The sequence below is a fragment of the Astatotilapia calliptera genome, chromosome 19 (genome assembly GCF_964374335.1).
Source record: "Astatotilapia calliptera chromosome 19, fAstCal68.1, whole genome shotgun sequence".
In the NCBI taxonomy this organism is placed as follows: domain Eukaryota; kingdom Metazoa; phylum Chordata; class Actinopteri; order Cichliformes; family Cichlidae; genus Astatotilapia; species Astatotilapia calliptera.
The window spans coordinates 1,140,546-1,212,634 of NC_137440.1; the positions used below are offsets into that span (position 1 = coordinate 1,140,546).

Consider the following 72,089-nt stretch of genomic DNA (forward strand, 5'->3'; position numbering starts at 1 on the left):
AATAAACGATTTATCTGGTGATTTTGCTTGAGTACTTGACCCTGAGACTGACTCTGCTGATTATCAGACGCACCTCGGTAGATAATGTCATCAGTCAGGGCCAAACAAAGCTCAGACGTAATCGCAGATTTTTATCACGTTTGGTTCCAAAATTCAGTGGTATACGAGAGATGTCCAGTCAAGACGAGTAGGAGAAACATGGTGATGACCACAAACGGCACAGGGTGTCAAATAAAAACAAACTAGAGACGTGCAAAGCAGCCGGTATTTGTATTTGTTGAGGAGGGAAAATTATTTGTATTTGTATTCGAGTAAAATTCAAAATAGGTGTAAAAATCCAGATTTTTTAAATATTCTTTAATTACATCGATTATAATAATTAGTGATGGGTCAGTCGCGAACGAAATGGCTCTTAGAGCCGGATCTTTGACGTGAACGACGCGAGCCGGCTCCTTATCGCGAGCCGTGGGTTGTTTTTTTTTCTTTCTCTCACCCTCTCTCTCGCACTTTTTTCCCGCTTCACTCCGCACACAAGCCATGTGCAGCTGGGCAGAGGGGGGAGGGGCGGTAGTTACACTCAGTAGCACAGACAGAGAAAGAGAGCCAGGCACAACAACGTCACATTAGAAAGGTATAGTAATCATCCACAACTATTTTCAGTTGTAGATGATAAAGTATATTTACGTTGGCCCCTAGAGACAGAAGCACGTACAAACTTAAAAACACGTAAAAACTCCAAAACAGGTACAAAAGACAACAGAAGTGCTCCAGGATGCTAGGGCACAGTGTTGAGCTTTTGTTACCTAGTGGCTACACAAGCCAGGAAGTACCAACGATCGGATTTGGTGTGTGGTAGTAACAGGTAAATGAACTTTTTTTTTAAATTATTTGAATATATATGAGTGCCTGTGTATAAATACACAAACAATACACATATGCTTTCAATTGTGTAATTTCAGTGATCTAGTAGCTCTGTTTTGAAGTTCAGTTAACTCTAGGAATGTGTTTTGGAGTTTGTATGTGCTTTGTCTCTAGGGGCCACCGCATATATTTATATATAAACATATATAAATAAAACCACTTTTTTTTGCATCAGTGATTTATTTTGTGCATAATTTTATATTATTGTTAATAATAAATTAATTAAAGCAACAAAATAACCTGAAGAGCCGGTTGGGAGCCGAAATAGTCGGCTCTTTTTAGTGAGTCGAACCGAAAGAGCCGGTTCTCTAAAAAGAGCCAGAAATCCCATCACTAATAATAATTATGGATATGCAATATTGGTTGATGCTTTTCCATAAATCCAGCAATAAACATGTAACAAGGTCATTGTCATTGAAAAGAAAATAACATAACAGCCATTGGCTGTTGTTGTTTATGTTATTGCCAGATGGCTCAGCAGCAGCAACACTCTTCTATTTGGTTCCCCAAATCCATGTGGTTAGTTTCAGCTAAGTTAATAAGTGACAACTACACAAGCACTGTTTTAACCTTTTTAACCAAAGGTTAACGTTACTCTGTCAACAGCCTGTTGTCTAAATGACTGAGCTAACAGAGCTACGTAAACAGAGCGAACATGAGAGCCCCGACTGCAGACGTCAATAATAATGTCCCAATCTTCACGGAAGTTATAAACTGCCTCCGGAACCCAGTTAAGGTATAAAAAAATCGATTCAACAAAAATTGTGACGCAGTTCAGTCTTTTTTTCGATCAGCCGAGCCTTTATGTTATGTTTGTTTTTTTTGAAAGGTTTATCTGTTACACTGTTGTCTCTGGTGAACAGTGAGCAGCGTGTGCAGATGTCTCGACAGATATGGTTCAGGTGTATTTGCAACAGTGATGTTCGGGACAGTGTTTCTTCTGGAACTGATTATAGAACAACGAGCACAACACTCTTAACAAGACCAAGGTTCTTTGGACACTTGAAAGACACAAAGTGGCAACTGTAGTCTGAGAAAAACATGTTAATATTTACCAGGTGTTAATAAGGATTTACAGGCAAGAGAAATACATTTTCCAGCATATTAAAGCAAGCCACCTGCATCACTTAGCAGGTCCTAAGAGTAGCTTTCAGGGAGCAAACTCCAATTTAATGAGAATGTGTCTGAAAAAGGCACTTCCAGCCAGCATCACAGCAGACCACAACAAAGTCTGCATGTTTATTCAAGTATTTACAGCCGGCCTGAAGCAACAAATAAAGCTCTTTATATGTGACCTGATGGCAAAGGTTCACATGAATGCAGTGTGAGGAGAATGTAGAATAAGACATAACTCAATTGGTCCAACTGTTTGTGATTATTTAATTTAAACATTGACTTAAAAACAAATTGCAAATCTATCCTCTGAGAAGGAATGTACGCACTGTTTGTGAAAGGGAAGCAAAAGGTGGATTCAGACGTTCTGATCACAAGTAGAATACTTTATTAATGCCAGAGGAAATGATGCAGTCACAGGTACTCCAAGACAGTAAGAACAATAACCAATTAAAGTCAATAAAATAATGTAAATGAATAAATTAGACAGTTACAAATTATAACAATACAAATCGCTCTACACAGGCACATATAGACAGTGTAGGGCCAGTGTTGAAGAGTATATGAATAGTGCTGTGGCGGTGAAGAGTTTCAATAAAGAAAAGGCTTTTAAAATCTTCTTTGCTGGTCAAATGATGTGTTTCTTATTAGTCTTGTCAGTCTAGTCATTTGTCATGTTATAATAACCAAAATTCCACTAGTCAAACAGAGCGACTCAGAAATAAGAACCATTTATTTCTACCATAGAGCTGTTGTCTTTGGCTGTAAGGGTAAATAAAGTCTCACTGTTAGAGAAACCTGATAATAACCAAATTCTTTTGACATTATTTGTATTATGTCAGCAATACCTTCTTGCTTTTTCTTTGTCCCCCAAAAAAGTTATGTACAAAACGAAGGAGAACAATGTCGGTCCGTACAAAGACAGACTTGACGTCGAGGAAAAAATCAAAGGAGTGAAAGGGTTAGACCAGGGGTGCTCAATCCCAGTCCTCGAGAGCTACTGTCCTGCAGCTTTTAGATGCATCCTTGTTCCGACACAGCTGAATCAAATGAATGGCTTGTTATCAGGCCTTTTCCAAACTTGATGGCATGCTGAAGAGGTAATCAAACATTTAATTCAGCTGTGTTGGAGTAGGGATGCATCTAAAAGCTGCAGGACAGTAGCTCTCGAGGACTGGGATTGAGCACCCCTGGGTTAGACCCTTACGAGCACACAGAGTGGACAAAATACGTTAGCGTGCTGCCCAACTTTCACCACGCTCATATTTATAATTATACGGTTCTTGGAGTGAGTGCATACACTCATGAAGTTTAGTAACTTCAGGTCACTGCAACAAGCCCAGGTATAGTTTAGCGACGGATGGGTGCAGGACCTTGAAATGCACCGTGTAGAACGACAGACCATCGTACGAACAAAGGTAAGTTTACCAGTCTCACAAATCGTCTTCATAAATACACATTCGTTAACAGTTTATTAATAGGACCTTTGAGCTCAACGGTAATTAATTAGTAGTGGAAATAATTTCTGCTACAGAAATGTAGCAGTGACAATAATATTGTATGCTGTAATCCTACTGGCCAATTAGTGATACAAAACAACTGTTTTACCCTGTGAATAAAACTATATGTTTTTGTCAATGTACCATAATAACAGAAGCGAAACACAATATTGTGTCAGGACAATTCACTATTTATGCACAATAAACAAAGGAGCATAGCGCGACAATTTCTGTTCAGCGCCAGACTTGCTTGTAACCTATATCACCAATTATGTTAAGAAAAATGACGTATTAACTACAACAGAAGACTGACCTTTGTGGAAATGATTGGAGCAGACTAACCTGTGAGCTGGAGTGTTCTGGGACGTTATATTTGGTCTTTGAATGGCTGCAATCCAGGCCACCCGTCGGCTCTTTGTTACTTCGGAAACATCCATCCATCTACTCTGATCCCCTCCCGGATGGCCGAACTTCTCACCCTATCTCTAAGGGAGAGGCCAGCCACCCTTCGGAGGAAGCTTATTTCTGCCGCTTGTATCCGCGATCTCGTTCTTTCGGTCACTACCCACAGCTCGTGGCCATAGGTGAGGGTAGGGACGTAGATCGACCGGTAAATTGAGAGCTTCGCTTTTACACTCAGCTCCCTCTTCACCACGACGGACCGGTGCAGCGTCTGCATTACTGCAGCTGCAGCCCCAATCCGTCTGTCGATCTCCGGCTCCCTTCTCCCATCACTCGCGAACAAGACCCCGAGATACTTGAACTCCTCCACTTGGGGCAGGAACTCATCCCCGACCCGGAGTGGGCAGTCCACCCTTTTCCGGCTGAGAACCATGGCCTCAGATTTGGAGGTGCTGATCCTCATTCCCGCTGCTTCACACTCGGCTGCGAACCGTTCCAGTGCGAGCTGGATTCCGCTTGGCCTGTCGATACCTGTTGGCTGCCTCCGGAGTCCCACAGGCTAACCAAGCCCGATAGGACTCCTTCTTCAGCCTGGTGGCTCCCTTCACCTCTGGTGTCCACCATTTGGTTCGGGGATTACCACCACGGCAGGCACCAACCACCTTGCGGCCGCAGCTCAATGCAGCAGCTTCGGCAATGGAGACGCTGAACATGGTCCATTCGGACTCAATGTCCACAGTCTCCCTCGGAATGCTGCTGAAGCTCTGCTGGAGGTGTGCGTTGAAGATCTCGCGGACTGGGGCCTCTGCTAGATGTTCCCAGCACACCCTCACTACGCATTTAGGTGCACCAGGTCTGTCCAGCGTCCTCCCCCGCCACCTGATCCAACTCACCACCAGGTGGTGATCAGTTGACAGCTCAGCCCCTCTCTTTACCCGAGTGTCCAGAACATATGGTCGCAGGTCTGCTGATACGATTACAAAATCGATCATCGACCTACGGCCTAGAGCGTCCTGGTGCCACGTGCACTTATGGACACTCTTATGTTCGAACAGGGTGTTCGTTATGGCCAAACTGTGATTAGCACAGAAGTCCAATAACAAAGCACCGCTCGGGTTCAGATCAGGGAGGCCGTTCCTCCCGATCACGCCCCTCCAGGTCTCCCTGTCGTTACCCAGGTGAGCATTGAAGTCTCCCAGCAGGACAACAGAGTCTCCAGGTGGAGCACCCTCCAGCACCCCCCCCAGGGACTCTAAGAAGGCTGGGTACTCTGAACTGCCACTCGGCGCATAAGCGCAGATGACAGTCAGGACCCGTTCCCCGACCCTAAGGCCCAGGGAACAAACCCTCTCGTCCACCAGGAAAAACCCCAACGTACCGGCAGCAAGCCGAGGGGATATTAGAATACCCACCCCAGCCCGCCACCTCTCACCAGGGGCAACTCCAGACTGAGACAGAGTCCAGCCCCTCTCCAGGAGACTGGTTCCAGAGCCCAAGCCATGTGTAGAGGTGAGCCCGACTATATCTAGCCGGTACCTCTCAACCTCAAGCACTAACTCAGGCTCCTTCCCCACCAGAGAGGTGACATTCCATGTCCCTATTGCCAGTCTTGGCAGCCTGGGGTCAGTCCGCCAGGGCCTCCGCTCCTGGCCGCCACCCGGCACACAATGCACCCGACCCCTATGGCGCCTCCTGCGGGTGGTGGGCCTGCGGGAGGATGGGCCCATGTCTCCTCTTCGGGCTGTGCCCGGCCGGGCCCCATGGACTAAGGCCCGGCCACCAGACGCTCGCCCTCGGGCACCCTCCCCGGGCCTGGCTCCAGGGCGGGGCCCCGGTAACCCTATCCCGGGCAGGGTAAACTGTTCCCTCGGTATCCTTTTCATAAGGGTCTTCTGAATCGCTCTTTGTCTAGTCCCTCACCCAGGGCCAATTTGCCATGGGAGACCCTACCAGGGGGCAAAAGCCCCCAGACAACATAGCCCCTGGGATCCCTGGGACACACAAACCCCTCCACCACGATAAGGTAGCGATTCAAGGAGGAGACATGTCTCGAACAATTTCTCTTCAACGACGTAATCTGATAAAACCGATCTCTTTACCCGTCGGCTTCCTGTGGCTGTCATGCGACTGGCTATTGCAGTTAATAATACAACAGCTTCTTGCCATTTTTTGTGTTTCTTTTTATCGCTGTGTAACTGATTTCAATTGAAAGCCTGCGTGCGCTAGTACCTCTTGCTACGAGTTCCCAGAATCCTTTGCGGTTTTGCCCCTGAATGACGCCACATTTTCAATCTCTATACAAATACAGGCCATTTACCATTTATATCTCTCTGATTTAGTCTATTTTTCTTCTTTTTGTGTTTTGTGACCAAAGGCTGACTTACGGATACGTTTTCCAACAAACACTGTTGATTCAGATTTCACAAACTTTATTTTTCACCACACATGTGGAACATGTTCACAGAGCTGCACACATGTTTCCATATGTGCTGATTTAATTCTCACTTCTAAAGCTAAGAATTGTGTTGGACAATAATTCATTTCCATGAAACTTACCAACGTGCTCATTTTAGTAAATTACTTATTTAATTTTATTTGTTCTTACCACCTCTGCAATAATCCAGCTGCTGCATGACTGCTCCAGCATGCAATCCCTCAAAAATACCAAGGCTGCAATAGGGACGATGCCCAAAGAAGAAAAGGTACCAGCCGGTACTTTGGTCAGATCTTTGTTCATACGATCGATGAGCTAGCAACATTATCAAAGAGGGACAAAGTGTTCCTAGTCAGTAGGGTTATGTATTTCATGGATTCATGACTGTACAGTCAAAAAAAAGGAAACTGGGTGGTTGTTACATTTACAAAAGTCTAACTTGTAATTTGAACAAAATAATTTCTTGTTTCTATGGTGAACATAATTAAATCATGTATCATCTGTATGAAATTCAACAACATAATTTGTTCTTGTTGATATGACATGATACAATCTAGTAAGAGTGGTTAATTGCTGAACTCATGAAATTCACAAGATCACACGAGATTTCAAACTGCAGGAAAATCACTGGAGTTGTAGGAGGCAGATATCTACACACACACCATGTGTATGCTATTGCTATTTATTGTGGTTTAACCTGTCAAGGACAGAAATGTAGAGAAAATCATAGTCTTGTAATCATAGCTTTCCTACTTTTGTTAAGCCCGGATTAGTGGCATGGTGGTTAGTGCTGTTGCCTCACAACAAGAAGGTCCTGGCTTCAAATCCACAGTCTGGCTAGTTTGCACTGGGTTCTCTCTGGGAATTCTGGTTTCCTCCCACGGTTAAAGGTCATACAGTTATTAGAGTTAGGTTAATTGGGGATTCTAAATTCTAAATTACCCATGAATGTGAGTGCAAATGGTTGTTGGTCTCTGTGTGATAGACTGGCGAGCTGACCAGGGTGTACCCTATCACATCTGGGATAGGCCCCAGCCTCCCTGCAACCCGGATAAAGATAGGAGCATGGAAGTCGTTGTAAAGCCATTAAATTTTTATGTTAACCAGACTTTTTAGAGAACCGGCTCTTCAGGTTGTTTTGTTGCTTTAATTAATTAATTATTAACAACAACATAAAATTATGCACAAAAGGAATTACTAATGTAAAAAAATGGTTTTATTTATACATGTTTATATATAAATATATGCGGTGGCCCCTAGAGACAAAACACGTACAAACTCCAAAACACATTTCCAGCATGAACTGAACTTCCAAAACAGAGCTACCTAGATCACTTAAATTACACAATTGAAAGCATGTGTGTATTGTTTGTGTATTCATACACAGGCACTCATATATATTCAAATAATTTAAAAAAAAAGTTCATTTACCTGTTACTACCACACACAAAATCCAGTCGTTGGTACTTCCTGGCTTGTGTAGCCACTAGGTAACAAAAGCTCAACACTGCCCCCTAGCATCCTGGAGCACTGCTGTTGTCTTTTGTACGTGCTTTGTCTCTAGGGGCCACCGTAAATATACTTTTATTTATTCACTCCACATAAAATGTAATAAATAAATCATATAATACAAAAAACAACTGTTTACATTTCAACTTTTAACTATTTAAATTTTCAGCTTTTTCCTTGTAAACAAATTTTAAGTGAAACAACACAAAACACTGCAAACCACAACACAATTAAATATAAATTCAAATATGAAAACAAAAAGAAGATGCACATTCTCTGTCATATGGGCCTGCATGAATAAACTTTCTGAGTCCTTTATCATCCACAACTGAAAATAGTTGTGGATTACTATACCTCTCGAATCTGACGTTGTTGTCCCTGGCTCTCTTTCTCTCTCTCTCCCTCCCGCTCTGTTCCTGTGCTACTGCGAGTGTAACTACCGCCCCTCCCCCCTCTGCCCAGCGCAAAGCACAAGGCTCGCGTGCAGAGTGAAGCGGAAAAAAGGGTGAGAGAGAGGGTGAGAGAAAGAAAAACAAACCCACGGCTCCCAATAAGCAGCCGGCTCGCGTCGTTCACTTCAAAGAGTCGGCTCTAAGAGCCGTTTCATTCGCGACTGACACATCACTACTAGACTTAGTTGAAGATTAAGTTCAACATTAAGTATAGGGCTTTGAAGTTGACGTCACGCCGCAATGCATTGTGGGAGCGCGGCACCATTTTAGCAGGCCACGAATCAAAACAAACACACTGTGTTGGAAGAAAGATTGCTACGAATCAAACTTAAAAGCAGCTCAAAAGAAAAAGGACGGTATAGAGACAGATTGCATCAGGATGAAAAGAAGACGGTACTTGCCAAAAATAGCGTGCATTGGAAATGTGGACCAACAGATATCTGTGGATGGTAGAGAACTGGATATCAGCTCGTCCCACAGCTGCTATTCAGGCTAGACGCCTTCTTTTGGTAACATCTGATACATGAGCTCCCTCACGTTGCTTCCAGGTGGGGAAAGAATAAAAAGAGAGCCCATTTTCAATCTTATTCCCTTCCCGATCGTGCGATATAACATGGCAACTCAGCAAGTGCGAACCACTGCTGATGCTATCCATGTGCTTTCCTTCATTTGGCCTGCTAAAATGGCGCCTCGGCGGTCACGCCCCCTCCCGTGACATCACGCTCCAAAGCCCTATTTAAGTTATCAAGTAGTACTGGGGTAAAAGTTATTGAATAGTGTTGAAATAAAATGACAAAATTGTGAAGGATTAAAATATTCCAAGAGCTCAACTTACTTCATCTAAACATGTTTCAATCACATTGTATCAAGACAAAATGCACAGATTTATTGAATATGAATAAGTTGTGTTGATTTAACTCAGTTATTTAAGTTTCTGCCAAAAACAATTGTGTGCAACCAATGTAGACTATTGAATTAATTAAATCCAACATGTTCTTTTTTTGAGTGTACAACAACATTTTGGACTTGACCAGCTTCCCCTGTGTAAGAGTGGACAGAGATCCCATCATGTGTTACAAGCAAAGAGGAGAAGAACTCTTTGTTCATGTCATTAGCTGCTGGTGCTTAGTCTTCAGCCATATTATTTACCAAGACAGTTTTCTATAGTGTTATCACCATTGTTCACATGGTGACCAATGCCATCATGGTGCAGGTGTGTGACATCATCAGCATTCAAACCAGCATGAAAAAAATCCCCTGACCCAACACCCCATGTTTCATGGAAAATATAGGAAATTTTAATCACATTAATCTCTCAACTGTAGTCCACCATTTTCAAACAATATGTTGACTGATAAAAAGAGACAATAAAACACTGGCCTTATACACCAACAGGGCTGAGGCATACAACTCCGTCACTCCCACCCATCTTCTGCACTTCCTGACCGCATTTATAGACAATATTGACAATCTGACATAGTGCATTATAGAGTATATCTGGTCCTGATGATGTCAACCACAGAGTCTTCTGGAGTTGTATTACTGATCAGTGTGGAGTTCTGTATCTCACCCTCAGCCTTGATCTGATATTACAGATGGTTTCAACGCTCTGGAAGACATCCTATCGTTTCCCTGTTCCTTTTTTTTTTTTTTGCCTGTCCCGTTTGGATCTTTAGCCATCAGAATTGTTGTCTAAAGGCCAAAAAAGATGCCAAGTGGAGGGGGGGAGGGGAGAAGAGATGGTGAGAAAGGGGGGAAGAAAAAAAAGAAAAACAAACAAGACACCTGGATCACCACGATCACCAAAGAGCAGCATAATAAAAACAGCACCATCATAATAAACTAGCTAACAATAGATAACAGTAGATACTTTTTTAATTTCACCTGTTGAGAATGAAAAAAGAAAACAAGCAGAATAAACAACATCACAATAGAATAAACAACATCTCGATGATCTATGGGAATATAACTGTAAATACTTATATACTAAATATTAAACATTATTGTGCAGCACATAAGATCAACAGAACACAGTGTGCTTTGAGGTAGGAGCCAAAAAGGGTGTAGTTTGTGTGTGTGAGCACCCGTGTGTACACCTGTGAGCATGAACCCGCTTGTTTTTTTAAAAGGTTCCTTCATGTAATGATCTGCTAGAGGGTGTGGGGGGGCCACAGCCCCGTCCACCAGGGCATGAAGCAGGTATGGAGGAGATCAAAACTCCAGACATCCAGAGGCCCTCAGAACACAAGAGACCAAGGAAGACCAAAAGAGGGGCAGCCGTGCCACTGTCCCAGAAAGAGCTGAGGAGAGTCCCAGATGAGGGCTCACTCAGCAGCCGCGGAGCAGAAGCCAGGGGGGGTTGTAGTGACGCGCCCGTGAGCTCCGCCGGCAGCCAGCTGTGCCTGAGTGACCGAGCCCCAGGCCGAAAGGCCGAGGGCACCCCACCCCCGAAGTGGCCCGAGCGAGCCCCAGGCTCCAGGCCCCGATAAGCAGCCACCAAGGAGTGAGTCGGTGTGTACCTGGACGCCCATCCCCAGACACAAAGAACCACCAACACACCGATGTCTGAGGGCGTCTGCCACTGGCAGGGGAAGTGGTGGGGGGAGATAGGCCTCCAAACCTTAGAGGTCCTGAGATGTCCCCAGAGAGGTGGTGTCTGATACCCAACCTGACATATAGACACAGACATACAGGCACACACAGATACAAACATCCATTCCCACCCTCATGCTCTCATATGCACTTACTCCACACTCAACCAACATGGAGACAGACATAAAGAGACGCTGTACACACGATCACACTCCCCAAGCGTACTCTAAGCCCCAGGTCTAGGTACCCTCGCCCCTGGAGGGGGAAACTGCACCCAGACCCAGGTGGTGTTACCCTTTTTCCTGGGGTGGGGAGAAGCAGACTGCCCCGACTCAGCAGCAGCAGGAAGGCCCCACACTCCAGACCCCAGTCCCTGTTCCTAAATGTTCACACCTAGATCTTCCAGTGATGACAGGACAGTTTTTTTGGCTTCACATGTGATTGAGACACTGAAAAGAATAAACAGGCTTCCGCAGGTAGACCGTTGGCTGGGCTTCTAGTAATTTACCTAACAACCCTGTATCAGCGCTGAAGATGCTGCTGGATCAGGCTATTACAAAGAACATATTCTTTGACTGCATTGGTTATAATATCATTAGACCATCAGTATAGAAGAACAGACTCACAGACATACAACTAGATGCTTTCTTCGTAGCCTGGATTACAGACTACCAGGGAGGTCAACCACAGAATATACTTGCATAATGTCTATGCAAGGTTTGATGCTCAGAATGATGTGTTGGTGAGGAAGTCCTTCCCCCCTCGCAATGACCAGGTTCTGTGTCTGACCTCTGCTGATATGAGGAAAGCTCTTTGCAGAGCTTTCCACCGAAAGCTGCTGGTCCAGATAACATCCCTGGAGAGTGCTCAGAGAATGTGCAGACCAGCTGAGAGATGTCCTTACTGACATCTTCAACCTCTCCCTGAGCACTGCTGTCGTCCCAATGTGCCAACAGATGATGCTATCGCCACCACCCTGCATCTCGCCCTCACCCACCTGGACAATAAGGACACATATGTATGAATGCTGTTCATAGCATTCAACACAATCATTCCTCAGCACCTGATTGGAAAACTGAGGCTGCTGGGTCTTTTAAACTGGATCCTGGACTTTCTAACAGAGAGGCCTCGGAGAGTCCGGGAATAGCAACTCCAACACCACCACACTGAGCACCTGAGCCCCTCAGGGCTGTGTGCTCAGCCCACTGCTGTTCACTCTGCTGACTCACGACTGTGCAGCAATGCACAGTTTGAACCACATCATCAAGTTCGCCGATGACACGACTGTGGCGGGTCAACAAGAACGACGAGTCAGCATACAGAGAGGAGGTGCAACAGCTAATGGACTGGTGTAGAGTCAACAACCTGTCTCTGAACGTGGAAAAAACAAAGGAGATGATTGTTGACTTCAGGAGATCACGGAGAGATCACTCTCCACTTAACATTGATGGATCCTCTGTGGAGGATGATGACAATGACCTCAGTCTAATAGACAAGAAAGACATCATTTTAATACAATATCATGTGATCATTTTATTGAATTTGAATTGTGAGGAAATCTGTATCTTATTGATAATTAGCAAGGACAGCCTGTCAACATCTAACCTTCTGTATGTTCCTGGTAGTATAACATAACTAACATATACTTTTCACTTCAGCTAATCTCATGGTTTTACTTTTATGAACAGACCCTTGGGCATCACCAACAGCAGCCATGTCATTAATATATTTCAAAGTACATTTGATTAATCACTGAGATGTTTTTTCCCCAACATGTACGCAATTCTCAGGATGATTTTACCCTATAGAGAGAAATGTGTGTGTGTGTGTGTTGTCACCGGAACCATATAGACATAGTTGCACTTCCACACATCTCTTCATTGAACTCGTTACGTTGACATCTCTCGTGCATAAATGTCAGCGTACCCACCTGAAAGCATTTTGCACTGATTTATGAGAAAGTTTGAACCATTCATATTATAAATCTCTCACCCATGTTATACTCCTCTGCTGGTTTCATCCACCATTTTTTATTTTGTCTCTTTGTTACAGAGTGCTTTGGATTGGGGCCAGTGAAAGGCACTCTGGGATTATCAGGAGGTTTAACTGTCACGACCGCGCTGGCAGACGTGTGGAATTGGAGATAGGACCCAAAATGTGGCAGCTCTGGTGCAGATGAGTATTTATTTAACAAAAGAAAATACAAACAGCAATGGCGTGGGTGAAGGTGAAACAGGAAAACCTAAACTGGGAAAAACTAACAAAACAAACCAGAAACGAAGATGCAGGGAGGTCCGGGGAACTACATACGGAGAGACGCAGGGAGACCGAGGGGAAACAACACAGACGAACCAGCAATTACTAAGACAGAAAATACAACTTAAATACACTCAGAGAACACAGGGAGATTACACACAGGTGGGAAACACAGCTGGGAGTGATTAACATGACGAGACTAGGGAGGCAAACTGAAAACACTCACATAAGACGCAGACCTTCACAATAAAACAGGAACTTACACATGAAAGGACACAAACTAAGAAACGCGGACTAGATACAGGAACACACGGGGGGAACAGGGTAAACACTAATCAGAGGAAGAGCAGAACCAAAATCCTCACATTGAAATTGCAATTTGAATAAGATTTCAAAACAATATCAGGTGGTGCTTGATGCAAGTCATTACATCTGTAAAGACTGAAAAGGGACAATCAGAAGCAGATCCAGAAATTATCCACTTTTCAAGGACTTACTGATACTGATAGTAGAACATGGACTTCTGTACTGGTACATAGCAACACCTTTTTTGCTTCTCACTCTAAAATATCCATGCGATTTCTTCCACTAATCTAGATTTGCTTTGCTGGTGCAGCAGTCTAATCAGAGACGCCCAGATCTCCCTCTCACCTGGGAGGTCTCTAGGAGGCGACTTAGTCAAATGTCTGAACTACCTCAAGTGGCTTTTTTTTAATGTGGAAGAGTACCAGCTCTACGCAGAGCTCCTCCCATATATTCAAGCTCTTCATCCTATCTCTACGAGAAAGCCAAAACACTCTTCAGAGGAAGCTCATTTCAGCTGCTTGCATCTCTGATCTTATTCTTTTGATCGCTACCCTGTGCTCATGGCCACAGGTGAGGGTAGGAATATAGATCAACTTGTAAATTGATAGCTTTGCCAGGGCTATACTTTGTCACTGATTTGGTTCAAACTTTTATGGATAGAATTTCTGTGGACTATGTACAGGCCTGTTGTGGTAAAGAAAAAGTTGAGCATGAAAGCAAAGTCCATCTGCCACTGAAAACCTAATTACTGCAGTGTATACCAACCTTTCACTGTAGTTGTACAGGAACTGAATATCCTGCCACCCCGCAGGATGCTCTGAGGCACATTGCTTTCACTAGAGAAGGTGTGCAAGTGACATTAAGGAGATCCTTGATGTATTCTTTCCACTACCTGAATAAATCCTCAATTGAGGTCAGCAGCACTCCATCCCCACTGCATACAGTGTGACCAAGAAGCAGCTTCCCCTTTCTGAGTTGCCTGATGGTTTGCCAGGACTGCTTCAAGGCCAATCAAAGGTCTTGCTCCAGACCTCCCTGTGTTTTTCCTTCAGCTGCTACTACACTCATTATACTCCACTTGGCCTGTCATGATTTCTACCATCATGGCACTTGATTACCACATGGTAATCAATTCAATTCAATTTTATTTATATAGCGCCAAATCACAACAAAAGTGCTCAAGGTGCTTCATAGGTACAGAGAAAAACCCAACAATCATATGACCCCCTATGAGCAAGCACTTTGGCGACAGTGGGAAGGAAAAACTCCCTTTTAACAGAAAGAAACCTCCGGCAGAACCAATTATGAGTACTACCATTTGTAATCAGTTATGACTACTACCAGCTGTAGTTGATCATGACTACAAGTGGCAACTTTTCTTTGCCAGCAAAAAGAAAACAGATTTGTTTAACAGCATCCATTGGATTGAACAATGCTTAGAACATGCTTAGAATCTGTTCAAACAATAAGAACATTTATTCAGATGTTTCACCACTTTGCCAAGCTCTTGAAGAAGATCCCTAACCGTTGCCCTCAGATGAGAGGAAAACCGTTACGATGTTAAGGAACAACCCAGGAACCATCAAGGCAACTGCTGGAACAGTGGGGCCACTTTTCACAATGAAGCAAGTTTTACATCATCACCTACTGAGAATGTGCAAAAAAGAAGCCCATGCTCCAAAGCTGACACCTTTAACCACATGGACAAAGCAAATGCCTTCTGAAGAAAGGTTTTATGGTCAGACAAGAAAAAGACTGAACTATTTTGCCATAGTAACAAGAGATATGTTTGAAGGAGTGACAATTTTTAAACCTAGGGAACACTGTACCTGCTGTCAAGCATGGTGGTAGTAGCATCATGCTCTTATGCTGTTTTGCCTCCAGTAATACAATACACAGCACAAAGTGCACGGAATAATGAGGAAGGAGAAGTACCTCCAAATTCCTCTCTCCAAGAGGACAATTTGGTCTCACCTTTGGTTTGCTTACTCTTTGCTAAATCAAGGTGGACTGACTAGTGTTTCTTTCCTGAGGCTAAGCTCTCCAGCACTGCAGTGTATCAGCTGGATTTCCGTTTTTCCATTGTTACAGCCCTTGCAAGGCCTCCTATGATTTGGACCCTGTATGGGCACGTCTTGCCAACTCTCCTGCTTTAAGTGGCACTCTTTTTGTGCAGATGACTCTACTGAGCAATTAACCAGAGTACTTAAGGTCAGAGAAAGGAGTGCTCTACTGCCAGAGAGCCTTGTTGGGTTGCAGCTAGGGTGGCTCCTTACTCCTATGGAGAGGAGTGCGTATCAGTTCAGTGACCAACTCCTGAATTTCATGCTTCCTTTTCTTTTTGAAGGTGATAGTGGTACGTCCATCACATTCAGTGTAATTAACAATAAGAATAAAATCCCTGAATTCAACAGTTTTGCTTGCCTGTCTTCCCTGACACTTTTTGTTACCTTCCCCCATTGCCTGGACCTTTTAGTGCAACGTAACAGACATTCCCTTCTCTAATACAAGTCTGGAAGATGCTCATCATCTCCCCTGTCTGCCAACTTTCCATCACAGCTATTCCTGAATATTCTCTGCTTTGCAATCTACAAACTAACTCCTCGCTCCTTTTCCACAGACTTGGGTCCTCTGGTTTTTCAGTTTTATCCCGTACTTATGCACACTGTGCGCTATTGTTGTATCGCTATTTTCTCCAGTAAATTTTCTTGTATTTAAGATGTGGTTCTAATAAATTCACTATTCTTTACATAGATAAATAAAAATTTGAAGATGATTCTGGAAATAATTATTACACTAAAAATCTCTGTATATACATGAAAAATATTTCAGTCTATTGTCAATTTTTCACACATATTATTATTTTTGCGTATATTAAACATGTGTAAATATATATTATTGGCATTAAGTAACCTCACCAGCAGACCAGCTGCTGTTCGCGACTGTCACTTCCTGAGCCTGGTTCTGCCAGAGTTTTTCTAGGAGTAATAAAAATCTCCTTATGGTTATACCGGTGACATATAACACCGCTGCAGTAAACACCAGCCAGGTATCAAAGGTCTTTATTCACAATATCAGATGAGGCATAGTTACCTGACTGCTGGCATGTGGCGGCAGCATGCTGGAAAGCGATGGATGGAAATGATGAAGGAATTCAAGCTGCAGGACGTCGCCTGCTCTCACTCTCCATCTGGACAGCTTTATTTCCATGATCCCTACAAACCATGTTGAGACTTGGCTTTAATCACTCAGCAAGGGGTTGTCTGCAAAGGTCAGCTTCATTGATTAAGTGCAGAAGGGGAGTGCTGTCATCTTTTATGCCAGGAATGGCGATCTCTCTAAATTTCTCTGTAGGAGACTGCATTGGAGATGTACGCTGGATCCTCTATTAATTATGTTGGAACATTGCTTACAGAATAAATCAGTCTCGCTTTAAAGGGCTGAGTTCTTCACTAAATAAAAGGACATTTTAAAAAACTCACCTACTAGGTTCAGTACCACCTCCTCGCTTGGATTTCTTGTTTATAACTGTTGTATCTGATACCTCACTTCTATTATTACACTACAGGACATTACCTACAGTATAAGAGTGTGTGTTTAAAGACACAGGGTATAACACAAAATGGGTTGGCAACATGTGATTTGTTTAACAGGGTTTCCCCAGATATGTCTTGACGTGTCTGGCCTGGATGTTTTTGCCCAATACGTTCTTAAAAATGCAGTTTCTGACAAGACACTTAATATGGAAGCCTGGAACTGTCATTTGTGACCAGGATTTGTCCTTTAAGGTGGAAATGAGGCACTAACTGTATACAGCGGCCCCTCGTTTATCGCCGGAGTTACGCTCTAAAAATAACCCGCGATAGGTGAAATCCACGAAGTAGCCAGCTTTACTTTTTAAAATTATCATAGATGTTTTAAGGCTGTAAAACCCCTCACTACACACTTTATACTCTTTTCTCACGCAGGCATGAACATTTTCACACTTTTCTCTCTTGTTTAAACCTTCATAGAAAAATAAGTCCAGTAACCGAAGATCAAACCCTGTTTTCAGGTCCAGAACTTGGGAATAGAGCAGCTGCCAGAGGATTCAACATTCATGAATCATTAATGAATCAATGAATCAGAAGTCCAAGTTTTTGTGTGATGGTTAGCACCATCATCTGCCTTTTGGGTGCTACCACAGCTGCCTTTGACGGCGCAAAACGTTTCGTGGACATCGTTGTGTTTGTTGGGGAGAAAATTTCATTTCAGAGTCACACTGCTAGCAATCGAAGATTTATGTAAATTTAACAACCTGAACACATTCTGTACTGTACAGGAGACATAGCCAGGGACCACTGTAAAGGCTAATTTACATGATGGAGCCCTGCTCTTAAACTGACATAGATGTAAACTGTCTAAACAGCTGAAAGGGCTTAGAGTTTTTGAAAGATGTTTTGGTTACTGGGTCGGTCGGTTGGTTGTGGTTAACAGACTTACATTAGTTTATGTTAGTTAAACAGTAGTGGAAACAATAGCACTGTTCTGAACATCTGCTTTGCCACCTAAATGCGTGGCTCGGTACACCCGGTTTGTCAAGGAAAAGTTGTAGTTTTGGATCAATCTTGTTGGTCCGGTGATTCAAACAGACTCTTTTTTTATAAAGTGCTTTACAACAGAAGATGGCGCTACACATGTTTTTAAAACCTTGGCACTTATTTCTTAAATCCACACAGAGTTACATCTATGTCGTTTTTTGAGAGCAGAGCTCCATGATGTATTAAGCTTTATACGTGTAGTGTTTCATTTACACTTTCAGGCACACATTAAACATTAAATTATCAGGTTGTTCTACAAACTCCCTGGAGTATGTTACAAGGTTAACTCACAATACTAAAACATTTTGTGATGGCACCTTTAGTGAAATAAAGATCATTACTGTTTGCTATAAAATTAAAACTTTGCCATGCCTCTGCACTACACCATCACAGAATTAAACTCACTGTTTAATGTAACGGTCTGTGGATGTTTTAGCATCTGAAATGTAGCTGCTTGTTCTGTTTTGTGAGGACTGCAAGGAGCTTTGAGCAGCACTTGGTTACATGTATCAGTCACTGACTGCTTTTCTACTCTATTGGAGCACTTTCTTACTACAAGCCTCTTTCACACACACACACACGCACATTTATGTAAGCTAAATGAGAGTGTGCAAGCACTTTTCGCCTAACGTTCACACACAGGAGCAACTCAGGGTTCAGTATCTGCCTCATGCAGCCAGGGGATCAAACCTTCCATAGACGTATGATTAGCCAACACGTTCTCACTCCCAACTCGTCAAACGTGTGACGCATGGTCAGGCTCCCTCTGCTGCACTTATGGACGCGCAGGGTACCCCTCTCGCGTCGGGAATTGACGTGAAGGGTCCTCCGATTGAAGAGATTGCCGTGGAAGTGCCTTTTGTCGGTATATTTAGACATTTTCCAAATCACATTGTAGTGACGTATACAGAACACAATAAATTATATAATGTAAACAACTACCTGAAAAACAGGTAGAACAATACTTTTGTATGGTTTATTGCATTTACGGAGGGAGTGATGTATGCTGGGTAATGGCACAGCTAGCTACTGGGTGACTTTATTCACCCGCTTCGGCTGTTATCAGTCCATACAATGGGCGTCATTAGCACAAACCAGTCCCATAGATATGGACCATCTCCTGCTAGATTGTTCAGAAGGTTGTTCTCATCCATCCAGATGGAGGATCACTAACAGGAGCGTGGAAGACTCCAGAATCCACTCTGGCTGGAATCCGGTGGATACAGCAGTGTTTACAGGTAAGACCATTTAAACGGACAGCATTTATAGAAAAAGTCAGCGAGTGTCAATAATGTTAATGTGGTTATGTTAGTAATACACCGAGTGCTAATATAACAGCTTTTAGATGCATTTGTAGATGTTATTACGTGTTTTACCGTCTTTATTGTGCTAGCTTAAAGTTACGGTGTAAACGTTAGCTTATATTGGAGTAAAGCTGTTACTGGTTAAACGATGTTAGCACAGAAATTCAATTCAATTCAATTCAATTCAATTCAATTCAATTCAATTTTATTTATATAGCGCCAAATCACAACAAAAGTCGCCTCAAGGCGCTTCATAGATACAGAGAAAAACCCAACAATCATATGACCCCCTATGAGCAAGCACTTTGGCGACAGTGGGAAGGAAAAACTCCCTTTTAACAGGAAGAAACCTCCGGCAGAACCAGGCTCAGGGAGGGGCGGGGCCATCTGCTGCGACCGGTTGGGGTGAGAGAAGGAAGACAGGATAAAGACATGCTGTGGAAGAGAGACAGAGGTTAATAACAGATATGATTCAATGCAGAGAGGTCTATTAATACATAGTGAGTGAGAAAGGTGACTGGAAAGGAAAAACTCAATGCATCATGGGAATCCCCCGGCAGCCTACATCTATTGCAGCATAACTAAGGGAGGATTCAGGGTCACCTGGTCCAGCCCTAACTATATGCTTTAGAAAAAAGGAAAGTTTTAAGCCTAATCTTAAAAGTAGAGATAGTGTCTGTCTCCCGAATCCAAACTGGAAGCTGGTTCCACAGAAGAGGGGCCTGAAAACTGAAGGCTCTCCCTCCCATTCTACTTTTAAATACTCTAGGAACAACAATTAGGAAATATTAGCTTCTGTCATGACTGATGAAGTTACTAGTTAATAAAGTTTCCAGTAAAGTGTTTAATCGCAGCCACAGACTGACAGCAAATATCTCGATTAGCTTCAGTGCATCTGTAATAAATATGTGCAAGTTTCAGTGCTTCGTTTAAACTGTATGATACTTATACTGACCCAGGGTCAGTGTAAAATACAATCCTAGCTGTGTGAACAAAGCCTGGCTCCTTTAATCCTGCATGACAAACCTCAGGATGCAGGCTATTATTACTCTTTCCTGCTGGCACACCTGTCACACCTGAGAGTCAGCTAGAAACTTACAGTGACGTGGACATCATGCAAAGACTGCCAGACTCTGTAATACTGCAAATGATCAGTGACTCAGGTTAACACTAAACTTTAAACGGCACCTCTGTGTCTCTGTGTGCTGAACATCTAGGATTGAGTCAGGCTGCATTGACTGTGGGACTTTAATGTGTTAAAAGCAGGTTGAAGACGGCTCAGAAACATTTGAAGATTAAAATTTAGCATTATGGCTGCTGGTGGTTTGTAAAGCCTCTACTCAGCTGTATTTTTGTTACTAATTTATGTTTGTTGTTGTTTAACACAGATTTCAGAAGAGCAAATATGCTTAATAGTTTAACTAGATTTCATTTGTCAGTGTGGGACTGCTGAGTCACCTGAAGAACTCGTTTCATTCATTCTCCACATGATGTTCATTTACAGAAATGTTTCACAGGAACTGATTTCTCCCAAAGGGTGAACTAGTGTGTTTCCATAGATTACCTCTGTATGAATGTACTTCTTAAATGAAGGCAAGTGTTTGTCCTTTTTTGTTCCTCAGGTACAGTACGTGATATCAAGTGTCACGATCCTGGGTCTTAGGACCCAGTGTTTTGAGTTTTAGTTCATTTTGATGTTTATAGTATGTTTAGCTCATTAGGCCTCCTATGTTGATTTGCTTATTAGTTCCCCCTTGTGTTTCAACCCATGTTAAGTCTCCCCTGCCCTTCATGTCTCTCTGTGCCCCCTCTGTTCTGTTTATGGTGTGTCTTTGCATGTTGGAGTTTCTTGTTTTCTGTCACCCTGCATTGTGCATTATGTTCTCATGGTTGGTCTTTTGTTACTCCCTCTAGTCTAGTCTCTTGTGTTCAAAGCTGAGTATTTCCCTCTGTGTATTTTGGTTCTTAGACCTCTGCCTTATGGTTTGTCTCTGTTTCTTAGTTGCTGTCTCCACTGTGTCTAGTTCGCGTCTCTGTGTGATACTTCCTGTTTTACTTTGAAGGTCCATGCCTCATGTGAGTGTTTCTAGTTTTGCGTCTCTGTCTCGTCCAGTCCTGATTTCTCCCAGCTGTGCCCTCCTTCTGTGTCTCATTCCCTCGTTATCCCTCTGTGTATTTAAGCCCTGTGTTTCTCTTTGTCAGTGTCGTAGTCTCCATCATAGCGGTGTGATTTTTCCCTGTGGCTCCTTGTGCTTTAGTTTTCCCAGTTTAGTTTATTTTGTATTGTTTTTCGTGTCCCACTCCACGCCAGCAATAAAGCTGTGTTTTTTGAGTTTACCTTTTGTCTCTGTGAGTTTGCGTTTGGGTCCTTCTTCTGCCTGCCACACAGCCGAACCATGACATCAAGGGCAGGCGGTCAACACTGGGGGTAGACAAGAAGCAGACGTACTTCCAAGAGGGAGCTGCAGTGAGGACACAGCCAGGTCACTGAGGTCAGAGATCAGAATCTGAAACAGCTCAGGTTTATATTTTAGAGGTTATAAAAATCAAAATGTATTATTTAAAGAAACCTTTAAATAATAGTCATAATTATGATTATTATAACAAATATAAAACATTTAAGTGGATTTTCTGTTGCACATATTGTGTTAGCTCTGCAATAAACTGGCAGCCTGTCTTTGTCCTGTATCAGCTGGGATAGGCTTCATCCTCCCGCAACCCTGAATTGGATACATTGTATTCCAATTATGTAATCTGATCATTTACAAACTCAAGGTATCTAATCAAAATGTAAGTAATAATTATAAAATGGGAAAGCAGAAATAAGTGTGACATGAATGTAACCGTGTTAGCTGACATAGAGGACAGCTACATGTAGTCTGAAAAACCTTTGTTGTCAAGTTTGCAGGTCTATCAGCACGAGACATTCTTACATAGAAGAGACATTAAAGTCTCTAACTCAGTGAAGCATTATTGGTCCCGTCTGTTTGGATAAATATAGTAAGTTGATGTATGTCCATTTATTGACACATTTTCTTAAGTGCTTATCCAGTTCAGGATCACAGTGGAGCTGCAGCTGGATATGTTCAGTAAATAAACCTTACAAAAGTTAACAATAAACCTGCATCCATGTACGTTGTTGTCCACAGGATGAGAAAATCAAACTGGAAGACTGTGGAACATGTTAATAAATGTTTGTGTGTTTATGCCTGCGTCTTTCACAGGAGGCGCTGGAAGGTTTCCCTAATAGTTCCTGGTGAATCAAAGCAGAACCATAAAGGTTGCTGGACTGCATGATGGCCTTACCCCTGAGCCGTCATCCTGTTAAAGGAGGAACCAGTTAGAAGCTGTTTTCAAAGTAGCTGAGCAGATTTCATCTCAAGTAAGCAATTAACTGTTTGTTCATCTGTTCTGCCACTTAAAGAGCATTTAAGGACGTCTTTCGAGTGTCCAGCTGAATTAATTCTACTGGCTCTCATGGTCATTTGTTATTATAGACATATTTTTCATCTTCATCCAGCTATTTAGTAAATTCTATCTATTTAGTAATATCCGTCAGCTATAAAATGTAATATAAATATAAAAATATCTAAATATCTCCTGCCCTTTATGTTTTAATGATGTAAGTCTGTTATCGTGTTACATTAGCATTCCTCACATATCAATGAGATGCTGTACAGTACAATCCTACTGACACAGCAGAGGGATAACGACGGCTATTCAACATCGTTACACGACACATTCGAGCTGCATGATGCAGACAAAGTGACTAAATCATCTTTTTTGTGGTTTATTGTCTTCAAACCAGCAGACAAAGCTGATGGCAGAAGATGTCAGAGAAGAACTTCAGGCCGTGGACTGAAAAGGTATTTTTTTCTTGTTATCAAAGACATTTGGAGTGACGGCTTCTACAAGTGGTTGTGCTAAAGTAAAGCTTACAGTCTAAGAAATCACAGTGTTGATATTCAGCACAAAGAGAAAAGCTCACTTGTTTGAATTTATTTACAATCAAAGTTTTATAAATTCTGACTGTAAACAGCATTTACAGCTTTGATATTGTTTGACACTAGATATCAGGTTTAATTTAAAGGTTTCTGTGTCCCAATGAGCCATTTACACTGACCAGTGTTTCACTTTAACTGTAACACATTCATTATTTAGTTCCAACATTTCTAAGAGAAATAACTGAATGTAAAAATGGCAGCCCTCAGGCCAGGTTTAATTGATAGAGATATATGCATGCATTGTGAAATTTATGTATCCCATATAATTGTTATTCACCTAATCATGGCATACCCACCCCTTCCTCCCAAGTTAACTGCAACCCAAAAGAACTAGTGGGGCTATTTACACACTCACAACCAGTGTGGGGTAAAAAGAGCCACCAAAAAGCTGTCAGCCACAGATGTGCTAGAAGAGTTAGAAACTCTACTTATGGAGAAACTTTCTAAGTCTAACAGGGGACAGGTCCTCCTGCCCAAATAACATGATATAACCCCACATACAGCCCAGCCATAAAATGAACCAAGTCATTTAGTTAAAGACAGCATGGGACCAAATGCATGTAACCAGCCTGCACCAACCTGACATTTCTTCCTCCTGAATTAAATGAATGAATGGATGAAAGTTAAATGACTACAAACCTAAAGCCACTAGTTCCCACACTGGAGCTCCCTGACACTGTGTGTTAACCGTATTTGGCTTGTATCAACAGTTGTAACAGGCTAAGCCACCTGAGACACTGCATTGAATTTGTTCCTGTCTTAATGATTTCAGCTGACTGGTTTCAGCTCAGATGTTCTGCTTTTTCATTTCAGTAGATCAAAGCAGCTCGTGCTCTTTCTGCTTCCAATTTAGAAGAAGAAGAAGAAGGCGAAGGCTTCAGCAAAGTGGCGTTCATGGTCTCAGTGAACAGTCACGGTCACACACTGCATGTGGTTTTAAAAGCAACATGTCTGTTCACTACAACGATCGAGATGTGTAATATTAGTGCAGCTACGGTTTGTTTTTGAACATCAGTTCTGTTTTCTACTTTGATCACTTAGACCAAAAAAGTGTTGTTTTCAGATTCTTTCTTTTACATCTATAAAGCACCTGCTCATTTTTTATTACAATTAGTTTCACATAAATGTTAGTGTTTCCTTTATGATCTTTTAATGCTTACACTACACTGTACACATTAGAGACATTTCTGTTACCTGTTTCTGTTGACTCAGAGTTGTGAAATGTTCTTTTATTTAATGCACAATATGAAGTTCATAATTTTCTTACAAATAAAATGACAAACATGAACAGCTGTGCTTATTTCTGAGACATGAGTTTTTGAATGTGTTCATATTTAGCAGTGTGCATCTGTCTGCTGAAACTGTAATGGTGAACCTGAGGTGATGGTCAACAGAAGGCAAATATATATCAGTATAAAACAATATTGAAGTAATGTCTTTACCCCCTGCAGCGTGTGGACGCAATCACCTTATTCACTGTAGTAAACATGCACCGCTAGCTCACGTGACTGACTGTCTCCATGGTTACATCGTATATTATTAGCTATGTAAACAGCTTCCAAAGATACCGCCATAGCTCTCTGCAGCTGTAACACTTAAACACTTTGCAAATCATTTTACGTTTTTGATAGTTATGAAGACAGAATGTGTTTTTAAGGTCATGCTAGGCGGTTGCTATGGTGGTTGCTGTGGACTTGGGTGGACCGCGTCCGATTCCTGTTATTAGCTGTCCGCCGTAGGAAGGCTGCGTTCCATTTACAAGTAGTGACAGTCTGCCGCAACTCGAACTCAAACCCGCTTTGTTCTTTAATTATAGGCCTTTTATAGCCGTTCATGACACGCACACACATAAAGCACTTTGCCTCACCATGAGAATGCAACTTCACCTAACCTAACCTTAAAGTATCTGATATAGGATAGAAAAATGAAGCAACCAGAGATTTAATGATGAAGACTCTGGGTTCTGTAGTTCACGTTTTACAGTCCTGAATGACTCTTTGCATATGATTTATTGAAGAGGACTTTAGAATGCACTTTACATTTAGACTGTTGCTGTTTCATTTTTTACATTGTTGCCGTGTTATGTCATGAATAAGGTTCACCTGCTGGGGGTTTGATGGATCAGCTGGACAATACAGTCAAAGACAGACTTCATTCATCATATGCAAGAATCCTAGTTGGATTTTTGTTGTCATTCATGTTTTTGAACCAAATATTGAAAACAATTCTGACAGACTGGATACCTGGTCAGGGTGTACATTACCTTGTACTCAAGCATCCCAGGACAGAGCCCTGCCCCACCATGAGCCTGAGTGGATACGTGGTTATTAATATAAAAGGACCGATACTGAATATGAATATTTCATGGAAATTGAATTATAATACGAATTAGTAATAAGGGTTTCTCTGCGCCCTTATCTACCCCATACTCAAAGAGCTGCAGGCAGAGAGGGTGACAGGAGAGGATGGCACTGAAGAGAAGATGCTCGGTTTCTGGAGTCTCCTGGTCCTGTCAGTAGGATGCATCTGCTGTGTCTTCTCGTGGATGCTCACCTACCTTGACTCGTTCCAGCCTGGTATGGATTTCCCAACACTGCGGACAGTGGCCCACGTCAGAGACGTTTAATATTGATTACATATGTCTGAATCGCTAACCCTAACCCTAACCCTAGCTCAACAGACCACAGTGCCCTGGACTGTCAGTATTATTACATGCTGTGAACATAAGTACCTTTGATCACAGTTTAAAAGAGAAGGAATATTGAAAAAAAGATCAACATTGTGATATTATTTCTTCCAAACTGACCAGAAACATGCTTGTCAGACTCTCACAGCAAAGGATCAGACTCACTGTGCATGACAGCTCAGGCCAATGATGTCTGTTAGATTGTCAGTTGTTTAGTGCTTCTGTACAGTTAGGGTCACCGTCTCTATTTCAGAATAATTAATATGCCGAAAACACAAAGTTGATTGTCTTCCAATATTCTAGCATAATTAAAAAACTTTGACTTTGTAAGTACATATTATTAGTCCTAATGCCAGCATGATTCTTCATAACTCCTGCTTTGAAATACTGAACTTTGAAATTGACCTGATGAAAGATCATTTACAGTGGCACTCTGTCAGGATCATTCTGACTGTAAGATCACTGTATTAATCTGAATCCTTCTGAAATGTGCTGTGAATGAATGCTGATGCAACTCACTGTGGGAAAGCTGTTAATAAAATGAATCTGTGACACATGCAACACATTCACAGAGGAAGACGACACAAAGGGAGGACACGCAGAGGCTGTGTTGAAGTCAGAAATCCAAATCTTTATTAAAAAACAGGCGGCGGTTACAAACAGGAAGACAAGCAGTCCATCAAACAGTCTACAGGGTCAAACATACAGAGAATTCAAACAGCAGTAAAAAATAACTGGACACTGAAAAACTTAAAGCAATGTGAGACGCAATAAAAGGAAGCAGCGCAGTATATTCACTGAATTATCATCAATTACAAAAGAGAAAAACGACGATTTTTAAGGATTATTTTCTTAAATGCAGTTAGAGTGTGTCTGGTAAAGATGGAAACATACAGAATGTAAACTGTGTGAGTTTGTGAACTTTGTTAGTAACAAATGAGGTAAAAACCCAAAACAGACAAAACACAGAAAGAGGCTCTCACTATTCGTTCATAATTAGAAAGAAACATTCTGGTCGTGGATTTTTACAGTCTTAGTTCCGCTCGCTGTCATCATTATAATCATCATGATCAATGGCGAGGTCCTGAGGTGGGCGGGGCTGTCTCTGGTGATGTCACCATGAAGGAACAGCATCTGGCACGTGTTGGTGAAACATCTCAGTACGCTGGTGTAGTTTCCTCTCCAGCTGTTTGACATGTGACACTTGAACATTAAGGGGAAGAAGAAGAAACAGTGTTAGGTCAGGTGACCACATGGTTTCTAAAGTAACTGACAGGAAGTAACCAGGCCGTTAGAAATGGATGGCATGTGTTTAGAGTTACTGGAGTTGGGTAACTCTACTTACCAAAAGCAGAAGCACACAGATGAAGGATCAGATGCTGAATGTTGCAGGAACATGCTCATGTGTGGTGGTCATTCAGTGCTGCAGGTTAGACAGTCCAAGACTGATATGCTGCCCATCTGAGAGTTTGAAAACACACATGCAAAGATTTATTTTGTATTACAGTCAAAGTTGGATGTTCATTTCTGTCCTTTAAAAATGTTTGTGTATTTGAAAGCACTAACATTTAAGGATGACTTGGATCGTCTCCTTTAAAGGGGAGACAAGTGTGTCCACGGATCCACGTCACTTTACCTGGATGATGACTCCTTCCCCCTCACTCTGAAACACTCCTAATATAACCAAGCAAATAAATAATATTGAAGATTTACTTACATCATTACAAAAACATCAAAAACATCTCCCTTTGATTCTATTTCTCCATTCCTGCTGAACATCAGGCAACAAATATCTCAATAAATCACAGTAAAATGTAAAGCACATATTTTCTTTGTCTAACCTCTGCAGAGCCTCTGTCAAGAAAAACATAACTGTAAGCATAAAACAAATATACATTTCATAACACGTCACTGGACAAACCTCGGTCAGCTGATTTCCTCTGTGCAGTGCAGACGAACATCAGTCAGCAAGTGACTCTGCTGGTTCTTCTGAGGAAACACCACCATCTCTCCACACCGTCACCATCTGTGAGCACAAACTGCTGCTCTGCCAGCATGTAGGACATCACATATCACACACACAGGGGTGAAGAAACATCAGAGTTCAACTTTGGATACTTTAGATCTAAACAGATCAAAGTAGCTCTTAGTTTCAACAATCAGTGAGCAGACAAACAATGATACCAAACTGATTCTGTATGAATACAATATGGTATTTTCAATACAGGTGTCAAATTAATTTATTAAAACTAATACAGATATATGTATATATATTTTTTTTGATAAATTAGTTTGCTAAATTATAAGAATATATATATATTTTTTTCATTTAACAATTGCAACTGAAAGAAATTAAATATTGAACAAAAATATATTGTCACATTCTGAGCATGCTCAGCACGCTGACAGACTTGAAGTTGCTACAGATTTTAAGAAGTGATAATTATAGGGCAAAAACTTCTCTTTTTCATCCGTTTAATCAAACATTTGATGCCTCAGCTGTCTCAGTCCTGTAGCGTTCTGCAACTACAACTAACCTGAGGCTTGGATTTGGCTGCAGGTGCCCCTGTACATCCTTCTCAGCAGCACACATGTTGGTACCATTTAATCCCACTTCTTCCTGAGCTTTGCTTCATCACAAGACCAAAGGTGGCATCCCGTGTCAGTCTTATCATCATCCAGAAGAAACATTTGAAGAAACATCATGGAGAAGAAACATTTACGCGCCTCCTGGTTTTGTTTTCTGATCCTGCAAAAAGACTGAGGACAACAAAGCCCAGAGAACACGAGATACACAACATCCAACATTCAGACTCAACAGCCTCCATAAATGAAGAGCACCAGGTTGGTTCAGTTATAGTAGATATAAGCATACTTCACATTACTGGGTATGAATAATAATGAGGAGGCAAACTTTGAAGATGCAGAGCATGATGTCCCATCATCAGACTGTAAACAAACATCCACCAGGCTTCTTTGTTGCCAAAATTGATGATTCTCCCATCAGGGATCAGTAGAGTGTATTAACCTGTGGTATAAGCAGCAGTCACTGAAATATTACTCTTTCAGATAAGAAATCTAGCACATAAAAGCCAGGGTGGGAGGGATCTCTGCAAACTGACTTACCTCTGCAAGTGTGAAGCTCAACAAAAATCTGACTCTCCAGTCACTGACAAACAAAAACTCCAGCTGGGAGATAGAAAACGCTGTCTGGGTCCTGCTGGATGTTGCTGGTCAGAGTCCCACATTAGCAGAGTGCTTCTTGGTCCCACTGACCCATGTGGACAGTGACTGTGGAGAACTGTTCTGGAAAACAGAGAAGAGAATTAAAATAACAAAAAGCCAAACAGGATTTCCACAAAGACTCTCTTGGAATCAGCAATCAAAAAAAAAAAAACACTGGTTCATATTTCAATTAAATATTAACAGGTTCCTTAAATGTACGCAGTTCAGATCTGATTTAATTTAATTTCCTTCACACAGCACATTCGTCCAGGCTGACAGGTAAACATAGAATTAATCTCAGGTAACATGACTCATAGTAGAGATTCAGTAAGAAAGATTGCAGGCTCTAATATTATTACCACACAATCCAAGGACACACCAACAGCTCAGATTTGTAGAACTATTTAAACAAATGTCTTCTGAATATTCAATTCAGGTTCACAGTGGGAAGGGGGGGGGGGGGGTGTCGTGGAATTTTTTAAATAAAGTCTGCAACACAGAAAGAGCTGTGATCAAGCTATTTATTACTGCGCCAACACACATCAAACATCACAGTTCAGTCATGTCAGCGCTGCCACAGAGGTCGTGCTCCTGCTCCTTTATGCATTCCAAGGAAGAGGAAGTTAAACTGATCACACCACACTTCACGCGCCTCACTATGAAACCTAACGTATCAATGGTTAAGCTGTTTTGTGCCCTTGGCCTTATCAGCACCTGTAAAGGGAGTTGTTTTCTCAAACTGCTGACGCTGAAGTAAGTTCATCTAGTTTTAGAAACTTTCACTGAACAGTAACTGTGTCACAACTAAGCACATGCATAAGCACTTAAATACTTCAAATGAGAATAACAGAAAATTTCTTTTACAGGAGCTAGAGCCTGTCCCAGTAGTCATAGGTAGAGCACACCTGGACAGGTCACCAGTCTGTCAGAGGACTAACACAGAGACAGACATCAGAGTAACAAATCTATTTAAAATTAATGTAAGTTTGCTGCAGCTGTATGTATGAACATGTGTTTCTGTGCTCACAGTCCACCTCTCAGGAACCTGCAGTTCACTTTTAGTCTACTTTAAACAGACCTCACAAAAGGCTGATGTGGCTGGATCAGTAGTCTGATTTAAGTACGATACCTTTGGCCAGGGATTAATCTGGTGCATCGCTTCACTGCAGTCTTACGTATTTTCCCCACACCTGAATAAAAAATACTGATATATACAAATAACAGCTTCAGCTGATGCAGCCTGACCCAATCCTAGATGTTCAGCACACAGAGACACAGAGGTGCCGTTTAAAGTTTAGTGATAACTTGAGTCACTGATCATTTGCAGTATTACAGAGTCTGGCAGTCTTTGCATGATGTCCACGTCACTGTAAGTTTCTAGCTGACTCTCAGGTGTGACAGGTGTGCCAGCAGGAAATAATAATAATAACCTGCATCCTGAGGTTTTTCATGCAGGATTAAAGGAGCCAGGCTTTGTTCACACAGCTAGGATTGTATTTTACACTGACCCTGGGTCAGTATAAGTATCATACAGTTTAAACGAAGCACTGAAACTTGCACATATTTATTACAGATGCACTGAAGCTAATCGAGATATTTGCTGTCAATCTGTGGCTGCGATTAATCACTTTACTGGAAACTTTATTAACTAGTAACTTCATCAGTCATGACAGAAGCTAATATTTCTGTGCTAACATCGTTTAACCAGTAACAGCTTTCCTCCAATATAAGCTAACGTTTACACCGTAACTTTAAGCTAGCACCATAAAGACGGTAAAACACGTAATAACATCTACAAATGCATCTAAAAGCTGTTATATTAGCACTCGGTGTATTACTAACATAACCACATTAACATTATTGACACTCGCTGACTTTTTCTATAAATGCTGTCCGTTTAAATGGTCTTACCTGTAAACACTGCTGTATCCACCGGATTCCAGCCAGAGTGGATTCTGGAGTCTTCCACGCTCCTGTTAGTGATCCTCCATCTGGATGGATGAGAACAACCTTCTGAACAATCTAGCAGGAGATGGCCCATATCTATGGGACTGGTTTGTGCTAATAACGCCCATTGTATGGACTGATAACAGCCGAAGCGGGTGAATAAAGTCACCCAGTAGCTAGCTGTGCCATTACCCAGCATACATCACTCCCCCCGTAAATGCAATAAACCACACAAAAGTATTGTTCTACCTGTTTTTCAGGTAGTTGTTTACATTATATAATTTATTGTGTTCTGTATACGTCACTACAATGTGATTTGGAAAATGTCTAAATATACCGACAAAAGGCACTTCCACGGCAATCTCTTCAATCGGAGGACCCTTCACGTCAATTCCCGACGCGAGAGGGGTACCCTGCGCGTCCATAAGTGCAGCAGAGGGAGCCTGACCATGCGTCACACGTTTGACGAGTTGGGAGTGAGAACGTGTTGGATTAGCAGACATCCCGCTTTACCTCCAAAGCCACAGTCACCTGGTAGTTGCCACATGTATTTTTTCATTGGTTTTTTGTGAGAAAGTGAGCTGCATAGGGGATTGGTGAACAGGAGAAAGGTGAGACGAATAGAAAGGTTCTCAGATGTCCACAGGCATCATACGTCAGACCCTCAGTTGACCTGCCAATGACCCGTTAGCGTCAGAGGCCTGTGTGTCTGTGTGTATTAGTGCATTTGAATTATGTAAAGAGACAAATGGTGCAGGAGTTACAACCCCGCGTGATTAGAAGGTGGGGTTTTTCATACTCATGTCTGTTTAAACATCGTTTAGCCTGATTGAAGCACAAATCTGCACTCGAGCGTCCATTCTCTGCACACGTCTGTAGGAGTAGTGTTTCTTATTTTATTTATATTTACAACAACCTTGCAGACAATCTGAGGTCTGCTCAATCACTGCTAGTTCACTTTATTAAAATGCAATTTGGGAAAGCCCATCCACATCATGGAATACACACCTCTGTAGCTGTTTATTCCTGCATTTATTCTCTATTATTCTATATTTAATTCAGCTTAAATACCTTTATTGTACGTATGCATTCCATGTGCAAGAAGAGGTCAAGGTGAGATTCACATAGGAGGAACAACAGGTGAATATATCTTGCCTTCACATCCTCCTTGTGCTCCCTGCAGTCCTCAATAACGCTGACCTGCTGAATACTTCCATACAGCCAGCCCTCCCCAGGGTCTCATACACCTAGGCTTGACCTAACCCCCAACCCCCAAGCTCCGACCATCAAGGACCAAGACCCAGTGAAACACTGAAGGGTCACGGTCAAGGGCTAAATGTTTGCTCTCACGCACACACAGCAGCTGTCATCATCCATCACCTGGGTGTGTTTTAGAGTCAGTCTACTTCTCCATGTCAACACAGACACTATTGATTTCCCATTCATCTCCACCAAAGACCTACAGGAAAGAAAAAAGTAGAACAAAACAAGAGGGGACATAAAATATGGAATAGCAGATGAGAAAAGGACAAGAAAAAAGTCCAGATGTACTCAAAAAATACATGATGTGAAGATATGCAGAAACGAGGTTAAAGAAAGGACAGGCAAGGAAGTGAAAAGAACAATTAATACAAAATTAGAAATTAAAAGGGTGTAAGGAGAACTGAGGAAAAATAAAATAGATGGAAAATACCCTGTTAATTTCTAAAACACTGATGCTTCTCTGTAGCCTGCAGACTTTACAGATGCAAGTACTCGGTGGACACAGCGCTGCACTCTCAAGCTAATTTATTTCCCCAAATGAATCTAGTTCTGGAAACTGAAATTCAGAGCAGCAATTGTTGCTGGGCTAGATGTGCTGAATATTTTGGCACAAAGTATTTGCTCACATAAAACTGGACAGATGCTGTAAGCGGAGCAGCTTGGAAAGTTCGTAATGGTTTGTGAAACATATTTCAGAGCACTCGGGTGCATTTTGCCTTTCACAAAATCCCTGACAGACTAAAGCATCTCAGTGTTTCCACAGTATTGTATTGCAAATGATTTCCTTGTGTCTGCTGTCACTCTATTTTTTTCTCATTGTTCTGCTGGTGAAAAGAAGAGGAAGTTTGTTTTGTCCTGTTCTGGTGTCTTCACTGACCTTCAGCCAAAGGCTGTAATTGCTATTGTGCATTGCACGATCCCCCAAGTCATGTTTCACCACAGTGTCTACAACCTGAAGAGCGATTGTGTTTATGAATATGCAGATGGTCATGGTGACGAACAGAGTAATTTGTCACTCAGCTTGAGAAATACAACTGTCCCCTGGATCCTTAACTGGTTTGAATGATGTCATACAACAGGAAGGCAGTACACAATCAAACCGTTCTCCAACTGGGCACGCTGGTCTAAAGCAGGAAAAGCTCTCCATTTTCAGACCTTATCATCTGAATATTACTGCTCATAAAATCGAGCACTGTGAGTGTATGAAGGTGTCTTCTTTTAACCAGAATGTTGTGTCTACTATGGTTTTGGAGATGAGATGGAGAACCTGCAAAAAGGACGACCGTTTGGTAGCAATCCATCGATCAAGCTTTTTTGGGATATTTGTACATTTTGTGTACTTTAACCCCTTTTTAATAATTCATGCGCATGCTGCACTCCATCTGAGGAAATTTGGGATTCAGTGTCTTACCCAAGGAAGAAAAGCAACTGAACTACTGATCTGAATGTTTTTAGGGGTCCCAGTAAATATAATCTGGAAAACATTAATGAGGAAAGTCACCATCAACTGTCTTTCTGAAACATTTCAGTCTTTGGGCAGAACTCCAAGCACAACGACAAATATCAAGTATTTCTAATTGTCCCCAACATAATTGCTGCAGTGAAGTGGGGTGGTGGCATCATGCAACCATCTAGGAATGGTAGCATGATTGGAGTATGGAAATGAAGAAAACCTGCTCAAGAGTACAGCAGAGCCCAGCAACAGCTCAGCTAACAGCAGCATAGTGAACCGGCCAACCATCACAATTCTGGACAAATGTGACCCACACTCAACCCTAACATCTGTACATCTAACTGTACATTACACACATTTCAGAAATTACCAAAGTTCAGGTCTGCTTGTAAGACCTGTGTAGAATGGAGCCAAACAGGCTTTTACAATGTAACAACAAATGCATGAGTGCATTCACACTCATGCATTTGTTGTTACATTTAAAAATTGTTATATTTAAAAATGGTTAGCCTCTCACGCGTCTATAAGTGCCTTGAGGTGACTATTGTTGTGATTTGGCACTATGTAAATTAAATTGAAATATTTAGACTGCATATAAAAGCTGAGAGATGGTTTCACCGTGTGTCTGTGTGTATGACCATGCTGGCCATGCTCTTGTTGCTGCAGCAGGCAGGGGGCAGGGGGGATGGGGGCATTTATCAGTCCTCTAAGTGGCTGTAGGAAAAGCAATGCTCGCTGGGAGTCGAGCTGACAGCAGTTTTCCTCGGATCGATCTGCAGCGCTGCTCCAGTTTATGACAAAAGAGTTCACGACACGGCAGTCACAAAGTCAATACCATGATAAATACTCTCCCTCCACTCGCTTCTGTATGCCACTTTACCAGGCATTTGGCCTGACAGTTATTACTCCCGCGGTAAATCCACTGACCAGAGGGGAAGAGAATAGAAGAACAGGCGCTCTGCTCCAGGTCTCCGTGCTGGATTTATGGACCCAGGTGGACCAAGTTTACTTAATTTAAAGAAAAGATATAAACTTTGTTCGATGCTCCTCTTGATGGCGAGTCACTGCTGCAGGTTTACTCTTGGGAAGGTGAAGGGAAACCCGTTAAATGCACAAACGTATCCTGTGCTTACGTTCACATTTACCTGTATGCAAACAAAGAAATTATGTCTGTGTTTTTTTACATCTTTGTCCAATCTTGTGGGTGATTATTAGGATGGCTGAAATAGTTTTTTCCTTTGGTGAGAGTGTAATTTGAATAATTATTAGCAAATTCAAATCTGGGATTAAACCAGCCACTGTCACAAACACTCGTTTGTTGTGACCAGCTAAAGCACTGAAACTTTCCATGGCACGATTGTTGCAGCAGCAGGGAAAAAAATCCCAGTAGTTCAATTTTCCATAAATTAAGAATATTAGGAGATGTTTTGTGTTTTCCTCTGGATCCTTGTGTAGCACTAATCCAACATGTTTACAGGTGAAAGTAGCCTTATCCTTGCATACGACTGGAAAATAGTAATCAACATAGCTGATTATGCAGATGAACATGACACTGGTACATATGAATATTTTCAATTATTCTTCGCCTAATAACTCAAGTCTGGGGTAAGATTAATGTTTTTTTAAACAAGGCATTATTGCGTTTTGAGTGGCAAGTCATCGTGTTACAGCATGACTCCTAATCCTGTTAGAGACTGAGAAACACCCAAGAGATCATTAAGATTTAAGTTGTTGCATCAATAAAACATTGGCATGGACACTAAAGTACTTTGCATCACATCATGCAGAGTATCTCAGGTATGTGGCACCCGCACTCAAGGATTTGGGGCCCTGTGAAAAAAATATCACTTTGGCCCAAACATGCCAGCCCTGAAAAAAAGAAACTGTACAAACACGAATCAATATCCTGCTTAGGTAAATAGATTTTTGATTTTGTGCAAGATTATTTTGATATGTGCAAGCCATGTGTTTAATGATCAACTCACCTACGTCTTCAGATTTCAGTGGGGAGTGTGGGAGATGGGAGTGGGACGGCTGTGCCTGAGCCAGAGGTTTGATGTTTTTCAGGTTGGCAGATAAGCGTATGCATATGTACATCAGTATATATATATATATGTGTGTGTGTGTGTGTGTGTGTGTGTGTATGTATATGTATGTGTATATGTATATATATATATATATATATATATATATATATATATATATATATATATATATATATATATATATATATATATATCAGTATATATATATATATATAAAATAAAAAAAAAACACCCAGCACGCCCCTGCGGGCGGTTTATCCTTCAAGCTCGGGTCCTCTACCAGAGGCCTGGGAGCTTGAGGGTCCTGCGCAGTATCTTAGCTGTTCCCAGGACTGCGCTCTTCTGGACAGAGATCTCCGATGTTTTTCCCGGGATCTGCTGGAGCCACTCGCCTATCTTGGGAGTCACCGCACCTAGTGCTCCGATTACCACGGGGACCACCGTTACCTTCACCCTCCACATCCTCTCGAGCTCTTCTCTGAGCCCTTGGTATTTCTCCAGCTTCTCGTGTTCCTTCTTCCTGATGTTGCTGTCATTCGGAACCGCTACATCGATCACTACAGCCGTCTTCTTCTGTTTGTCTACCACCACTATGTCCGGTTGGTTAGCCACCACCATTTTGTCCGTCTGTATCTGGAAGTCCCACAGGATCTTAGCTCGGTCATTCTCCACCACCCTTGGGGGCATCTCCCATTTTGACCTCGGGACTTCCAGGTTATACTCGGCACAGATGTTCCTGTACACTATGCCGGCCACTTGGTTATGGCGTTCCATGTATGCCTTGCCTGCTAGCATCTTGCACCCTGCTGTTATGTGCTGGATTGTCTCTGGGGCATCTTTACACAGCCTGCACCTGGGGTCTTGCCTGGTGTGATAGACCCCAGCCTCTATGGATCTTGTGCTCAGAGCTTGTTCTTGTGCTGCCATGATTAGTGCCTCTGTGCTGTCTTTCAGTCCAGCTTTGTCCAGCCACTGGTAGGATTTCTGGATATCAGCCACCTCCTCTATCTGCCGGTGGTACATACCGTGCAGGGGCCTGTCCTTCCATGATGGTTCCTCGTCTCCCTCCTCTTTCTTGGGTTTCTGCTGCCTGAGGTATTCACTGAGCACTCGGTCAGTTGGGGCCATCTTCGTGATGTATTCATGGATGCTCGTTGTCTCATCCTGGACTGTGGTGCTGACACTCACCAGTCCCCGGCCCCCTTCCTTCCGCTTAGCGTACAGCCTCAGGGTGCTGGACTTGGGGTGAAACCCTCCATGCATGGTAAGGAGCTTTCTTGTCTTTATGTCAGTGGCTTCTATCTCCTCCTTTGGCCAGCCTATTACCCCAGCAGGGTACCTGATCACGGGCAGGGCGTACGTGTTGATGGCCCGGATCTTGTTCTTACCATTCAGCTGACTCCTCAGGACTTGCCTGACCCTCTGCAGGTACTTGGTGGTTGCAGCTTTTCTAGCGGCCTCTTCATGGTTCCCATTCGCCTGTGGGATCCCCAGGTACTTGTAACTGTCCTCTATGTCTGCAATGTTGCTTTCTGGTAGTTCAATCCCCTCAGTTCTGACTACCTTCCCTCTCTTTGTTACCATCCGGCTACACTTCTCCAGTCCGAACGACATTCCAATGTCATTGCTGTATAGCCTGGTAGTGTGGATCAGTGAATCGATGTCTCGTTCACTCTTGGCATACAGCTTGATGTCATCCATGTACAGGAGGTGGCTGACAACTGCTCCGTTCCGTAGTCGGTATCCGTAGCCAGCCTTGTTAATGATCTCACTGAGGGGGTTCAGGCCTATGCAGAACAGCAGTGGGGACAGAGCATCTCCTTGGTAGATCCCGCACTTGATGGTGACTTGTGCTATGGGCTTGGAGTTGGCCTCTAGTGTTGTACGCCACATCCCCATTGAGTTCCTGATGAAGGCTCTTAGGGTCCCATTGATCTTGTACAATTCTAGGCATTCCAGTATCCAGCTGTGGGGCATTGAGTCATAGGCCTTCTTGTAATCAATCCAGGCAGTGCACAGGTTGGTCAGTCTGGTCTTGCAGTCTCGGCTGACTGTTCTGTCTACCAGTAGCTGGTGTTTTGCGCCTCTGGTATTCTTGCCAATTCCTTTCTGTGTCCTGCTCATGTATTGACCCATGTGCCTGTTCATCTTAGGCGATATGATGCCTGACAGGAGCTTCCATTTAGTACTGAGGCAGGTTATTGGTCGGTAGTTGGAGGGGACCGGTCCCTTCTTGGGGTCCTTGGGGATCAGGACCGTCCGACCTTCGGTTAGCCATTCCGGGTGTCTCTCGTCAACTAGCAGCTGGTTCATTTGTGCTGCCAGACGCTCGTGGAGTGCAGTCAGCTTCTTTAGCCAGTAGACGTGAACCATGTCGGGCCCTGGTGCTGTCCAACTCTTCATACTGGAGACCCTTTCTTGGATATCTGCCACTGTGATGGTTACTGGACCCTGTTCAGGGAGGTCGCTGTGGTCTGCCCTCAGATCCTCTAGCCACTGAGCATTGCCGTTATGGGTTGCGTCCTTCTCCCATATGCCCTTCCAGTATAGCTCCGTCTCCAGCCTTGGTGGTGCTGTTCTCTTATTGTTCCCTTGCCACTGAGAGTACACCTTTGCTGGTTCTGTGGAGAACAGCTGGTTTATTCTCCTGCCTTCTATCTCTCTGGTGTACCTCCTCAAGCGGCTGGCCAAGGCTGTGAGTCTTTGCTTGGCAGTTTCAAAGGCCTCAGGTATGGACAGCTTGCTGTATTTCTTATGCACCTTCTTTGTCGCACCTTTCTGCAACTCCGTTAGTTGGCTAACCTCCCTCCGTGCTACTTTGATCTTGTCCTCTAGCCTCCTTCGCCATGGAGGGTACTGCCCCTTGTGGCTGTTCAACTTGTAGCCAAGCATCTCACTGATCACTGCTGCCGTATTGTAGATCAGCTTGTTAGTGTCGGTAATCGTGGTTGTAGGTATCGTCCGTAGTGCTGCATTAACATCATCTAGCAGACCTTCTGAGGGTACTTCACGTAATCTTGGTAACCGGCTACGGGGGATCCAGGTTTCAAGCTTGGCCATGATCCTATTTTTCAGGTCAGTTCCTCTCACACTCAACGATCCTTCTCCTATCGCACTTGGGGCTATGTACCCAATCTCGGGTGGGGGTGATGATATCGCCCCCCTGACCTGGCGTCCTGACTCCTCCTTGCCGTAGCATTTGTGTTGTACCTCGTCAATCTCTAGCTGTGAGAGCAGTCCCTTCTTTCGAATGTTGGAACACTGAGCTACTAGTTGTTTCGCCGTCATTGTGGATGTTGGGTATCGAAGAATCCATAGGTCCCTCATCCTATTCATGTAGCCCCTTCCGCCGGGGTTACTTGTGTAGTAGCATTCCAACAACGCCCTGTTTTCGTCTCTTGCCCACCGATGCCTTCTTGTTCCAGTAGCCCACTTTTCGTCAGGGTGCCCTGGTTCCTCAACACCTGACGCATATATATATATGCATATATATATATATATGCGTCATATATATATATATATATATACACACACACACTAGTGATTAAATAAAGAAAATTTTAGATAGGAATGTAACGGAGGGTGGGGGTGGGGGGCAGATGGGATATTGGGACAGGAATGAGCAGCAGTACAAACTGAACAGTACAAAAGTTTTTGGGGTTTTTTTTGTTGTTGTTTTTTTGTGGCAGTTGTTACAATATTGCACTTTTTAAAAAATATAAATATCAATAAAGTGGAGTGACCAGTGCAGATTAAACAGAGTACTTGTGAAGCTGCAGGGTAGCTTCTGAGTGCTGTGTTGTGTGTGTTTAAGTGTTGTGGTTGAGGTGTCGTATGGCTTGGTGGTAAAGACTGTTTTTAAGTCTTGTAGTCCGAGCAGACAGGCTCCTGTAACGTCTGCCAGATGGTAACAAGGAGAACAGCTGATGTGCGCGGTGGCTGTGGGCCTTGATGATGCTGTGAGCTTTGAGGAGGCATCGCTGGAGATAAATGTCCTGAATGGCAGGAAGCCTCATGCCAGTGATGTGCTCTGCTGCCTTCACCCTCTGTAGTGATTTACGGCTGCTGGCAGAGCAGTTTCCGTACCAAACTGTAATGCAGCTCATCAGCAAGCTCTCGACTGCACACCTGTAGAAATTTGAGGTGATGTTGGCGTTCATGCCAAACTTCCTCAGCCTCCTCAGGAAGTAAAGCCGCTGGCGAGCTTTCCTGATAGCAGTGTCTGTGTGAGGGTCCAGGAGAAGTCCTCAGTGATGTTGACTCCAAGGAACTTGAACTGCTGACCCGTTGATGTGGATGGGCTGGTGTTCTCTGACTGGTCGTTTCCGGTAGTCCACTATCATCTGTCTAGTTTTGCTGGTGTTGAGAGTCAGGTTATTTTCCAGACACCACTCGTACAGCGCCATCACCTCCTCTCTATAGAAGAAAGTGTACTTTATTGGTCCCCGTGGGGAAAATCCCTCTCTGCATTTAACCCATTCACTCAGTGAAGCCGTCTCATCATTGCCTGTTATGAGGCCTATGATGGTTGTGTCATCCGCAAACTTGATGATGGTGTTGGACTCTTGTTTAGCAACACAGTTGTGTGTGAACAGGGAATATAGGAGGGGGCTAAGCACACAACCCTGTGGCGTACCTGTGTTTAGGATGAGTGATGAGGAGGTGTGCTTACCAACTCTCACCACCTGGGGCCTGTTTGTGAGGAAGTTTAGAATCCATCTGCAGATCGGTGTTCCCAGCCCAAGGTTGACGAGCTTCGTGGCAAGTTTTGAGGGGATGATGGTGTTAAATGCCGAGCTGTAGTCGATGAAGAGCATCCTTGCATATGTATTCCCTTTCTCCAGGTGAGTGAGGGTGGTGTGCGTTGCCAGGGCGATGGCATCCTCTGTGGCTCTGTTTGTCCGATAGGCAAACTGAAGAGGGTCCAGTGTGTCAGGGAGGGAGGAGCAGATGTGACCTTTGACCAGCCGCTCCAGGCACTTCATGATGACGGATGTCAGTGCAACAGGAAGGTAGTCATTCAGACAGGAGACCACTGATTTTTTGGGAACAGGAATGATGGTGGATGCTTTGAGGGATGTGGGGCCCACTGACTGCCTCAGGGAGAGGTTGAAGATGTTGGTGAACACCTCTGCCAGCTGGTCGGCACACACTCTGCGAAGCCAGCCTGGGATGCCGTCTGGTCATGGAGCTTTGTGAGGATTGACCTTTTTAAATGTCCATCTCACAGCTTCTGTTTTCAGAGTTAAAGTTACAGCCTCACTGTCCTCCTGAGGGTAGAGGATCTGCTCTCTGTTGTCTGCGTCAAAACGAGCATGGACGTGGTTGAGCTTGTCTGCGAGAGATGCCGTGGGCTGAACACTGCCTGTGAATTGGATTCTGATTAAATACAGCCAGTCTATCCCTATTAATGGCCTACATACTACTGGCTGTTAATGTGGCACTTAGCTAACCATTTCTTAATAAGCCATCACTCGAGCGTGATTTCTTCTGCACACAGGTTAATCACAGAGCTCCACAGGGTTCTGTGCTGGGGCCAGTTCAGAACTGATCCCGTCTGTGACTGAATACATGTAAGTTCAACCATACACTGAAAAGTTCTTTTGGACTCCTGACGACAAGCAACAAATTATGATGATGTTATGTTCTGTATGTGGTGTACAGTGTTGGGACTAACGCGTTATTAAGTAACGCGTTACAGTAACTACGTTATTATTGTGGTAACAAGCACGGTAACTAGTTATTATGCCAAAATCAGAAACGCGTTAACTGTTACTGGGATTTAGATAGGCTCGTTATTCGTTACTTCGTGTGGTGGCATCACGGAGCTTCCACAGATTCAGTAACATTAGCAAGTGGTGGAGGCAGCAGGTGGATGAAGGAAAAGGGAGGCAAGAGGAGAGACCCGAGGCGGCCGCCGGTCCGAGTGTCAGGTGAACTGAACTTCAGGTAAGAAGTTGTGATCTGCAGTCTCTCTGGGTCAGATATGAACCAAGTTTAGCTGGAGTTTATTTTCCTTGTGCTGACTTTTTCGTACTGCGTGCTAGCTAGCATGATGGAGTTTCTATACAGCTGGGTGGTGCTATGATGTTACTTTATTTTATTCATAAGGTTAGTTAGTAGAGTTGCCAACCGTCCTGTAAAAAACAGAATCGTCTCGTATTCAGAGAAAATATTACGCGTTTCGTATTGAGGTGAGTAGGGATGCAGTTTGTCCCGAACTTCAGCTACAATGGAAAAGACACAAAGCTGGACTTATTCTGTGTCTTTGCTGCACAGCTGCCTCTTCTGCTCTCATTCTCCCCCTCCCTCTCAGAATCAGAATCAGAATCAGAATGGGGTTTATTGCCAAATGTTGAGCAGGTTTACAACATTAGGAAATTGCTGCGGTGCTTCAGTGCAAACATGCTGTCATAAATAGCACTTAAATAGACATGGAAAAAAATAAAAGTAGGGATAAGAATTAAAAGTGCTACGTGGAAAGATATGTGCATGAGATATACATGAGATATATACATGAGAATAAGAATTAAGAGTGCTACGTGGAAAGATATATACATGAGTGCAGGTGGTGATCAGTGCCAAACATGGAATGATGCAGTGAACACAGCGTAGGGTCATGTGTTAGTGGTGGGAACAGTCATATGGTTATTGTTCATGTGTCCAACAGCAGAGGGGAAGAAACTGTTCTTATGGCGAGAGGTTCTGGTGCGAATGGACCGGAGCCTCCTGCCTGAGGGGAGCAGGTCAAACAGACTGTGTCCAGGGTGAGAAGGGTCAGCTGAGATCCGAGCTGCACGCCGCAATGTCCTGGAGGTGTACAGGTCCTGCAAAGATGGGAGTCTGCAGCCAATCACCTTCTCAGCAGAGCGCACAACACGCTGCAGTCTCTGTTTGTCCCTGATAGTGGCTCCAGCGTACCACACGGTGATGAAGGAGGTGAGGATGGACTCGATGATTGCGGTGTAGAATTGCATCATCGTCCGTGTTGGCAGGTTGAATTTCTTCAGCTGCCTCAGGAAGTACATCCTCTGCTGGGCTTTCTTGATGATGGAGGTGATGGTGGGCTCCCACTTCAGGTCCTGGGTGATGGTGGTACCCAGGAAGCGGAATGAGTCCACAGAGGTGATGGGGGTGTCAGTCAGGATGATGGGGGGGAGTGGGGCTGTGTGCTTCCTGAAGTCCACAATAATCTCCACTGTCTTCTGGGCATTCAGCACCAGGTTGTTGTGGCTGCACCAGGACACCAGACGTTCAACCTCCCTCCTGTAGGCAGACTCATCCCCGTCCGAGATGAGTCCAATAACGGTGGTGTCATCTGCAAACTTGATTAGCTTGACAGACTGGTGGGTGGAGGTGCAGCAGTTGGTGTACAGGGAGAAGAGCAGAGGAGAAAGAACACAGCCCTGAGGGGAGCCGGTGCTGATGGTCCGGGAGTCCGAGACATTCTTTCCCAGCCTCACGTGCTGCTTCCTGTCCGTCAGGAAGTCAGTGATCCACCGGCAGATGGGATCAGGCACATTCATCTGGGAAAGCTTGCCTCGGAGATGGTCTGGAAGGATGGTGTTGAAGGCAGAGCTGAAGTCCACAAACAGGATCCTGGCGTAGGTTCCTGGGGAGTCCAGATGCTGCAGGATGAAGTGTAGGGCCATGTTGATGGCGTCGTCTACAGACCTGTTGGCTCTATATGCAAACTGCAGGGGGTCCAGGAGGGGGGCCGTGAGGGTCATGAGATGGGAGAGAACTAGGCGCTCAAAAGACTTCATGACCACAGATGTCAGAGCCACGGGTCTGTAGTCATTTAGTCCAGTGATCCTAGGTTTCTTGGGGACAGGGATTATGGTGGAGGACTTGAAGCAGGCGGGCACATGACAGGCCTGCAGTGAGGAGTTGAAAATGCCAGAAAACACTGGGGCCAGCTCGTTTGCACAGTGTCTGAGGGTGGCAGGAGACACACCGTCTGGGCCGGGAGCTTTTCGAGCATTCAGACTCTTAAACTGCTTCCTCACATCTGCTTCATGAATATGAAGAGTTGTGGTGGGAGGAGGTGGTGTGAAATCCTCTTTTGTGTGGGGTGAGGAGGGGGGTGTTGTAGGTGAACGGTTTGAAGGTGGTGATGGCTCTATGGAGGGGGGAGAGGTGGGGGAATGAGTGTCCAAAGTGTCTCTATTGTTGGGGCCGTTGGAGGTGTGAAGGCTGCCTGATGGCTCGTCAAAACGACAGTAGAAGTCGTTAAGGGTGTTGGCCAAGAGCAAGTCATCAGTGGAGTGGGGGGTTTTAGGCTTGTAGTTTGTGATATTCCTAAAACCTTTCCACACAGAGGCCGAGTCATTCTCTGAGATCTGCTGCTGCATCTTCTCAGAGTGCTGATGTTTGGCAACGTCCACTTCTTTAGTGAACCTGTACTTGGCCTCTCTGTAGCAGTCCCTGTCTCCGCTTCTGAACGCCTTTCTCTTTTCCAGCCACAGCTTTTTGAGTTTAGGAGTAAACCAGGGTTTGTCATTGTTATAACTCACCCTGGTGCGTGATGGCACAATGCTGTCCTCACAGAAGTGGATATAGGAGGTGACAGTGTCCGTAAACTCGTCCAAGCTGTTAGAAGCAGCCTTCAATGTGTCCCAGTCTGTGGTCTCCAAACACGTGCGAAGCTCCTCCACAGCCTCGTTGCTCCACAGTTTTTTAGTCCTCACGACAGGTTTGGAGAGCTTCAGCCTCTGTCTGTACGTGGGGATCAGGTGGATCATGACGTGGTCAGAAAGTCCGAGTGAAGCGCGGGGCACCGCGCGATAGGCCCCGCTGATCGTGCTGTAACAGTGGTCTAATGTCCTCTCCTCTCTGGTCGGGCATTTAATATACTGCTTATATTTTGGAAGCTCATGGCTCAGATTGGCTTTGTTAAAGTCCCCAAGAGCAATGATGAGAGAGTCCGGGAATGTCCGCGGAGAATCTGCTCCGCGAGTGCGCACTGAGCTGCCTGCGCATCTGCGTCTGGCGGGATGTAAACAGCGGCCAGGATGAATGAAGCGAACTCCCGCGGAGAATCAAACGGTTTGCAGTGGATAAAAAGATATTCCAGAGAGGAAGAGCAGTGCTGAGCAATCACTGTCACATCTGTGCACCAGCCACTATTGATGTAGAAGCAGAGACCTCCACCTTTGGACTTACCGGAGAGAGCGGCCTGCCGGTCCGCGCGCAGCAGATGGAAGTCCTCCAGCTTGAGCGCGCAGTCTGGGATGTTCTCACTGAGCCACGACTCCGTAAAACATAAGACACAGGAGGAGGCAAAGTCTCTGTTCATGCTTCTCATCAGGGCCAGTTCGTCAATCTTATTGCCGAGTGAGCGTACATTAGAAAGGAAGATCCCAGGAAGAGCAGTTCGCAGTCCGCGTCTCCTCAAACGCACGAGTGCGCCGGCTCGCTTCCCTCTCTTTCGGCGTCTCGCTTTCCTGGTCAGAGTCAGCAGTAAATCTGCCGCAGATGCGACAAATATTGGAAATAAATCCACAGGCGTTGTAGTCCTGTAGTTAAGGAGCTCTTCTCTGGTGTACGAGTATCCAGAGGAGTGCCCAGACACAGAGAAAATGCACAAAAACAAAACAAAAGTAACGCACTGAAGCACCAGGGCGACCATCCGCGGCGCCATCTTGGTCTTCCTCCTGTTTCTACTTCAATCATGAAACTGATTCAATGATCAGCTGATCGGCTTTTCTCTCTTGTTTGTTTATCGCCCACTTTGTGTGTGAAAGAGGAAACCAGCGGATGTCGCGTTAAACAACAGCAGCACGTTTAAGCTTGATCAGCTGTTGTTAGAATTTATTTAATATTAATTTCTAGTATCAGCTGATGTTTGCTGGAGCCACAGTTGTAAACCTGCTGGTCATGATGTCGGTTTGGATATGTGGTGAGAGGGAAACATGAAGATGAAACCAGGAGATGTCCTTACTGAATCATCAGAGCTGTGATGGAGAAACAGGTTTACCTTTTAGGTGACATGGATGAGTTGAAGTTATGAAGTGTTTCTGAGAGACAAATAACACCAGGATCCTTTTCTAAGTAGCTGACAGCTGGTAACTGTGCAGGGGCGGGTCTAGGAAAGTGTTGCCAGGGGGCCAGGTAGGGCATTAACAGGGAGAGGGGGGCACAAAGACATACTTTCTTATTCTCATTTAAAATGTCTCACTTTTAATAAATAATTATCTGAATCTTACAACAAACCATTGATAGATTGATGCATATAGACCATCAGAACAGTGAACATCACTGTCACAACAGTGTTTGTTTTCATTCAAAGGCTTTATGGTTCTTCCTATAATGGTGGGCCAGTCTCTAGTCAAAATGCCCGGGCCAATTTTCTGTCCCAGTCCAGCCCTGTATGCAGCTCACCTGCAGTCTGCTGTTACCTACATCTTCCTATTCAGAAGGCAGGATTTCCGAGTTCTGAGTACAATCAAAGCACCACGACTGCAGTTTTTGTGTTGGATGTAAAAAGCGCACATGACGCTGTGACGTAGGCTAGAATCATGGCGGCGGTCAACGGCGGTCCAGGCGTGGGATTTCTCTCGTGGAAATATGCACATTATCTTTTCCTTTCTATTGGTAGGTGGTACAGTGCACTGTGGTAAGTAAGCAAGCTGGAAGACTGGCAGTCTGGCTGGGTATCCAGTTGCGGAAGCAACACATTAACAAGAGAATTCTGAGTAAAACCAAAGTTACTTTCCCTAGTAACTTGTTACTTTGAAAGTAACGAGTAACTTGAAGTAACTGAGTTACTTTTGATAGAAAAAACGGCAGCACAGTGGCACGGTGGTTAGCACTGTTCCCTCACAGCAAGAAGGTCCTGAGTTCAATTCCACCATCAGGCCGGGGTCTTTCTGTGTGGAGTTTGCATGTTCTCCCCGTGTTTGCGTGGGTTCCCACCGGGTACTCCGGCTTCCTCCCACCGTCCAAAGACATGCAGCTTGTGGGGATAGGTTAATTGGATAATCCAAATTGCCACTAGGTGTGAATGTGCGAGTGAATGTGAGAGCGAATGGTTGTCTGTCCCTGTGTGTTGGCCCTGCGACAGACTGGCGACCTGTCCAGGGTGTACCCCACCTTTCGCCCTGTGACAGCTGGGATAGGTTCCAGCGCCCCCCGCGACCCTGAAAAGGATAAGCGGAAGCGAATGGATGGATGGATGTAACTAAGTTACTAATTTAAAGTAACTTACCCAACACTGGTGGTGTATACATTTAAATAAATCTTTGATCGGTAGCAGCGTGACTCTGGAGTGCTGCACTGTATGTTTGTAAGTTTGCTCCCCAACAAACACAACACATGTTGATGAATCATTGTGCACCATCAAATGCACCCGTGGGAGCACCCAAAAGGCAAAGGAAGATGCTAACCATCACACAAAAAGTTGGACTTCTGGACATGCTAAAGGAAGGTAGAAGTTACCGTATTTTTCGGATTATAATATAATACTGGACTTATCTTTCTACGAAGGTTTGAACTTCGAGTGTTTAAACAAGAGATAAAAGTGTAAAAATATCCATGCCTGTGTGAGAAAAGTGTGTAAAGTGTGTAGTGAGGGGTTTTACAGCCTTAAAACGTCTATAATAATTGTAAAAACAATAAAGCTGGCTACTTTGTGGATTTCACCTATTGCGGGTTATTTTTAGAACATAACTCCCACGATAAACGAGTGAACACTGCATACAGCAGTCTACACAGTCTACACCTGACCATAGATAGGTCACTAATGATGGTGGATTAACCTGGAATAAGTAGTAACTTTGAAATGAGCATTAACAGGGGATGAACACTCACTAAACAACATTTTCTTCTACAATGACAAATGAAGAATCTCTGCTTTGGAAAGTTCAAACACCACCTTTGAATGTTGGGTGTCCAAAGATTTACAGACAGAGGGAGAGGGAAAAGAAAGAAGAGGAAAGAGACGAGCAGAGACGAGCTGTGTCTGCAGGCAACACAGCAAGCCATAATTAATTACCACAGACAGGTAAGTATTAAAAACAATATTCCATCTCACTGAGGCCTTGGAGGTCTTTGCATCAATAAAATGAGGTATTCATCAGATGAGGCTCTGTCCAAGTAAAGCTTCATGAAAGTGAATGGTGCCTTGTGTGTTTAATTTATAGCAAAATTCCTGCATAAACTGGGAGGTTGTAAAAAGTCCCAATTAGCCATCTGCGATTGTCTGGAGGAGATTTGATATATGGGCCTATCAATACAGCAAAACTGTATGCTGGGCTCTAATACCAAACTGTAATCTAGGGCGCACATGGTTCATAAGCACCCATTGACTCTGTGTGTGCTTTTACAGACCATTAGGGAGAGCTGTTTCAGTGAAGGCTGGGCATAAAGTTACAGAATGACCATGGCACAGAGTGTGCATTTATCTGCTCCTGAGTTTCACACAGACACTCTGAGCTTTTACTGTCTGCCTGTCAAACAATTTACAGCTAAAATGTTAAGGCTAACACCAATCTCACGTAGCTTCAGACTACTGCACACCTGTGGAAAATAATAAGGTGCTTTATTATTATTGTATCGCTCTAAAAATACTAAATCTTAAAACTTCCTGGTAACTGTAAACAGTACTTAATTTAAAATATGAATCAGAAGAATTCATATCAGCTGACAGCATCTAGACATATATTTATGTCTGCTCACTTTCCAAAGGAAAGTGTGTGTGGATGGATAGAGACAGAGAGGATTTAGCTGTTTTGTGAACGTCTTTGTCAGGTGAAGTGATAGAAGGAGGACAAATGGGAATAACGGTATTAATGTAAGAGAAGAAAGTGAAGAGCTGATGGTTGGAATGAGCAGAACATAACAAACAACAAAAAAGAAGACGTCTGTGAAGGTTCTCAGTCATCCAGGTCATCGTAGTCTACAGAGCTCGGAAAGACAATCGTCTGGACTTCTTTAAGTTTCCTTGAAGACGTTTCATCCGAGAAGTGTCTTCAGTTCTCAGAGCGACTGGTGGAGAGTCCCAGATTCTAAGCCCTATGGGAGCGAGCGTCCCCTATGGGAGCGAGCGTCCCCTATGGGAGCGAGCGTCCCCTATAGGAGCGTCCCCTATAGGAGCGTCTCCTATGGGAGCGTCCCCAAGAGGGTCATGGACCCCCTATTGATCCTCTGTCTGGCTGATTGTGACCCACACCCGTTTTCACACCCGGGCTTGTGTGATTAGGCAGACATGTAAAAATAAGTGCGACCCCAGCTAACCTATTTATACCATGACTATAAAGTATTTTATCACTTCATTGATTTTACCAAAACTTTTCATCCATGTCATTTGAATCAGTTTCATGGAGGGAAAAAAACTAATAATGATTTAAGGAACCTTAAATTGCCTTTTGAACACCACTGAACATCAAAATGATCAGCAAGCTCTAATTATCCTTTCTAGTGCAGAATAACCCCGCTATCACTGATGTAACCCATACGTCCTCCGAAGAACACAGTCTTTCTGGCTTGCTCCATCTTTGCTCGTGCAGCAGCTCAAGCCTGTCAGCTTTGAAGAAGTCCTCTATAAAGTAAATATTCTGCAGGTCTTTGTGTTTTCGGATAGCTTCCTGGAATCCTGGTCCTGTTTTATGGTGGACTGCAGGATGATTTGACCGTGGCTTCTTCATCAGCCATTGTTTACATAAATGCTGTCCATGTAGTTTTGACTGGCACATCTTTAACATATTGAGTCTGTTTATGCTCTTTGTCTTTGACTACAGATGTTAAGGTTCAATCTGTTGTTTATTCTGTTCTAATTCGTCACCTTTTCTTTCGACTCCTCTTTTTCTTATAAAAGATTACATCATCTTTCAGTGCTTGTATCTTGCTTTTTCAATTTTTTTAAATTTCAGAATCATTCATCTCCACCACCCTGGTGATGTTAGCCTCCATAACTGAGTTCTTACTCAATTAGTTACAGCAGTTGTACATTTTAGAGGACAGCTTTTCAGTAGCTGTAACCGGAGCTGTATTTCCAGTTACTGGAGGTTTTTGCTTTGGAGATGGTGCCATAAATTTTGTGGGAGTAAATTTTAGAAGTTTTCCTCTTTAGTGTACTGCTGTTGCTGTTTGCTTCTATCTGTGAGCAGACGTGGTCATATCTGTTAGCTTGAATCAAAGCCTTAGCCAGCATCCACTCAGCATCTTTTTAAGGTTACAGCTGATGTTTTAAAATACAAACTTTGCTAAATCCAAAGTTCACATTGCAGTTTTGCTTCGTCTTATCAATAAACAGTGTTGGGAAGGTTACTTTTAAAATGTATTCCACTACAGATTACAGATTACATGCCCCAAAATGTATTTTGTAACGTTTTCCATTACATTACTCAGTGAGAGTAACTTATTCTGAATACTCTGGATTACTTAATATATTATCATGCTTTTTACAACTACATGGATGTACTATTGCTGTGTGATTTATTACTATTACTGAAGGCTACTCGCCATACCAACACCAACTCGATGTTTAAATCTTAATATAAATGAGCAACAGTAGGCAGTGGCGGTCCTAGCCTGTTTGGCGCCCCGGGCGAACACTCCCTCTGCCCCCCCCCCCCCCCACACACACACACACACACACACGTAAAACATATTAAGGATTGTACATTAACATAAAACCGTTGTCGGAACCACACTGAATTTCACCAGAGAAACACACACACACACACACGAAGAGAGAGAGTATGCATAGTATGCAAATGGCTACCAAACAGCCATCATAATTCGTCATACAATGAGAACAGGACAAATCAGCAATTGACACTGACTAATTAATATTAAAATCTGTAACATAAAGTATTGTTTGGAGTTTAGTCTGTTACTGTTGCTATTTTTACCATTTCTTCTTGGAGCAACTGTAACCCACATTATTTCCTTAGGGATTAATAAAGTATTCTGATTCTGATAGTTTCAGGATGTCCTGCCATTATCCAATCACACATCTGCTTACCTGCATCTTTTGCTCGTTCCTCCTCCTCTTCTTTTCTCTTTTTTCTAAACTGAGCACCTGATGGCTTTGAACTTTTCTTGTCCATCTTACATTGGTTTTAATTTTGCGCTCCAGTATGAACACAAATCCCCCAACTCGAGGATCACCACAACATGATCTAACAGACCTACACCTTAGTTCACAGATTCACTTTGTCTAAGGCGCATTTCTGGGATTTCACATAACCCAGGATTCAAATCATGAATCCATGATGGGCTTGGATTTACAACATTATGAATGAAATGTGCTCTATTTGGGAGCAGCCGGCCCCTCCCCTTTCGACGGGTTGTGTGTGAGACTTTAAATCAGGGGTGTCAAATTCAAATACACAGTGGGCCAAAAAACTGGAACAAACCCATACGGAAAAGATATATATAAATCTTATAAAGTTTGTATCTGTCTTGTGTGAAACTTATATGAAAAGCATATAAGAGTGAAAACAGATATAAGATCCCTTGAAAAATTATTTAATGAAACTTGTATGTTTTGGATACTTCCTAAAACAATATATGAAAGTAATGAGAAAGTGGCCACTTTCATGAGTAATCACATATAAGTTTTTACTATTTCTTTTCCATATGGGAAGTCGCGGGCTAACATTAATATTTATTGAAAAAAAAACTTCCTCCAGATATAAGAATGAATCTCTTCTTATGGACTCAAACAAGCTTTGCTGAAAAACTGAATATGGAACAAGCAAAGCTTAATACTAAACAATATATATATTAGCTGTATAATACCAGTAGGCCAGCTCCAATAGTAATTTGGTATGTCTTTGGCCAAATTTGGTCCGCAGCCTAATTACATTTGGCCCGCGGGCCAGAGTTTGACACCTATGCTTTAAATCTTCAAACTGTAAATTTTAAATTGTTATTGATCCTTTACCCCGAGTCCTAAACTGTATATTTATTTTCTTACTCTTCTTATATATATTGTTTGTTTACTTGCACTGCTGTAACTGGAGCCTCGTCGTCTCCTCTCTGTATATGCTGGACTGTCTGTAGCGGAGATGACAATAAAGTTTACTTTGACTTCAGCAGCGAGCAGGTGCACCGAGGGCTCTCGCGCTCACTTTTCGCGTACAGAATTTCGAAAAAACATCGGTGCAAATTATAAGTCTATCATGATGTCTGGTGTTTTCGTGTTTGTTGGTTTGTTTTTATTTTGTTTTATTTTCGGAGTTGGTTATTAGATGTTGCTCCAGCCAGAGAATCCCCCGCCGCCCCGCCCTCTCCTCCCTGTGCAGCAAGCAGCAGGCACACCTCGCAAACGGAGGGCGGCGTTACTCCCAGCAAATGGGCGATAGAAAACCGATCGGTGCCTGTGCCATTCCCAGTACGCGCTGGCTGACCTCGGGACAGCATGAGTACGAGCATTTTTTTGTTTTTTGCCGATGCCCGTGATGCCGCCCCCCACCACAATGCCGCCCCGGGCAACCGCCCGTGTCGCCCCTATCAAAAACCGCTACTAACAGTAGGTGGACATTAGGTAAGGCTGCACTTTTTGCAGCGATCTCGTGTAGAAAACTATTCGCGTGTATATAAAACAGGTCAGCGGCTCTGAACCGTAGTAAAGGGACCTCTGACTAATACGTCGGGTTCGTGTCGGCTCGTAGCTGAAAAATAGCTTTACTTTGTTGTCTGGGTCAACTTTGCTAGCGAGAGACAGAGAGAGGCATTGAAAGGCTGCTCCAACAGAACTTATTGTTTTCGGAGGAAAACACGAACACAGCGTACAGTCGAGTCTTAATAGCTTACTTACAACTGGGCTCGTCAGGCTCTCTTCTTGGCTGCAGTGGTTATTATTATATTTACATGCTTCCAGCTCCCGTTTCTGCTCGATGACAACTCCTACTTTTCCTTTTCCTCCCTCGCTCACAGAGACATAACGGGTACAGCAGTCCATTCTCCCTGCAGCACGGACTACACTGCCCATCAGGCTGCATGCTTTAGGGCGATGCCTGTAACACTCTGCTATTGCCTTCATATTAAATCATTTTTAAAAAATATTTCTTCACGTCATTATGAGACGCGAGGCTGAGACACAGACATTAGAGCCTCTTGATGCGTGTTTTGTTTGGGTTTCCACTGGCGTGGAATTACCAAAAACAGAGAGGGTATAGCCTAACATATGAAACAGGAAATGATCGCCATGTAATCCCTTTATTTCAACAAAGTAACTGTATTCTGAATACCACCTTTTTAAATGGTAACTATAACGGAATACAGTTACTCATATTTTGTATTTTAAATACGTAACGTATACATGAATTCCATTACTCCCCAACACTGTCAATAAATGTTAATATTTCAGTCCAAATTGTCCACCATCTAATGTTCTTTAGTGTTAGCTTGCTAAGACGAGTTAATGCTAAGTGGCTAAGCTAATAGTTGCTACACACTACCTCTCCTTGCCACTTTCCTACGTGTTCGAGAATTATACCAGGGAGTCAAGTGCTTCTGATTTGAGGCTCTATTTTTCACAGGAGCTACAGTATCCAGAGTCATATGTAGTGAGGAGGCAAAATTATTAACAAGATAAGATTTTTAGTTTCCAAGTACTTTAGTACGATCTTTATATGCAGTAGAAGGGCACTGCATATTAAACATTGACTTACCTACTTGAACCCACCCAGTGTTTAGCACGGTCCCACTGTGAAAACCCTGTTCTGAGTTTGAAACCAAGGGACACTGCACACACACATGTTAATAACTTGGCAGTATCAAGACTTGAAACTAGCAAAGTCATGAAACGCTTTTTAAATTTCACCTTAGACACATGCAGCATTGCATGGTCAAGCTCGTTAGGATTCTTTCTTCTACTAAGAGCTCTTCTTCTTTTGCTTCTAATTAGGTAAACGTAATTTCTGTATTGTAAAACTTTCCCATGTTCTTTTATTTCGTATAATACTTCATATCCTAGTTTTTTCTTATCTTTTTGTTGTTTGTGAAGCACTATGGAGAAGCACTGTATAGATAATCATAAAACAAGGATGTAGGAAAAGAAGCTTTTTTGTTTGCTTGCTTTCCTCACCAGTTCCCTTCTCCAGTATTCCAGGAATGTGCTTACAACTGTTTCTATTGTCAGCAGGTCAGGAGTGGATAATTCTTTGTTTTGAGTATTTACAAGCTACAGTAGTTGAGAGCAAAATGTATTAAGAAAACCCAAATGACAGCCTGAATCATAACAATATATTGTGAAGGCCTGAGAACTAAACTTATGAGCACAACACAACAACAGCTGGCTGTAAGGTGAAAGCCATACAATACACTGGTCGTGTCATATGTGGGCTATAGAAAAGCTCAGTACTCAGAACTTCATAATAAAGAGTGACATTACATTAAAACAGGTGACTCTCAGACTCATCTTATTATCATAGTATTTGTCAGTGCTGAGCACACCCAACAAAGAAACTTAAACTATGGAAGTTGATCGTGGAGATCCAGGTGGTCCTGAGGGTCGTTGATCCTGTGAGTCAGCACATGAACCAAAAAAACCGAAAAAAATGTGGTTAATAACCATCATCAGGTGGGTTTAGGGTGAAGCCAGTGTTGGACATTAACACACATGAAAAAAAAATATGTAGAAAGTGACATCAATGTGAAATACAGACTGGGAGTGTCTGCAGAGGTGCAATATTTCCACAGTTTCATCCTCCCCTCTCTCTCTCTCTCTGTCTCACTGAGTGTGAACCTTGTTCGTTCAGTAGACCTGATGATGGGTCAGTCATCACAGCAGGGCATGGTGATGCAAACTCAGTCAATAGAGGAATAATTAAGTTCTCCCGTGGCCATCTGTGTAATCATGATGAGGAAGTCCAGTATTAACCTGGGACTATGTGGACTGCTGTACTATGTGTGCACACAAAATGTGCAGTATGTGTGTTTTCAGGTTAGGTGACCTGGTCCTTGCTGCCTCTCCTGACAAACTGAAGGATGCTTCTGGAATGCTTTTCTTTTACACCCACACTCCTCTGATCGTTTTTTCCCTGGTAAGTGGAGAAACTGGAACAAAAAACAGACTTTTAAACCATTTCTTCTCTTTGCCATCCTCCTCTCTCTCCTCTTGCTTCCTTTAAGCTTTTTTCTCTCTTCCCATCAATTCCATTCTTTCATTTCTCCTTTCCTCCTCTTTTTGTTTTTAGACTTTTATAGCCCTCCTCTATATATGTATAACCACATATGTCTATTTGCATACTTTCACATGACTATGTAAAAGTAATTTGTAGATACACCGAAGGTCAAGGCTGATGGGAAAGTCTTCCTGGGTGCTGTTCAATTTATTTATAATGGGTTACATCAAAAACATAATTCAAACATCTGCCACACACCGTTGTGAATAAATAAATAAATAAAATGTAAAAAATGTGTGACTGCCTGTTTTTACAGCACATTTACCAGGACCATTTTTTTAATGAAAGAAAGAGTTTGGAATGAAACAATTTTCCCATTTCATAGACTGCTGGTGTTACTATCAGAACCATGAAAAGCATACTTACACTTATGCTTAGTATAGCTCGCACTGCAGGCCTACTTGTTGTTCCTAGAGTATTTAAAAGTAGAATGGGAGGCAGAGCCTTCAGTTTTCAGGCCCCTCTTCTGTGGAACCAGCTTCCAGTTTGGATTCAGGAGACAGACACTATCTCTACTTTCAAGATTAGGCTTCAAACTTTCCTTTTTGCTAAAGCATATAGTTAGGGCTGGACCAGGTGACCCTGAATCCTCCCTTAGTTATGCTGCAATAGACGTAGGCTGCCGGGGATTCCCATGATGCATTGAGTTTTTCCTTTCCAGTCACCTTTCTCACTCACTATGTGTTCACAGACCTCTCTGCATTGAATCATATCTGTTATTAATCTCTGTCTCTCTTCCACAGCATGTCTTTATCCTGTCTTCCTTCTCTCACCCCAACCAATCACAGCAGATGGCCCCGCCCCTCCCTGAGCCTGGTTCTGCTGGAGGTTTCTTCCTGTTAAAATGGAGTTTTTCCTTCCCACTGTCGCCAAAGTGCTGCTCATAGGGGTCATATGATTGTTGGGGTTTTGTTCGGAATGTATGACTGTAGGGTCTACCTCACAGTATAAAGCACCGTGAGGCGACTGTTGTTGTAATTTGGTGCTGTATAAATAAAACTGAATTGAATTACAAATGATGTGCCACACATCCAAAAACTAAATATCTAGTGAGGATTACAGCAGTGTTTATATGAATGATGTGACGGAGTGGCTGGATGTGGAAGCAGACATTGAGAAACTTCTACAGTTGAGTTACATTTTTGAACATAAGCATGCACAAGTATGAGATGATGGAGAGAAACAGATTTAATAAGATATAATTCACATGAGGAAAAGTCTGCACACCAGTATCAGGAAAGCACTAGAAAGGGAAGAGAAGGGTTAACCATCTGCCACGAAGGCCTGCCTCACTGTTTAACTCTTAACTCCAACAAGTCCAGAGTTTAAGCCAGCTCCTAGAAAATGATGGATGTAGGTATTGGCCACGCACACTTTCTCTTGCAGCCACTGTGCCCCCAACCCCCTCGACACACATGCACACACAACTGCCGTCACTTCTTTTCTTTCACCTTTTCTTAAAGATGCCTGCAAGATGAAAGGCTGCGGCCCTTGCCTTATCACTGTCTTTAGAGCTTGTGAAAACTTGGCTATACTGCAGCTTTTTAGAGAGAAAGAGGGGGAAAAGAGAGAGAGACAGAGGGAAGAGAAATAGCGTTGGGGATTATAGTTCTGAAGACAAACCTGACTATTCACACTTGGCATTAGCAAGACAGCCCGGGTACAAGAAGGATATTTTTTATTCCCTTCAATTTAACTTTAATTACTCAAATCTCGGCGAGGGCACACAAGAAAAGCCCAGGCATTTGTGTCTGGGAGATTAGCAGACTGCCCTGCCAAGTCCTCGCCGGCGCTGCATCGTTAGATAGAATTCAAATTCAAATCCAGGCTAAAGACAGTGCAGCTGTCGCCCCCCTGGCCTGAAAACCCCCTGGATCAGGAACGAGCTGTCCTCCCTCCTCCTTGCTTTCCCCAGGAGAAACCTAATCCTGCCTCCCTCGCTTCATCTATTTCCATTGCTCTGTCTCTCTCTCTCTCTGATGACTGTGACAGCTCGAATAAAGCCATTAAAGCCTCTCTGAAATAATTAGTAATTAAAAATAAAAAGAGTGTGTTGTTTTGTGTTCCTTTGGCATGTTTCCCTAGGAGTCGAGGCTAGTGTTCTAAGGTGTCAGGGTGACGTGTCTTTCACCACTCGTCAGATCTTTTTCTGAAGTGTGGCTAAAGAAGGGATTTTGTCACAGACGTATCAGGTTAAACAAATGCTTCCCATTCACATTTCCTTCTGTTTCCTAGGGAAAACTTCCTGGGCTTTCCTCTTTCCTCAGGAAGTTTGATGAAATGCCTAAATTCTGCTTCTCTGTGACTTGTGATACCACAAGTCTTTGCTGGAGCTTTTTAATCTCTTTAATCTTGTCAGCGTAGGACTCTAGGTCCTCTTCCCCACTTCCTTCGCGCCTTCCTATATCTGAAGCCTCTTTGGGAAGATGGTTCAATGGAAGACTCTCACACAGCGCTGAAATCCTCACTAGTTGTTTGCCTTTCACCCCCAATTGACTTTGTGAACACCTGCAATGCCTTTGATAAGTAGCTAGTCTTATCTCCCTTAGGAAAGCAGACTCCATTATCGTGGGTTTGGGGGCACATATTCCCGTCGTGCTGTGGGCCGCAAATGATAATCCATGCTGCCACACCACCAAAATCCTGGTAAAGTGATCCTAAATTGACAAAACCCTTGGATATTCTGGACTAGGTTAAGCCTCATCTCATTAGTGCTACAGTAGCTTTGGATAAGGGTTCGTCAGGCTTGTGCCACTGCTAAGAATGTCATCAGCACTGCCGTCCTTTCAGTTGTCTTCTTTTAATCCCTGCAGACACAGCAATGCAAGAGGAGCAAGGAGTTTGTCATTTCTCTCCCTTCAAAGTCTTTAGGTAATTTCTTCACAGAGTCGTGTGGCTGGGTCTTTGAAAGCATCGCATCAAGCCATGATATCAGAGCAGACAGCAGTAACATTGTCCACAAAGTGTTGCAACCGCTTATTCCTTTGGCTCATAAGAGCAGTAATTGATTGGCGTGATGGAATTAAGGGGAGACTTGCCAAACGGAAGGGAGCACAGGCCCGATTTATTAAAAATCTGGCAAAGCTCAGCAAGCCAGGCATCTGATTATGATTTCAAGAACTCAGACTGGACTTGATTAAAAACTGTGTAGCCCAGATGTAGGCCCCTGTGAAGCCCCTATAGGCATCCTCAGAAATGCCAGCAAGGTGAGCCAGAGTGAGGAACAGCAGCGCTGGATGAAGTCATGGCATGCTGGCCAAATTACAGGTCCCTTTAATTGGGCTTGTTTCAACCAGCCAATCAACTGCTGCAAAGAAAGAACGAGATGTCTAGAGCTGTTTACCTTTCTGGGACTGGTATAGCATTTTCTCAAAGAATCTTTAATGAAATAACGGCAAAAAGAAAGGTATTAATAAAAGAGCAGTAAACAGAGAGAAAGACACAAAAATCTCAGACCTCCTCCTAGCACTTTACTCACTGGTGTTCTAACAAGCCGCAAGAGCCAAGTTAATAACCCTTTTCCTTCTCTCTTCTATCTTTCCATCCGTCTTTCCCATCATCCCTCCTCACACCACTCGCTCATCACCCCCTCATCCTCGCTCCCAGTCTGCTCTGGCCTAAGGGAGGGGATAGCGATTAATATCTGCCTAACTTGTTACCTAATTCATTATGGAATAGCAGTTAATTTGATTTGATATTATTTTAATAAAATTCTGTAATATGTTAGATTGTTTCAGGCTATCAAAATCATTTTCCAATTATTACAGTTACTCAAGCAAGTCCAGCTTCCCCCCGTATGTATGCATGATTAAACCTCAAATGTTATTAGTGCTATTGATCTGCACAGCTGCAACAGACTGGTGTGTGACTGGATCAGCAAGCTGTCTTAAATGTGTTTGATTGAACCCTTGTAAGGAAGAATGAATAAAATAAAGTGACCTGATTTCTTTCTGTGTTAACAGCCACACACCCGTACTTTGGCTCTGCGTTAATTAGTAACACGCTCCAGCAAGTCTGCCCTTTCTGAGGCATCGAGGCACAGTGAGTGTCAGCGCAGACAAATGCAATCCAAGTGCCCCCTTGCAGCCCCAACCCCATGTAAAAGAGATGCACACTTCACTGCCCTCACCGTCAAGATCAGAGTTTAAAGGGAGAATAACACCTGATAAACTGCAGTGTGGTGATTGGTCACCTTATTTATCCCTGCTACAGGCTTCTGTCTTTCCTTTAGGACAGAGGCTTGTAGTCTGTGGAATATGACCTAAATCTCATTTCCCGATGTAAGTCATTCGTTAGTCCAATTACAATATATATTACTCTATTCTATATACTATATATATATTACTATAGTACAATTGTTTTACATTTAAATTAAATAATCAAAAATGAAATGAATACGGGCATTACGTGGTGTTATCCCATAGTGACACACATGATGCAGTCACAGGAGAGCTTCCCCGAGGCCTCCCGCTATCATTACTGCTCCTGTATGGTTGGCAGGAAACCAGCCTGTCTGCAAACACTGACTGATGACGACTGAACAGTTCATACAGGGAGTGCAGAATTATTAGGCAAATGAGTATTTTGTCCACATCATCCTCTTCATGCATGTTGTCTTACTCCAAGCTGTATAGGCTCGAAAGCCTACTACCAATTAAGCATATTAGGTGATGTGCATCTCTGTAATGAGAAGGGGTGTGGTCTAATGACATCAACACCCTATATCAGGTGTGCATAATTATTAGGCAACGTCCTTTCCTTTGGCAAAATGGGTCAAAAGAAGGACTTGACAGGCTCAGAAAAGTCAAAAATAGTGAGATATCTTGCAGAGGGATGCAGCAGTCTCAAAATTGCAAAGCTTCTGAAGCGTGATCATCGAACAATCAAGCGTTTCATTCAAAATAGTCAACAGGGTCGCAAGAAGCGTGTGGAAAAACCAAGGCGCAAAATAACTGCCCATGAACTGAGAAAAGTCAAGCGTGCAGCTGCCAAGATGCCACTTGCCACCAGTTTGGCCATATTTCAGAGCTGCAACATCACTGGAGTGCCCAAAAGCACAAGGTGTGCAATACTCAGAGACATGGCCAAGGTAAGAAAGGCTGAAAGACGACCACCACTGAACAAGACACACAAGCTGAAACGTCAAGACTGGGCCAAGAAATATCTCAAGACTGGTTTTTCTAAGGTTTTATGGACTGATGAAATGAGAGTGAGTCTTGATGGGCCAGATGGATGGGCCCGTGGCTGGATTGGTAAAGGGCAGAGAGCTCCAGTCCGACTCAGACGCCAGCAAGGTGGAGGTGGAGTACTGGTTTGGGCTGGTATCATCAAAGATGAGCTTGTGGGGCCTTTTCGGGTTGAGGATGGAGTCAAGCTCAACTCCCAGTCCTACTGCCAGTTTCTGGAAGACACCTTCTTCAAGCAGTGGTACAGGAAGAAGTCTGCATCCTTCAAGAAAAACATGATTTTCATGCAGGACAATGCTCCATCACACGCGTCCAAGTACTCCACAGCGTGGCTGCAAGAAAGGGTATAAAAGAAGAAAACCTAATGACATGGCCTCCTTGTTCACCTGATCTGAACCCCATTGAGAACCTGTGGTCCATCATCAAATGTGAGATTTACAAGGAGGGAAAACAGTACACCTCTCTGAACAGTGTCTGGGAGGCTGTGGTTGCTGCTGCACGCAATGTTGATGGTGAACAGATCAAAACACTGACAGAATCCATGGATGGCAGGCTTTTGAGTGTCCTTGCAAAGAAAGGTGGCTATATTGGTCGCTGATTTGTTTTTGTTTTGTTTTTGAATGTCAGAAATGTATATTTGTGAATGTGGAGATGTTATATTGGTTTCACTGGTAAAAATAAATAATTGAAATGGGTATATATTTGTTTTTTGTTAAGTTGCCTAATAATTATGCACAGTAATAGTCACCTGCACACACAGATATCCCCCTAAAATAGCTAAAACTAAAAACAAACTAAAAACTACTTCCACAAACATTCAGCTTTGATATTAATGAGTTTTTTGGGTTCGTTGAGAACATGGTTGTTGTTCAATAATAAAATTATTCCTCAAAAATACAACTTGCCTAATAATTCTGCACTCCCTGTAGATGGATGCGTTGTTTGCCTCGTCTACATATCTGTTGTTGCAGTGCGGTTTGCTATGTTGGCGATTTCCTCCAATACTTTGGCCTGACATTTGTAACATAAACGAGGTCTTCGACTTGTGTGGACTGTTTTTGATTGGGTGCTGTGTAGGTGGAGTCGAGTGCTTGGACCAGTGCAGATAAAAGTTAGCGTGCCACATGGAAAAGCCTGTTCTGATATTTGGGTCTTTTACAGGATTTGTGCTTAGCTGGTAGTGCAGGCTTGTTATGTCGGTTTGCACAGTGCAGTTTTCTGCTCGGTGTCAGACTTTCATAACTGAACCGTGTCCATGTTGCAGAGGTGGCCCCTCATTTAGGAACAAGCTTTCGACTTGTTTTGGTCGACTATCCATGGTGACTATTGCAAACTGTCATCTAAAGCAATGAAGGATTGCAGGAAACAGCATGTTTGTGACAGCACAAAATAAACAACTAATGAATTACATGAAACAACAGATGTTTTCATATCGTCATCCAACTTTCTTTGGTATCTGGTTGCTGTACTGGTTGCTGCCTGTGTGAATGCCCCATAAGGTGGGATGAGTAGCAACACAGCACAGAACAGAGCAAGTACCAGTGACAACAGACTGATCAGATACAGGAAATAAGGAGAAGCAGGGGTGGAGGTGGGTTGCAAAGGAACAGCGGACATCCTTAAGCAGCGTGTAGTGTATGAGATCTGCCAGTTGGATATAAAGTTATAGGCTAAGCCAGCACCTGAGTCTGCACCAACTGGTATCAACTGCTCTGTTCTGGGATTCTACCTGAACTCAACGTCACGGCCACATTGATGCTGGATTTATGTTTCACTCAGCAGGTTAGAGCCGAGTTTAGAGTTCTGTCTTGGTTCTTAATTAGTCAAATTATGAAATGTTTCTGTGAACACTATTCACAGTGTGACTGAGTAATCTACAACCAATCACTAACATTAACAATTACTGACAGGTGAAGACTGTTTAATGACAATGACAGTAGTTGGCTAGAAGGTTGGGTGCAGAGCATCTCCAGAATAGCAGGCATTGTGGTGGCGTGTTAGCATTAGGCAGTGACAAACCTGACACAGGTGACAGAATGCTTCTGCAATGGCAGCGAGGTCCCTCCATCTCAGTTTGATCCACAGTGTACTGGAAAAATTGAACTTCTAAATAGCTTTAAAGAATTCTGATACCACCTCGGTGCCTAATAACACAGGGCACCTGGCACTGACAGCTTTTATCTGACAACAGACAGTTTTCCTGTCTAACCACTTTTTTTGCTCTGATGTCTTTGGTGCCCCAAGGTCCTCACTCGGGGCCCAACCTGGTTTCATGTGTCTCACCTCTTTGGAGCTCATCGGCTTTGATGAGCTGTTGTCTCCCACCCAAATACAGAGCAGTCTCTTGCCAATGTACACAAATTGTTCTTGCCTTAAGAATTGTCTTTTTTCTCCATGCCACGACAACAGAGTTTACTTTTTTAACGTCCTACTTTTTATCTCTTATTGCATTCGCATAGCTGCCCCCTTCTTTTTTTCTCCCTGCAGTCACAGAGTTATCATGATTTATAGAAGAGTCCATTTTGTTTTCAGTTCCAAGACGCTCAAATCAAAGTACCATTGCAGTACTTTATCTTGGTTTATTGGAAGCCCCTGCATACTCCCCTCATGGTCAGTTAAATGTATTTAAGTGTATATTTAGATAAAAAATAGTCTCTGAGTCACAGATTTCATTGTTTTCTGTGTCAGTGATGAATCTCTCTTTTTTGATAGTTACTCACAGGGAGAAGAAAAATGCAGGCTTGGCTGCACAGTTATTTCCTCTGGAAAAAAAAGAGGCTACTCCCAGTCAGAGAAAAGACCCTAAACCCCCAACCCTATATCCTCTAATTCCTTTATGTTGAAAGTGTCTTCTGTGCATTTCTGAGTGTGATTTGAATACAGTCATCCTCCTCCTCCTGGGTATTTACCCAAAAGCTGTGAATGCTCCCACTGACTACACCTTTCTCCATCGCTTATTAGGTGGACACAGTTACAGACTACAAGCATTCATGGGGTTTATATGCAAAGCGTGATGATGACAAGGCATGCACTTTACAATAATACACAAATGCAGCTCTACTGCACACCCAACTCAGCAATCTCAATGAACTTCCATGTTCTTTAGCAAGAGGAAGAAGAAAAGGGGGGAAAACAAGCACAATACACAGAAAACATGGAAACCCACCTTTGTTTAAATCAGGTAACAATACCTTGCTGTCTGTCAGGCCAGCACAAAAGCCTTTAAGAGAAACCCGCTGTTTCTAAGATTCTCCGAAAAAGCATCTGTATGGGTGGATGACGTTTTGTGATTTATGCCATGAGGACACAGAATAATAGAACAATGCCAAGAGTCCTTCCACAGACAAAGAACGCTGCATAAGAACCAGTGAAAGACAAGACACTGTCATTTACTGCAGGTGATATGAATGGAGAGAGGCCAAAATTGATTTCCTGGGTACAATACCTTTGTGAGATGTTTGTTGGTCATCACCTGCAAATCCATACAGCCTTGATTAAGGACCACAAACGCCTCACACGCAGGGAAAGCAGAAAAATAAAACTATTAATCTCCACATACTTTCTGTTGTATGATGCAGCAAACAGCAGGTGGAAATAAAATCTGCTGTTTTTCCATGTTTATTGTGGAAATGTGATTTTATATGATTAAGTCCCTGACATGAAGTGACATGCACAAAACACAGAGGAGCGTGATGTTGTTTTCAAACTCAGCCCACTTCTTTGATCATCAGAACTCTTGAATTTAACCTCCATCTGACTTCGACACACGTCTTTTTAAGCGCTCTCTGCCGAGGCAACCAGGAGCACTGTGTGTGCTTCCTCACACCCCATGCATTAAAACCTTTCTCTCTTATGTTCTGGGAGATTGAAAGTGTCCAGCGTATTATTCAAATGACACACTGCCTCACCGGGTGCCTCTTTTCTCTCTCCTCTATCTCCTTCCCTTCTTGCCCCCCCCCCCCCCCCCCCCCCCCCCAGACATTATTTTTGAAGACTACTGCAGGCTAGAGGATAAGAATCCTGGTTGTGGTGCTTGCCGGCACTTCTTCCTCAGCCCTGATTTGAATAAAGAGCTTTGAAATTAAGTGGACAGGCCCCGTCAGGAAAGCAGCAGTGTGCCTTTAAGAAAGCAACTGTGCCTAGGTAAATTATTTTGATTGACGGTGCTAGGAATTTTTTGCGAGCTGGCTGATTTAATTGTGAGTGCCAGGGGGCATCTTTAGGGGCCAGGTACCGCCGCTCCTTGCTGCCGGCCATTTGATCTCCTCTAGCAATCTCCCAGTGGTACCGGCAGCCCGGGCACTAAGGGCCAGAGGGCAGACGAACAAAGGCAACTCTGCGTCTGTGAGTCACACTTCTGTTCGCTTCCTCTGAAACACACAGAGAGAAACACACACAAAGGTTTGGACTGGGCAGCCAAAAGTGTGAAAATGGATTTCCAAGCTCATTTGATGTTAAGTTTTTAGTGTCGAGAGCAGTATATTCATTGATAAAAAGATTGGAATGGTGGGGATGGAGAGGTGAAAAAGAAAGATTGGGAAGAAAGCCAGTGCGTCCTCTGATGTTGGGGGAGAGGTGTGGATTGGGTTTCAAACACGAGGGAGGGTTAGGGAGAGGGGACTCGATAGGAAAAGGATCCCTCATTAGCAGACAGGCCCTGTCAAAAAGACGAGGCCTCTCTGAAAACCAGCAAACACACACAAATGGACAAATACTTCCAAAGTCCAACGCCGCCTCATACAATCTAGAGCAGCGGTCCCCAACCCCCGGGCCTCGGACCGGTACCAGTCCGGGAGTCGTTTGGTACCGGGCCGCGAGAGTTGAGGCTCAGGTGTGAAATGTATAGTTTTCAGGGTTTTTATTGGTTTTTAGCGTTATTTTGTTATCGTTTTTATCGTTAACTCGTTTTTTGGGGGTCTTTTCAAGTGTGTTATGAATAAATCTTCTTTTTTCTGTACCAGTACTAGTTTTATTTTGTTGTATTTATCCGCGACACCTTACAAGCCGGTCCGTGAAAATATTGTCAGGCATAAACCGGTCCGTGGCGCAAAAAAGGTTGGGGACCGCTGATCTAGAGCACTATCTGTAGCTGTCTGTCTCGCAGTCTCTTTCTCAACTTATCACTCCCAGTTCTAACACAGGAGTTTGTTCACAGCACGCCTTGGGTCCACATTCCTCTGGTCTCCTTCTGTTGTGTCAGTTTTCAGCAAAAGAAAAGTGCATCAACTGTTGCACTACACAGTTTGCTAACACACGACGTCACCGCATTCAGAGTGAACGAGAAGACCTCTGTAGCCTAAAACACTGCAGCTGCAAGGAGAATAATTCAGTTCACTTTTATTTATATGGCACCAAATCACAACCTCGGGCACTCAATTGTAAGGTGGAGAACAGTCAAATACCCCCCCTCTGAGCAAGGATTTTGGCCACGGTGGGAAGGAAAACCTGATTTTAAACAGGAAGCAACCTCTGGTGGAACCAGGCTCAGGGAGGGGCGGGGTCATCTGCTGCGACCGGTTGGGGGTGAGGGGAGAAAGACAGAATAAAAGACACACTGTAGAAAAGAGTCAGAGACGAATAATATCCAATAATTAACCCTTTAGAGCCGGTCGGAGCGGGCACGCTCTGTTTTGCGTAACTATTTTTAAATCCCGGTAGCTCTGCAACCACGTAAGCTAGCGCAATAATATTTTTTGCATATGAAACCAGAGGAGTTGTACTTACATCTGATGCCATCAGCTTGTCCTCGGTCACAGTTTCCTTCCACATAAAGCTTTGCAAAAACTGCATAAAAAGCACTTGCAGCAACAAAAACATAATATTCCAGAAACACGCTTTGCCGATCCGATGAGCTGTTCGTAACACTTCCTACGTCCATCAGCGTGAACTATCACATGACCGCATAACCTGCCCGAAACCGGAAGTGACGTCATTTTGCGGAAATGTAGTTTTTTACCATCAGGACCTCATGAGCCTATACTGGTGTTTTTAAAAGTTATGTTTGACTTTATGACTTCCTGTGTCGTTTCTGGGATGCTGAGGACTCATATTGCACTGCTGGAAATAGTTTATTTTGATGCATATGCTGCTTTTTTTTTTTTTTTGCAAATTTGCAGTATAATATTTATTTTCGTTTGTCCTGCAGTATATAAAAATTGGTGTATTTCAAAAATAAAACTATGAAGACACTCAAAATAAATTTCCTGTGGTGGGAAACTATTTTGTGCAACTTTTTTGCATTTACAGTTTTGAGGGATAAGCCTCTTAAATTTCTCTAACTAGAAATATATGTTAAAAAAAACAAAAAAGATTTTACATTTTTTTGTAGTTTATGTAATTACTATGCACTTAATGCAGACATATTGTTAAAATTTGGGCTATAATGGTTGTATTGATGTATAGCAACTTGAAATGCTCCCAAAAATGGCACTACAGCATGTAAAATATAATATAATATAATATAATATAATATAATATAATATAATATAACATAATATAATATAATATAATATAATATAATATAATATAATATAATATAATATAATATAATATAATATAATATAAGCTCTGGCGGACTTGGTTCTATGGTAGGTCTTAAAGGGGCACCGAGTGCTGCACAAACACACAGGGAGTGAAAACAGTGAGTAAAGAAGAAAAACCTCAGATCTCACAAAGTCACAGCACATTCACTCTTCAATCCTATCACTGATTTCTAATCCGAAACCTCTCATTTGAAATGAATGCATGTGAATCTGTTATATAGGATTGCACCTTTTAGGGCCATGGGACTATTACCACCTATCAAAGACTAAATCATATGTTTCCAGGTCCAAAAAGAAATACAGCAATTTCTATGTGTGGTACTTAATTTTTCAAAGTGACTGCAACTATGTAGCTGGAGGCAGAAACGCTACAGTGTGCATTTATGACATGCTGGTTCTTGTTACCACTTTCTCCATGTTTAAGGCATGAGTAATCTCATAGAGGCTGTATGCAGGCACAGGCTTAAACACTAGATGTGTTTTAATCTACATGTTGATAAAGAGCAGGGAGATTTTCAATGCTACTTGGAAGACACTAGCTTGAATGGAAAAGCTCCAAACTGCAGATGATTACAATGCTTACATGTAGCAAACAGTGAGATGAAGCTGCATATGGTCGATAGAGAGAAAACTGTGTTTATGAAAATCTCACATTTCAGTGGAAGGGAATAATTTTATTTCCAAAGAAAAGACTCTAAATCGTGCCTAAATGAAAGCCCCTGGAGCTTTTTCCTCAATACAATGGACCTTTAATCCAATGAGACTGCCACACACACACACACACACACACACACACACACACACACACACACACACACACACACACACACACACACACACACACACACACACCCTCATGAACACTCGTTCTTTAACTTCCTGTGTGTCTATGTTGCATCTCTTTTGTTTCTTCGATGCTTCTTTTCATTTTGGGGGTTTAATTGCTCTTTTTATTGAAGTATTGTGAGACACACGGTTTGTTTACCATGCTTTAGTGCTTTTTAGGAAGTTGGTTTGAAGCTGCGTAATTTTCAGTTTTATGTCTTTTGTAGTTTTATTTAATGAGATAACAAACACCCCAAAATGTGCATTTTGGTTTTTTTATCATTATTGTAAACCTCTTATTGTAAACTTGATGCCAGAAGTCAGAAGAGAAGGCAGGACTGCTTCAAGCTGACAGGAAGACAACAGTAACTGAAATAAATACTCGTTACAAGTAGAAGAGCATCTGTGAATATGGTAAATGGTAAATGGCCATTACACATGCAGTCATCCACCCATTCACACACACATTCACACACTGGAATACACAACACACCAAACTTTAAAGCAGGTGAGCTACATTCCTGTCAGCTAAGGACAGAAAACTGGAAAAGTGCTGCTTGGTCTGAGTCTTGATTTCTGCTGTGACATTCAGAAGATGGGGTTAGAGTTTGACATAAACAGCATGAAAGCATCCCCTTCAAAAAAGCACCTTGGTGATGCTGTCAAGCAGGAGATTCAAGTCATGGACGTGCAGGTGGCAAATCTGCAGCAACTGTTTGATGCCATAATTTGACCAAACTCTCTGAAGAGTGTTTCCAGTTTGGTTGAATCTGTGCCAAGAAGGATTAACGCAAAAGGTAAAAGAGGGTCCAACCTGCTATTAGCACGACGTACCTTAAAAACAGGCTTCAAAATGCTCTAAATGATCAGTCTGGGGTCTCGCTGACATCAAGAAGGAAATTCCTTATTCAATGCTAGGAGTCATCCACCTGTCCCTGTGACTGGAGAAGCCTCCCTGCTTTCTTCATTTCTCTCTTTTGACCAGTAGAAGACCAACAGCCTTAATTGTTTATCTCCACTAAATATGGCTGTGTTAAATCAACACTTAGAGTTACAGCTGGGGATGCACCGATACCACTTTTTTGGAAACGAGTACGAGTACTCGCATTTCAGTACTCGCCGATACCGATACCGAGTACTTAATAAAAACATGATTTAAATTTGCAGGTAACAGCTTAGTCCCATAATTTAACAAAAAACAAACAAACAAGGGACTAGTTTGGAATTAAGAACACGCCCAGCACTCGCTTTTGCTCAATGAGGGACTGGAGCATGTAATACGTGCTGTTCCAGCGCGTCTGTACGTCCTGCTGCAGTCTCTTTATTGGCTGGTTGAGCTGTCCCTGAATGTCCTCGAGGCGGGAGTAGGCTAAGGCGGAATGTTTAAAATGCCCAACTATTTTCCGTCCCACTGCGAATAGCATCAGCTATGCTCCTCTGTGCTAATAAGCGTGGGTAAACTCTTTGTACTTGTTGTTGTGTTGGGATTTTAGGTGCTTGATTAAATTGCTTGTGTTAAATGCGCTACCTTTAGAGCCTCCTCTGGACAATTTCGCTGAGCACAATTTGTAGTCAGCCTCCGCAGCCGGGGCCTGGGGGCGGGCACTCGGGGCCTGGGGGAGGGCACTCGGCACCTGTGATTAACCCCTTACATGCCGCTCAAACAAAGACAGGTCTCAGACCGGTCGGTCCTCGGTATCGGGGGACTTTTAACGAGTACAAGTACCTTAGAAAATGTGGTATTGAGGCCGATACCGGTATCGGTAACACATACAAATATTAAAAACTGTGATGCTCCGACAGTCGTCGCCGGTCGACCTGCCCGTTGTGTCCGTGTGTCGTCTTTTGTTTGTCTCGACTCCCCCCCCCCCCGGTCCCCTATTTCCCTGTTTGTGTGCTTCTGTGTTGTGATTTGTGTTTGCGGAAGTCCGGTTTCAAACATCATCTGACCGGGAAGTGTTCCGGCGCTGAAGTCAGCCACACCTGCTGCTCATCAGCCCTCGCCAGCTGCAGCGGTTTGTCATCGCCAGCAGCCTCCATGCTTAACTGAGTGGCTGAGCTTCAGTCGAGGCTGATCATTAAGTTTACTCGTCAGTACAGACCCTGTTGGCTAGTGAAAAACGTGTGTGTCTAAAATTTGCCAGATCGTCTAGATGTGTTTTTTCTCACTATGAGATGGGAAAGGAGTTTGTGATGGGAGCGGAGCCACTGTACAGATTTGGAGTTGAAGCAAATACCTGCTGCAGTATTTTACCATCCACCAAAATATTACATTTAAAAACAGCTGTGCAGATGAGTATAATATATATGTGAGTGTGTGTGTGTGTGTGTGTGTGTGTGTGTGTGTGTGTGTGTGTGTGTGCGCATTCGCGAGCTATTACAGGACAAAGGGTACCCGAGCCTATACTGCCCTGTGTGGAAAAAGTAATTGGCCACTAAATGTAATAGCTGGTTGTGCCACACTTGGCTGCAAGAACTTCAATCCAAACAGTTGCCATAACTGGCAATGAGTCTTTCACATCACTGTGGAGGAATTTTGGCCCACTCTTCCTCTCCAGAATCGTTTTAATTAAGCCTCTCCACATTTTGTTCTGTTCAGTTTGTGAACATGACTGGCTTGTTTAAGATCACGTCAAAGCATCTCAATCAGATTTAAGTGTATTGAGCCTTCTATAAAGCCCTTTTTAATTTATTTTCAAGTCATTTAGGGGTAGGCCTGTGTTTCAGATCATTGTCCGCTGCATGACTGAAGCGTGCATAAGCTTCAGAGCATGGACTAACAACGAGACTTTCTCTCAGGATTTTAAAGTAGAAAGTAGAATTCTTCGTTTCACCATTTTTGGCAAGTCACTCAGGTTGTGAAGCACTAAAGCAGTCTCAGCCCATCACACTACCAGTGCCATGTTTGACTGATAATATAAACTGCTCCATAAGGCCTTTCCTGAGACTGGTGAGGCCCTGTGGAGCTAAATCAGGGTCAGCAGTTTCATTCACTTGACAAAATTCTGAAAGTTGTGATTTAAAAAATGAATAAAAATTAGTTTCAGACTTTTGACAATGATTTTGTGTTATGATTGTGTATCAAGGGGGAGGGGCAGGGCATAGACTAATGACTGACAGCTCATGTGTCATGTATGTTAGTTAAAAATTAGCATTGTGTTTGAAGTTGCCTACCGCTCCTTCACAGGATGACATCGGTACCAGCCAACAAGAAGAAACCCGGTTTCTGGTCATCCTATGATGATGTGAATGTTTGTAACATACTGATATGCTTTAAGGTTAAAGATGTAGGTGGGGGATTCAAATTTCTTCTTAAAATACACAAATGAACAGGTGAGTCTTAGATTTTATCTACGAGTTAATCGCTCTCACAGCTTAGCAACCTACCAGTCAATCAGATAACAGTATTCCCTGTTGCTGGGGTACATTTTTTCACACCTTAATGAATATGAATATGTTTAAATATTCAAACAATTAACTTACTAAAAATAAGGTCATTCAATTTTTTTTATTGTTTTTTTTAAATATGAAAACTTAGAATTTCAGTTTCAAATTTTCAAACTTTTGGTGACGATTTAGCTTCATAAGGCCTGCAGGGTTTTTTGTGACCTCCTGGATGAGTCATCGACGTGCTCTTGAAGTAATTTTGCTATGCAGGAACACCTGAGAAGGTTCACCAGTATTCCAACGTTTTTTTACATTTGTAGATTATGGCTCTCTTGGTTCTCTTGAATCCTAAAGTCTTAGAAATCACTGGTAGAGGGCAGTCTGCACCATGGCCACCCTGTTTTAAATGCACTTTACAACACCACGCATCAACACCACATATCAGTGGGCAGAATGAGGCATGTGGTCTTTTCACAGATCCATTCTCTGTTTGCCGTCTGGAGCTGGAAGCCCCATGGAGGAGCTGGTTGTCCACTCAGGGTCTTGGCTGGTGGGCTTCTCTGCTGCTCGTCTCCACCCCAGACTTAAGGGAACCATCTGCTGATTACCCCTCTGGTGGTATTGGGACCTGGGAGTATAGTGTGGGTTTTTTGCCTATTTGTATGTCTGTGTGTCAGGTCAGGTCTTAGACTCCACCTCTCTTTTAGAACATCTCAGGCTCCCCCAGGTGTCGGGTCTATTTTCCCCCACGACACTTCCTGCCAGCGGCTGGTGCCCCCGCCAGCTGGTGCAATGGCGGTTCTCAGTGTCCAGGGCCGGGGGCTTTGTAAACTTTTCCAGAATAATAAATGTCAGTTACTTTGATTCTCAGCTTTTTCTTTAGACTGTGGCATGAGGTGTTGCTCATTGAGATGTTCTGACCTGCTTCATTTTGTCAGACAGATTCTTAAGTCATTACAGAGGTCCGGCAGTAATCAGCCTAGTAAAATTGAACTCTACGTTCCAAAGTAGTTGTTAAT

General features: G+C 43.1%; 2 long non-coding RNA genes across 10 annotated transcripts; one reads left to right on the forward strand and one right to left on the reverse strand.

The window, feature by feature from the left end:
- The first annotated feature begins 18,767 nt into the window (after positions 1-18,767).
- LOC113012192 (uncharacterized) lies at positions 18,768-24,660 on the forward strand. Of its 2 annotated transcripts, none has more exons than XR_013903844.1 (4): positions 18,768-19,302; positions 22,593-22,750; positions 23,177-23,234; positions 24,186-24,646. It is a non-coding gene; the product is annotated as an uncharacterized LOC113012192 (long non-coding RNA). The 2 variants fall into 2 exon arrangements; XR_003270661.2 differs by lacking the exon at positions 18,768-19,302 and adding an exon at positions 20,184-21,860 and having other exon boundaries at positions 24,186-24,660.
- Positions 24,661-26,668: 2,008 nt separating this feature from the next.
- Positions 26,669-31,855, reverse strand: LOC113012773 (uncharacterized). Of its 8 annotated transcripts, XR_013903779.1 has the most exons (7): positions 31,195-31,855; positions 30,413-30,487; positions 28,596-29,364; positions 27,980-28,105; positions 27,625-27,732; positions 27,404-27,519; positions 26,669-27,261 (listed from the first exon to the last, which is right to left on the reverse strand). It is a non-coding gene; the product is annotated as an uncharacterized LOC113012773 (long non-coding RNA). The 8 variants fall into 8 exon arrangements; XR_013903781.1 differs by lacking the exon at positions 30,413-30,487 and having other exon boundaries at positions 31,195-31,843; XR_003270738.2 differs by lacking the exons at positions 30,413-30,487; positions 31,195-31,855 and having other exon boundaries at positions 28,596-29,086; positions 29,185-30,406.
- Between the last annotated feature and the right edge of the window lie 40,234 nt (positions 31,856-72,089).